The sequence below is a fragment of the Nerophis lumbriciformis genome, linkage group LG33 (genome assembly GCF_033978685.3).
Source record: "Nerophis lumbriciformis linkage group LG33, RoL_Nlum_v2.1, whole genome shotgun sequence".
Classification (NCBI taxonomy): Eukaryota; Metazoa; Chordata; class Actinopteri; order Syngnathiformes; family Syngnathidae; genus Nerophis; species Nerophis lumbriciformis.
Window position 1 is genome coordinate 4,888,065 of NC_084580.2, and position 72,089 is coordinate 4,960,153.

Below are 72,089 nucleotides of genomic sequence, written 5' to 3' on the forward strand. Positions count from 1 at the left end.
GCTTGGCATTGTCTTGCTAAAATAAGCAGGGGCGTCCATGAAAAAGACGGCGCTTAGATGGCAGCATATGTTGTTCCAAAACCTGTATGTAGCTTTCAGCATTAATGGTGCCTTCACAGATGTGTAAGTTACCCATGCCTTGGGCACTAATGCACTCCCATACCATCACAGATGCTGGCTTTTCAACTTTGCGTCGATAACAGTCTGGATGGTTCGCTTCCCCTTTGGTCCGGAGGACACGACATCCACAGTTTCCAAAAACAATTTGAAATGTGGACCCGTCAGACAACAGAACACTTTTCCACTTTGCATGAGTCCATCTTAGATGATCTCGGGCCCAGAGAAGCCGGCGGCGTTTCTGGATGTTGTTGATAAATGGCTTTCGCTTTGCATAGCAGAGCTTTAACTTGCACTTACAGATGTAGCGACCAACTGTATTTAGTGACAGTGGTTTTCTGAAGTGTTCCTGAGCCCATGTGGTGATATCCTTCAGAGATTGATGTTGGTTTTTGATACAGTGCCGTCTGAGGGATCGAAGGTCACGTCATTCAATGTTGGTTTCCGGCCATGCCGCTTACGTGGAGTGATTTCTCCAGATTCTCTGAACCTTTTGATGATATTATGGACCGTAGATGTTGAAATCCCTACATTTCTTGCAATTGCACTTTGAGAAACGTTGTTCTTAAACTGTTTGACTATTTGCTCACGCAGTTGTGGACAAAGGGGTGTACCTCGCCCCATCCTTTCTTGTAAAAGACTGAGCATTTTTTGGGAAGCTGTTTTTATACCCAATTATGGCACCCACCTGTTCCCAATTAGCCTGCACACCTGTGGGATGTTCCAAATAAGTGTTTGATGAGCATTCCTCAACTTTATCAGTATTTATTGCCACCTTTCCCAACTTCTTTGTCACGTGTTGCTGGCATCAAATTCTAAAGTTAATGATTATTTGCAAAAAAAATATGTTTATCAGTTTGAACATCAAATATGTTGTCTTTGTAGCATATTCAACTGAATATGGGTTGAAAATTATTTGCAAATCATTGTATTCCGTTTATATTTACATCTAACACAATTTCCCAACTCATATGGAAACGGGGTTTGTAATAGTAGATGATAAAATGAACTGGAAACCTCATGTAAAAAATATACAACATAAAGTAGCAAGAAACACGTCAATAATGAATAAGGAAAAACATATTCCAGACCAAAAATCACTTCATATTCTCTACTGCTCGCTAGTGTTACCATATCTGAGTTATTGTGTAGAAATATGGGGAAACAACTACAAATGTGCGCTTCATTCACTAATGATGTTACAAAAAAGATCAATTAGAATAATACATAATGTTGGCTATTGAGGACATACAAACTCTTTATTTATTGAATCAAAAATATTGAAATTCTATGACTTTGTGCATTTGCAAACAGTTAAAATTATGTACAAACTATAACCTGCTACCCAAAAATATACAACAATTCTTCTCAACAAAAGAGGAGAAATCTAATTTAAAACATTTGTATGCTCGTACAACACTTAAAACTTTTAGCGTATCTCTATGTGGAATTCAATTATGAAATGGATTAACCAAATAAATCAAACAAAGCACCAATATGATTCAGTTTAAGAGACTGTTCAAACTACAAGTGTTCACAAAGTACACAGAACAATAATTATGATGAACATCTTGAACCTTTTTTTTTGTTCTTTTGAGATAACGATTATTTATGTATTTAATATTTATTTATTACTATGGTATATTATGTATGTATTATTTATTTATTCACTGTTATGTTACAGAGAACAAGGAAATGGGATAGAAATGCTATGGAATGAAAAGGTGTTGGATTAAATAAGCTCAGTTTCTTCCTACTCCTTTTCGGACGTGCTGTAATGAAACAACTGGAAATATGTGATGCATTACATTGTATCGTATGCATGTTCGAATTAAACTGAAACTGAACTGAACTGAACGATGTGGTGTACTTGTCATGACAAATACGAGCACAGACAAGACAGAAAGGGTCCACATTTTGACACATTTTCACTGTTTTTGTGTGCAGGCGTAGAAGTTACACAAACCAAAACATGCCCGGGTGTCGGAATCTGCAGTTGTGCTCGTTTTAACCTGGAAACCACATGAATCAGTACTTTAACGATCATTAAAGCTATCATTGAATCATACAGATTGAAGATTGGACCATATTTTGGTTCCTATAGTACAGGGGTGTCAAACTAATTTTTCCACAGGGGCCACAAGGAGAAAAATCTATTCCGACGTGGGCCGGACTGGTAAAATCATGACACGACAACTTAAAAATAAAGACAATTTTAAGATTGTTTTCTTTGTTTAAAAATAGACCAAGCAGATTCAGAAAATGTAGAAAACATAAAGCTTTTTTTACACTTAAATGTTGCGGTTAAAGGTATTCTAGCTTCATTCGTCATCATTAATACTTTCTGAATCAATGATGTGATAATGTTCATCAGTCAAATAGGTGGAATTGAATCTGGCAGAGTTTTAAAATGATCTCGATGGTGTTAAATTTGAATTCATCAGAAAATGAAATTAAAAATAATACATCCATACATCCATCCATTGTCTGCCGCTTGTCCCTTTCGGGGTCATTGGGGGTGCTGTAATGTCATTTATAATTGCAAAAATAGTCTAATAAAAAGGCTAATTAATGCTAGTCATATATTTAATTACACATATTTATGTTTTTGTTCATTATTAGTATCACCATAAACTATCACCACTATAACCTGCTACCCAAGAATGTACAACTCAATAACATCAATGTTGTTGTGTTTTTATTTCCCTGCTTTCTCTTTTATTGTGATGTTTCCTCAGCTCATTAGTCTCCAGCGAGGGGCGGACACTAGGCACACCTGCAAACCATTTCTTCAGAGTATTTAAGCTCGTCACCCACAGCTGGGCCTTGCTGGTTATTTTTCCTGCACCTTCCACGTGCATGTGCCTACTTCGCCTCGTCAGTCCCGGTATGTTGTTTTTCCTTAATCCTGTAAATCCTAACGTGTTGTGTTTGTTTCCTAGCCTCCTTGAGGCAACAAGGACTTTATCCTGTGTCTTAGTGTGCCCTGGCTTCTCCCCCTGCCGACCACTGAGAAACCTGTTTTCATTTAAGTATTCATGGTGTGCACTTCTGCCCCCATCGCTTTTTGTTACACTTTTTGGACTCATTAAATGTTTTCCCTTTTTGTTATTCAAACTTGCCTCTCGTCTCTGCATCCCGGGGTCACCCCCTTGACCAGTTCGTAACAAATGTCAAATTATAGCATGTTAATAATGTAATTTACTCATTTTCCTCCACTGAAGTAATAACATCATGTGGTTTATTCTGTACATATCATCATCTATAATACAACGTGTGAATTTGGACTCATTTCATTAATCATAGATAAAGTTAGAAGTAACATATTATTTTAGTATATTTATGTGTCCAACACGAAATGTACAGATTATCAAAAGCATATATTTAGGTAGAAACGTCACAGTTTACATTACCAACATCTTTGACAATCAAGTGCATAGTTCCGCCCACTCTTGCTGCAGCACATACAAAGAATCGCTATTGGGACATCTAGTGGACACATTTAGAACAGCAATTTATTTCATTTAAAAATTACAGCTAATTTTTATACTTAGCAAACTCATCTCGCGGGCAGATAAAACCTGTTGCGGGCCGGATCCAGCCCGCAGGCCGTAGGTTTGACACCCTTGTTCTAGTACAGTGTTTCTTGCCCATTGTTGGGCCACGAGCGCCCCTTCAATGGCCGCCAAAAATATATTTCTCAGCTGAATATACAAACCCCGTTTCCATATGAGTTGGGAAATTGTGTTAGATGTAAATATAAACGGAATACAATGATTTGCAAGTCATTTTCAACCCATATTCATTTGAATATGCTACAAAGACAACATATTTGATGTTCAAACTGATTAACTTTTTTTCTTTTGCAAATCATTAACTTTAGAATTTGATGCCAGCAACACGTGACAAAGAAGTTGGGAAAGGTGGCAATAAATACTGATAAAGTTGAGGAATGCTCATCAAACACTTATTTGGAACATCCCACAGGTGAACAGGCAAATTGGGAACAGGTGGGTGCCATGATTGGGTATAAAAGTAGATTCCATGAAATGCTCAGTCATTCACAAACAAGGATGAGGCGAGGGTCACCACTTTGTCAACAAATGCGTGAGCAAATTGTTGAACAGTTTAAGAAAAAACTTTCTCAACCAGCTATTGCAAGGAACTTAGGGATTTCACCATCTACGGTTCGTAATATCATCAGAGAATCTGGAGAAATCACTGCACGTAAGCAGCTAAGCCTGTGACCTTCGATCCTTCAGGCTGTACTGCATCAACAAGCAACATCAGTGTGTAAAGGATATCACCACATGGGCTCAGGAACACTTCAGAAACCCACTGTCAGTAACTACAGTTGGTCGCTACATCTGTAAGTGCAAGTTAAAACTATTTTATGCAAGGCGAAAATCGTTTATCAACAACACCCAGAAACGCCGTTGGCTTTGCTGGGCCTGAGCTCATCTAAGATGGACTGATACAAAGTGGAAAAGTGTTCTGTGGTCTGACGAGTCCACATTTCAAATTGTTTTTAGAAACTGTGGACGTCGTGTCCTCCGGACCAAAGAGGCGCATAGTTGAAAAGCCAGCATCTGTGATGGTATGGGGGTGTATTTGTGCCAAAGACATGGGCAACTTACACATCTGTGAAGGCGCCATTAATACTGAAAGGTACATACAAATTTTGGAGCAACATATGTTGCCATCCAAGCAACGTTACCATGGACGCCCCTGCTTATTTCAGCAAGACAATGCCAAGCCTCGTGTTACATCAACATTGCTTCATAGTAAAAGAGTGCGGGTACTAGACTAGCCTGCCTATAGTCCAGACCTGTCTCACATTGAAAATGTGTGGCGCATAATGAAGCCTAAAATACCACAACCAAGACCCCGGACTGTTGAACAACTTAAGCTGTACATCAAGCAAGAATGGGAAAGAATTCCACCTGAGAAGCTTAAAAAATGTGTCTCCTCAGTTCCCAAACGTTTACTGAGTGTTGTTAAAAGGAAAGGCCATGTAACACAGTGGTGAACATACCCTTTCCCAACTACTTTGGCACGTGTTGCAGTCATGAAATTCTAAGTTAATTATTATTTTCAAAAAAAAAAAAAAGTTTATGAGTTTGAACATCAAATATCTTGTCTTTGTAGTGCATTCAATTGAATATGGGTTGAAAAGGATTTGCAAATCATTGTATTCTGTTTATATTTACATCTAGCACAATTTCCCAACTCATATGGAAACGGGGTTTGTATTTAAGTTGTATTTACTATTTTATTTTTTAGTTGTCCCATTCTATCACTGTTGTTGTTCTACACTATGGCTTCTGTATTGTTGATTTTGTCTATTCCAGTGATTCTCAGACTGTGGCACACATACTCCATCTAGTGGTATGACAGAGAATCAATTAAATATTCAAACACAGTGTTACTGTTCAAACTATGTGTAATGTTACAGTAGCCAAAATGTTTAGTATACTTGTTAAACTAAACCTCTGCCTTGCTTTTAATGAATATTTAGACCTACTACGCTACTGTATTTTAATGTTAGTCGTTATAGTGGTTTTGAGAAACACTGGCCCATGGCTCTGCACTGGTCTATTTTATTTTGTCTATTAGTTCTTTCTTTTTTATTGCCCTTGAGAGTGTTATCCTTTTCTCAATAAAGTGTGTCTAAGTCTGGGGCTAAACTCACAGAAAAGTTTCTTAAGCGCAAAAATTATGACTAAAGTGACCTAAATTTTATTGACAGTTTTTATAATAAATTTATTATTTAGTATAAATTTAGTTAGAACTAATAACTAATAACTAATAACTGCGTAATTGTATGTACATTTATTTTTCATCAGATTGTATGAGTCTCTTTTGCAGTATATTTGATTGTTAGTATATATTCTTGTAATTGACCTGACATAAAACTTGATAATAATCTTTAATCTTTTTTTTTTTGTATGAGTGTTTTTGCGGCATAAGTAAATAAAAAAAAAAGTTCAGTGGCCTTTTGACTTGACTGGGGTGCAAATTAAGGTCTCCAGATGTCATCTTAGTTGTTCTGGTTTCATGCTGCAAAAATAAACCTGCGACCTATGCAGGCTTCCTTCAGTTCTGTACACCCATATACCGCTGTCTTGCCAGGGTGAACAAGCCCAGCTGGAGGCGAATAAAAACATGAACACCTCGCAGCGACCCACCCATGAGGTCCTGCCCCCCTATTCAGAAAGTACAGCATTAGTTAGATGTTTTCACATTTATCGAGGTTCACAGTACACTACAAAATGCTGCGACTCATAACAGAATGTCTGCAGTCGTTTAGTAAAGCATTCCAAGTAAAGTTGATGGAATATATCAAAGGCAATGTGCTTGGAATACCCTCAGAACGGTGCGATTTGAGGTTCCATACATGAAGGTATTTAACAATACTTTGCATACACAAACACACACACAGCTTATTTGTTCCCGAAGGAGTGAGCGGCCATGTTGTGCCTCACTGAGTTCATAGAGGAAAAACAAAAACCAGCAGGCACAGTTTCCAACATTCAGATGGCTGCAGTAGGAAGAGCAGAGTTTACCAAAAAAAGAAAAGAAAAAAAAGTGAACACTCCTGCACGGTGACGAGGAGAAAAGTGCTCCACCTGCATCTCAGTCCACACCTTTTCTAGAAAAACTGGTATTTTACTCCCGTGTCAAATCTTCACACTGACGTTCTTCGGTGAACTCTCGCTCTCACCTTTCGGCGCTTTCCAGAAGGCGATCACACGGGCGAGCGTCAGCAGGAATGTTTTGTGACGGTGTTTGACTGTGGTTACCTTTGTGGTGGGGACACCATGCACTTCCACAGCACGGCGTACACTCTTAGAAATAAGGGTTCCAAAGGAGTTCTTCTACAAGGGCTGAGGTTCTAACTGGAACCATTTGCTTCTGAAAAACCCTTTCCCGAAGAAAGGGTTTTTCAAGGGTTCTTGGTAACGCTACTGGTTCCAGTAAGAACCATTTTGATCCAGAGAACCCTTTAAAAACCCTTTTCTGAGTAATTGGTTTTAAAAGGGTTCTCACTAACACTAAGGGTTCCAGTAAGAACTATTTTGATCCAGAGAACCGTTTTTGGAAGAAAGAGTTCTTCAGGGATTGTTGAAAGCATGGATAAGATCCTGTGTCACCAGGGACATACTTCCTGATAACATTTGCCAATAATGGTGCAAAATACATTTCCTTGTGACTACTGATACAAATACTTTTCATATACAATTTGTTTGTTTATTTTAAAGCAAACTCTTCTTCCCCAGATCCTGTTGATCAAACTGTAACATAATTGCCCATCTTGGGATTTGAACACCTGCCACCCAGTCTAAAGTCACTGGCAATAGTGACTGAGCTAACCAGCTGGCTGCCTTCAGTCATCAGGTCCACCATACTAGCCTATTACCTTACACCTTATGATCAGACATACAAATAATGGCAGTCCTATAACTGAAATGTTCTGTTACCAATTTATTTCCACAACCATTAATTATAAGAAAGCAAGATCTTCATCAGCAAATCTTGTTGACTCAGGCAAAGATTAGCTGTGACTGGGAGGACCATTTTTGAAATCTGCCTTGACAACTGCTGTCTGGCTAGTGATTCCTTTTGAGAAATAGCTCAGTGATTTAGGAGTTGGTTCTTGGTGCCAAAGAACCTGGGTTCAAGCCCTGACAAAGGTGGTGATGACAGCTTATGAAAATGCCAGGTGGTCTTTGTGAAGCAAACATATACATTTTAGAGTCATGATAGATTAAACATCAGTTATTAACTTATGGAGCAAATCGAATCAATTAAAAAATCAAATTACCAATATCTCCATTCTGTCTAGATGCAATAGGTGTATTTTCAGACTTTTGTCTTGATAACTGATATATTTGCAGTGGTTTCAAATATGCATGCACAACAGTGAATGGCTTAATCAATTTGTGAAGCCACTGTTGAATTGTCACTTGCCAATTAGCTCAGCGTGATAGACCACAGTCTTTGGTTCTATTGTTGTGGATTTTAACCTCAACTGGTGCAAAAGGCTCCAGCGCCCCCCGCGACCCCAAAGGGAATAAGCGGTAGAAAATGGATGGATGGATGGTGCAAAAGGAACATTATAATGTCAACTGTCTTGCCTTCCTGTTCTCCTGTTTGTTGCTCAGAATTGCCTTAATTTGCCAAAAATCGCCCGGACCCGACCCATCGCTGCGCAGCAGTTATAATTGTGTTTATTTAATTTAGTTACACTACTGCCTTCTTCAGGAGGAAATGACACACAGCAAATAACTAGCAAGGTGGCCCCTGCAGCAAGGATATAACCCCTCTTTCTGGGGCATCTAAGTGAGCTATATGACTCACTTTACAAAGGCTTTTGAAAGTTTGTTACAAGTCAGGTGATCTAGGGATACAGTTTGAAGTTGTGAGTTCAAGGCCTGGTTGATGCAGAGTGACCATGTTAATGCATACTGAGGTGATGTGTGGATTAGTGACAGACAATTTAAAAAATATTAAACACTTATTTTACAGACAATTTTACTCATGTATTTGTCTCCTCCTCATACTTTTCCATGATCGGCCTCATCCCATGGCTGCTGTACCCTGCTGACTGGCTTAGTCGAGTTGTGAAGCTGCATATAAGTTCATTGATAGACAACGGTCTTTGATGTCAGAGGCCAAGCCTTAACTGATGCAAAAATCACACTGTAATGCTGACTTTTAGGCTACTACATCAGGGTTTGTTGATGCTGGGAATTGAACCCTGATCTCCCAGGGGAAAGTGCAAGGTTTGGTGTGTTGGGCCAGGGAGCTGGCATGATGGTGGCTGTCATGTGTGAGTTAAGAGCTGGTTGCCCCATGGATTGCACCACATGGTCTGGTCTTCCCTGCCTACAAACCAGGTGTGACATACCAATAGTGATTACTGTGAACAGAACAGAACAAAGAAGAACAGGAGAGAGAACAGAAGAAACTTCTGAGAATCAAGGTGAGCTAAATATAATATCTTATTTCAGCATGCTTGACACTAGCTGAGGACTTTTATGGTAAAAGGTGGACTAAGCATTTGTTTCTTGTTGTTTTGTTCGTTTGCTTATTTGTTTGTTTTCCTGTAGAAAACAAACAAACAAATTGTATTGTGGTCAAACAATACAATACCTGACAAAGCTCTGCTGAGAGCTGCCATAACAAAATAGGTTACAATATATCTGTACAATTAATCTTAAATCATTCTAAAAAGGTTATCGTAGTTGTTATTTTAATGAAATATTATAGTATAAATTGTCAATGTTAGAAGGAGCTTTAACGTTGTCGGTAGCGGCGTTGCGGTCGCCATCTAGCTCGTCTTTGGAGGGATGGATGGGCTGGTGTGCACCATGGATCTAATACATCCATGTTGAGCACACACTAATGTGCGGGTAGGAGGAGCAGGGAGACTGGGCTTGAGCTTGGTCTCCAACATAGTGGTAGCAGAAAGATAACACAAGACGAAGGTTACAGAGAGGATGATTCTTCCATATTATATAACTTTTTAAAAAACATGTATACCTCATCTTAATGGTTACCTCTTACTATATTGCTTGTCATTTTTCTTGAATGCATATAGGCTCAGGAGAGTGAAGAATGTAGAGAGGATGAAAGGAGCATTGAAGCTCATATCAATGAAATGTCTATAGAGATGCTTAAGGTACACCCAGATCTGAACTCTTTAAAGGAGAGAATGAGACGAACCTATGCATACCGAAATACCTTCATGACAACTGCCAAGGCAGAGGAAATCATCGAAAAGTTTCCCGCACTGAAGCTTCCTAAAATAGTTGGTATCTTCAAGCATTGAATTGACCATATTTAATAGTATGTGTATTATTTCATTTATGATCAAGTATTTTGAGATGACACTTTTTATCCCTCCTTACAGCTTCTGTGGGAGATGAAGGAGCAATTCCTTGTAGAAGCTGATCGCAGAATGGTCACAGAGCTGGTTCGAATGGCAACGAAAATGGTTCAAAGAGCATCTATGTGTGACTTAAAGGACTGCTGCCAGAGGGCAATCAATGCCTGCCTGGATGATTCAGTAAGACGAGGTATCTAGGCCTATATGTGTATCTATAGGAGCCACAATCTGTATTTCTGAAAACAAAAAATATTACAGAATAATTTTATTGCCTCAGGACTCATTAGGGATGCAGCAATTCTACTGTTGCCTTCCATTTTCAGAGAGGACTCATCCTTGCTATACACTGTACTGGAGGTAACTGCATTTAAGGTCAAGATTTAGGAATTGGCATTATCCATATTATGGCAACATTGAGTCATTTTGCTGTTTTCACAGCAGGTTTTATTTACTGACATGTATCTGTTTTTATTGCATAGGAGCCAAGCGTGCCTACTCCAGCAATCATGTTCCATAACACACACGAGGGGAACCCTTGGCAGGCACAAAGGATAACCCTATACCTGGATGGTATACAGGTTTTGACTGAGGACAGCAGCATGGACAAATCATATGCTACGAGTGCATTAATGTCACTCTATTTTGTTTTTGCTGTCCAGTACCCAAAGGAACTGAGAAAAACTCTTATTTTCATTGAAAGATTTGTGTTGAGGATCAAGGACCACAGTGTTGTACCCATTTCAGTGAAGAGACTATACAACTGTGTCGGAAGTGGGGAGTAATGAGTAGATGTGTTGCAGCATGGGATTTCATGCGTTATGTTCTTGTTAATGGTCAAATTCCTGCTGCTGCTCTTTGTTTGTACATATTGATAAAAAAATATCCCTTATTTAATACATATTTTGGACCAATACATTTTGTTTGATTTGGGCATAGTGACGTCTCTAGATTTCCATTATTGTTACAATACGTAACATTTTAAGTACTTGTTACATAACACTGAAAAGTATTTCAACATTATTTAAATCAATGTGAAAACTTTGTGGGATTCCCTCACTTTCTCATGATTCTGTTCCACTGTCACAATTAGTACATACAGTATGTACACTGATTCTTTTCATTGGACCATGCATTATTTTATTGTTTGTAGATAGCTTACAATAAGGCGCAGTAAATTCAGCAAGTGCACCTTAAATTGATTGAACTAAAACTATTTTGTGTCTCTTTCTGCCATGTCACCATTGCTGGAGATTTATTTACACAAATTCACCTACTGAGGACAGTATGATGTGTCTGGCCTGTCATGTTGCTGATTCCACTGGACCTATGCTGACTTTTGACCTGTTCTCCCCTGGGACCTACACAGCCTCTCCTGTTTTGTTGGACTATCTTTAAATAAATGTTTTTCTCATTAAAATGTTTTGAATGTTTGTTCAATGTCAACATGATAAATGACCACAATATAATATGAACTAAACTGATCTGTAGAATACAATATGGTTCTTTATAGAACCCTCAGAAGACAAGACGGTTATCTAAGATAACCTTTGAAAAGGGATGTTTTTAGAACCCCCTGTGTCAGGTCTAGATGAAACCCTTGAAATACGAAAGGGTTCTTAGTGGCACTCCCTGTGTGGGTTCTAGATGAAACCCTTGAAATACAAAAGGGTTCTTAGTGGAACTCCCTGTGTGGGTTCTAGATGAAACCCTTGACAAACGAAAGGGTTCTTAGTGGAACTCCCTGTGTGGGTTCTAGATGAAACCCTTGAAATACGAAAGGGTTCTTAGTGGCACTCCCTGCGTGGGTTCTAGATGAAACCCTTGAAACATGAAAGGGTTCTTCGTGGAACTCCCTGCATGGGTTCTAGATGAAACCCTTGACAAACGAAAGGGTTCTTAGTGGAACTCCCTGTGTGGGTTCTAGATGAAACCCTTGAAATACGAAAGGGTTCTTAGTGGCACTCCCTGTGTGGGTTCTAGATGAAACCCTTGAAATACAAAAGGGTTCTTAGTGGAACTCCCTGTGTGGGTTCTAGATGAAACCCTTGAAACATGAAAGGGTTCTTTGTGGAACTCCCTGCGTGGGTTCTTTGTAGAACCTCTCATGGGGGGTTCTGGGTGGAACCTTACACACACAGTTCTAGGTTCATGTTGGGTTCTAGGTAGAACCCTCCAAAAGGGTTCCAAGTGGAACCTTTATAAAAAGGTTCTACCTGGAGCCAAAAAGGGTTCTCCTATGAGGACGAGCCGAAGAACCTTATATGGTTCTACTTAGCACTTTTATTTCTAAGAGTGTAGAGGCCCAGCAACAGTGCGATGAACAAGGCAGCCGCAATAGCTCCTGCAAGCACACACATTTAAAGAAGAAGATGCATCAATAGATCTTAGGGATAGCTCACACAGCCTAACATTTATGTCGTGATATATACTATATTGCCAAAAGTATTTGGCCACCTGACTTGACTCACATATGAACTTGAACTGCCATCCCATTTTTAACCCATAGAGTTCAATATGATGTGGGTCCACCTTTTGCAGCTATTACAGCTTCAACTCTTCTGGGAAGGCTGTCCACGCTTTGGAGCCTATCTCAGCTGCATTCGGGCGGAAGGCGGGGTACACCCTGAACAAGTCACTACCTCATCGTTTTTCTTTTTTGTATGCATTGTAAGTGGTAAATAAATAAATAAAAGACCACTCACAATGTACACCCCCGCTACCACCAACACCCCGCTGTTGCTAGGGCGGCGGGATAGCCATTCAAAGAAGGTGAATTCATTAAAAAGTGCATGTTAGATTTTTTTAAGAAATCTTTTCTTGTGGCCCAGCCTCATGCACCCAGTTTCTGCATCCAGTGGCCCCCAGGTAAATTGAGTGTGAGACCCCTGATTTATACCCAGAGATGGGGACAAACACACACAACCGAAGACTACTAGTATCTGCAAGCAGGGAGCAACTTCCTTGTTCACCCTTCGTGTGGATCATGAGTATTTCTTCATCTAAAACGGGAAGTTATGGACATCCTATCAGTCGTCATCGAAGTAAGAGCAGGCATTGTACAGGAAACAATCTTTTTATTATGTTTGTAGTTTGTATTTCTTGTTTAGCACTTAGCAATACTGCTACATGATACCTAGTGTTTCACTAAAGCTGCATCTGTTCAACACACAGCTTGTAAAACGTGTAGCTCATCCTCCTTATATTCAGGATCAACAATATAGGTTTCTGGGTCATCATTAATCGTTGTTGGCTCTCACTAAGTCTGGTTGATAGTATTATTGTTGGTGGGGAAGAGATCTGTGGTGTTCTACCTCTACGTCACACGACCACATGATTGGCTAGCTCAAGGGTCCCCAAACTACGGTCCAAGTTAAAAAAAAATATATATATATATATATATATATATATATATATATATATATATATAATTTTATTTTATTTTTTTAATCTGTCCTTTCTAATCCATTTTTTACCGCTTGTTACTCTCAGTGTCTCCTAGATGCCCTGGGCTCGCTCATTATCTCTCAAAATGGCTCAGGAATCTCAGTGAGATTTATACTATTTTGATCAAATCTATTTATTTGCAAACTTTGTAAGTCTTTCGTGTCATACATCAGATATATATGATAAAAGGTTTAATATAGAGGCAACTTGTTTTTTCACTCTACTGGTGCTCTAAGGTATAAATCGACATTGAAACAGGCCTAATCGTTGTTAAAAAAGGCTGAATTCCTTTGAACGCATCATGACACTAAGGTCTCACTCTTGTCACTGTCTGAAACTTGGTAGCCCTGTGTTTATGTTGTTCAGTGCTGACTTAGCACAGCAGCGAACGATAGCTTCTCTCTGCTACTCGCTCGGTGTGTCAAATGTTTCGCTTAAAGGGCCTCTCCCCATGGCCCGTGTGGCCTAAGCTTGTGCAGCAGCTGGACGGCTGAAGAGTAGTTTACAACTAAACTGCCTTCTTCCTGGATGTTAATGAAATTATAAGAATGCTGCCTCTTTTTCTTTCACTTCACAGGTGTTCTTGAAGCTCATTGAGAGAATGCCAAGAGTGTGCAAAGCAGTAATCAGAGCAAAGGGTAGCTATTTTGAAGAAATTAGAATATAAAACATGTTTTCAGTTATTTCACGTTTTTTTTTGTTAAGTACATAACTCTACATGTGTTCATTCATAGCTTAGATGCCTTCAGTGACAATCTACAATGTAAATAGTCATGAAAATAAAGAAAACGCATTGAATGAGCAGAAGGTATGTCCAAACTTTTGGCCTGTACTGTATATTTGGTACTGATAATAATGCTTCAATTTACACTCTGCTGTATATTATATGTGGCGCACCACAGTGAACCGAGTCTAGCTACTAGGGGTGTGGGAAAAAATCGATTCGAATTCGAATCGCGATTCTCACGTTGTGCGATTCAGAACCGATTCTCATTTTTAAAAAATACAAATTTTTATTTTTTATTTTTTTTAAATTAATCAATCCAACAAAACAATACCCAGCAATACCATAACAATGCAATCCAATTCTAAAACCAAACCTGACCCAGCAACACTCAGAATTGCAATAAACAGAGCAATTGAGAGGAGACACAAACACGACACAGAACAAACCAAAAGTAGTGAAACAAAAATGAATATTATCAGCAACAGTATCAATATTAGTTACAATTTCAACATAGCAGTGATTAAAAATCCCTCATTGACATTATCATTAGACATTTATAAAAAAAATTTAAAATGAACAATAGTGTCATAGTGGCTTACACTTGCATCGCATCTCATAAGCTTGACAACACACTGTGTCCAATATTTTCACAAAGATAAAATAAGTCATATTTTTGGTTCATTTATTAGTTAAAGGGGAACATTATCACAATTTCAGAAGGGTTAAAACCATTACAAATCAGTTCCCAGTGGCTTATTTTATTTTTCGAAGTTTTTTTCAAAATATTACCCATCACGCAATATCCCTAAAAAAAGCTTCAAAGTGCCTGATTTTAACCATCGTTATATACACACGTCCATTTTCCTGTGACGTCACGCAGATTTCTTTGACTTTATCGTTGGAAATGCATCTGCTTTGAGTGTCGCAGGATATCCACACATTCTTGCCATCTCTGTCGTAGCATAGCTTTCGTCGGTAAAGTGTGCGGAACAAACGTCCAATTTCTTGCCACTTTTGCATCTTTGGGCCACTGGTGCAACTTGAATCCGTCCCTGTTCGTGTTGTTACACCCTCCGACAACACACCGACGAGGCATGATGAATCCAAGGTACGGAAAACAGTCGAAAAAATGGAAAATAACAGAGCTGATTTGACTCGGTGTTTGTAATGTGTTTGAGAAAATGGCGGATTGCTTACCAATGTGACGTCACAACGTGACGTCATCGCTCCGAGAGCGAATAATAGAAAAGCATTTAATTCGCCAAAATTCACCCATTTAGAGTTCGGAAATCGGTTAAAAAAAAAATATGGTCTTTTTTCTGCAACATCAAGGTATATATTGACGCTTACATAGGTCTGGTGATAATGTTCCCCTTTAAAACAAATTTATATTATTGCAATCAGTTGATAAAACATTGTCCTTTACAATTATAAAAGCTTTTTACAAAAATCTACTACTCTGCTTGCATGTCAGCAGACTGGGGTAGATCCTGCTGAAATCCTATGTATTGAATGAATAGAGAATCGGGAAAATATCGTTTTTGAATTGAGAATCGCGTTGAATCGGAAAAAATCGATTTTGAATCCAATCGTTACCCCAAGAATCGATATTGAATCGAATCGTGGGACACCCAAAGATTCGCAGCCCTACTAGCTACCATTTCAACTCAAACTGTTCTCACTTTTGCAGGTTTTCTTTGCTCACCAGGAATGATCCCGTTGCTCTTGTCCAAAGCATCGTTTCTGCTGGATGGACGAGCAGCTGCTGCAGTCGAACCTTCACGTGGGGGACAAGACATTACAAACTGAAAACCGGGCTTCTTGAAAGACTGTTAAGGCAGGCAATGATTATAAATACCTTCAGACAAGGGCGGCAGGAAGTTCTAAAGATATTTTACAAATGTGCACACATGGTGTGCTATACAGTGCTGTTTGGATACCGTACTTGCAATGATAGTATAGGTACAGTAGGTCTAGTATCTATTTAAATGTTTTTCTTATTACAGGGGGAACATTCCCCCTATAATAAGTATGTATTAGTTTTGATTGAGAGGTAGCAGTAACATTACTGCTACCTCTCAATCAAAACTAATACATATTTTATTAAATGTAGAAACATTACTATACATCACTTCATAGGCACTGATCCCGTGGGTGCTTTGGGGCCTGAGCACCCACGGACAATGCGGAGCACCCACGTGGGATTGATGGCGACTTTCAATCTTTAAAAATTATTTTTGAAGAATCGTTATTGTTGTTGTTATTTTTGTGGGCGAGTTCGCTCTGTTTTACATGATGAAAAAGTCTGAAATCATATAGTCTATAATTAACAAAGCCTTACCAAGACACTATTGTGCCTGATAATGAACTAATGACGCAATCATCTCGACTTAGAACACACTGCACACGAGCAAATGAAGGGCATACTTACTCAACAGCCATACATGTGTCACTAAGGGTGGCAGTATGAACAATGCCAACACTGTCATAAACATGTGCCATATAGTGAAACCACACTAAACAACAACGACAAACACATTTTGGAAGAATATTTTCACCGCAACACAACATAAACACTACAGAACAAATTCACAGAATTCCCTGCAGCACCAACTCTTCCGGGACGTTACAATATAAACAAACGCCATTGGTGGATCTACATCTAACATCCACTGTAATGATACCACGTATAATAGCGTATCTAATCGATACTACTATGATTACATTGATATTTTTTAACATCACTAAATCTTCTTTTGCTTTTTTAAAATGTATGTTATGTTTATAAACTCAGGAAATATGTCCCTGGACACATGAGGACTTTAAATATGACCAATGTCTGATCCTGTAACTGCTTGATATCAGATTGATACTCAAATGTGTGGTATCATCCAAAACTAGTGCAAAGTATCAAACAACAGAAGAATAAACGATTATTACATTTTAATAGAAGTGTAGACAGAACATGTTGAAACAGAAAATAAGCAGATATTAACAGTAAATGAACAATTAGATTAATAATTCATTTCCTACCACTTGTCCTTAATAATTTTGACAAATTAATAGAATGATAAATGACACAATATGTTACTGCATATGTCAGCAGCTAAATTAGGAGCATCTGTTTGTTTACTTACTAATAAAAGACAAGTTGTCTTGTATGGTCACTATTTTATTTAAGGACAAACTTGCAATAAGAAACATGTTTAATGTACCGTAAGAGTACATTTTTTGTGAAATACTTTTGGTACCGGTACCAGTACCAAAATATTGGTATCGGGACAACACTAAATACACACATACCGACCCCCCACTGGCAGAAATGTAGAACGGCGCCTATACATCACTTTATTAAAGTTGTGAAGACCGGGTAGAAAACATATCACTGTACAGCCTAGTTTGATTGACAGGACCTCCAAAGGAGGTTATTATGGAGTCCATAATATGGAGTAGAATTGACGAAGAAGAAGCTCACCATTTTTCTGGAGAACCTGCAATGTCTGCCATGTCAGATCTGGGTCAACCATCTGGAGATGCATGACAATAATCACGTATTAGCAAACAGGAGATACGATATAATGTTGCAGACATGTTTATGAATGTAGAGCGCGAGGAGGGTAATTAAATACTGCCAGAAGTAGACCACTACAGCAGATTTGGGACAGCACGCGAGCAAAAACTTGGCGCAGGCGCAGAGTAAAACATTTGAGATAAAATAACGTGAAACTGCAAAACTTCATTTACAAAAACAGAAGCGTGAAAATAATATTTATTTGACTCAAATATACAGTTATATGTGTCTGGGGACACAATAATCAGTGTGAAGTCATCCAATGAAGTAGGTAAAGTGAAGTTACGAACAAAAAAAGTTTTGCTTTTGGGTTAATTTCGATCTTCTATATTTTCTTACCTTCGATGTGTTCGCGCTGCTGTTATTGAAGTTGCTGCTGTGTAGCGCCTTAGTCCACATTTTGAGGTTGCGCGGTCAGGAAAATGTTCAGCGCATGTTTGTGTCTCGTTCATGGACCAAGTTAAACCTCGGACTTTTTACAAAAACAATGATTGACTACGACTTTTCTTTCCTAAAAAATAGTCGTTATTGTACTTGTGTCAATCGGGAATATATATATATGTAGTATAAATGTACAGACAAGTTTAGTGGACACATATTCACAACGGTGAAGGAGAGAAACAGCGTGTTTGAATAAATAACCAGCTTTCTTAGAACCTCAAATGGTGCTTCGTCTCCTCAATGGACATGCTTCGGAAAAAAAGTCTGAGTTTGCACATCGAACATTGGCGACTACAGCAAGGCAAGCTCATCTTCACATTGTGCACATTCACACTTAGATAAACATAATTTTCTAATTCGATAAATGGTAACAAAAGACATGACACATCAAACCATTTTTACAAATGTATTTAATAATAAATGGTCATTTTGAACTTAAATAAAACCAAAAGTTAATACAGTACAGACAAGTGTTTATTAAGTCAAGAATCAACCCTGCACAGGCTTTATGTAGGGGGAATTAGACATAAGACTTGTGTACACAAGTCTGCAGCGATATTGCACAACAGTTTACACTGTAAAAGCCACATACTCTGACAAGATAAGTTGCACACGCATACATAGTGCAGAAAGCGTATAGAAACATGTAAAACCAAAGGCATATCTGCATGTTTAAATTATAAGCAGAACAGTTCGAATTCAGATTAGTTTGGAAAAAATGGCAGATAGTAATCAATGCTTCAATGTCGCACCTCGAATTTTGCAGCCAAAATGTTAGTGGTTTAGGACAAAAGGTCAACTTAGGCTCCACTGTAGTCCTTACTAGAATTAAAAACATCATAATGGGTCCTATACATGTTTGTCACACTGCAATGGCAACAATCACCTCACAAATATACACAATCAACCACAGTGGGAATGTTGAAAATGTATATGAACATCTTGGGACAGAAAACAAACCAGCATTTTTGTTTTTTAAGAGGGCATCTCATAAAACTGTCACTGTCCACTTCAATTAAGACATTTACGTCTAATAGACGTGCCCTGAGGTGGTCATTTTTTGTTGGAAGTACTTCATTGTGAAGTATGACAGCATTCATGAGACTGTGTTTAAAAAGAAGTATACTAAGCATTAGGAATTTAAGATGTACTGTATTGATCAAAACATAACCATGTTCCCCTAGAATTTTATTTTTTCTTGCATGTGAACCAAAAGGTGGCGCCAAACGACATCTCCCCAAGTGAATCAGATATTTTTCCCCATCTCTTAAACACACCAATGACCAGGAGTGATGCAGGTGTAATGATGCTAATTTTAGGTTAACGCTGAATAATGAAGCTGTGTCATCAAACAACTGTTGAACAACTAAGAAATGTGACATTTTTTATTGTAACCGACCAGCTGACAAATCTGATACCCACAAAAAGATTTATATTGTAACTTTGTCTTTTGAAAATAAGAGTCGTCTTATATTTGTGTCAATACGGTAATTCAATCGAAATAAGAATAAATGGTTTCAGCAATACATCACCATAATACACGATCACGCTACCACGTCCTCATCCGCTATTGAAGCCCAACAAAGGTTCCGCTGACACCAACGCCATCACTCCTTAAGCCCCCATAGTCCAAAATCAGAGAGGTCCTGACGCAGCTGGCTGGCAGCAAATTTGCCACCCTTCAATGTGACGTCTGTCGTGTTGAGCGAGTGTTGCTGGTGCTTGATGGGGGATGTAGGACCAGATTGAGCAGAAAGGCAGAGAGAGGCATGTCCACAGAGACAAGGCAGCAGTATCACATGATTTCGCAGCATGAGTTCTGTTTCCGTGCCTGCAAGTGGGGCATTAATGAACTCCTTTACTCAATAGTTTCTATTTCCTCAAACAGTGTTTTGCTCTTACAATAAGTAAATCAACACCACCCAATTGCTAAATGAGAAAGAAATATGTACTCACGGTCTTATAAAAGGCTTTGGATTGGGTCCCCAGGTGCTCTGACTTGGCCACAAGATCATCCAGTTTCTCTCCTCGCTCCAACAGACTCTCCATTGTTTTGTGCTGCAAGATATAACATGTTACTCAGCATGCCAATAATGAGCGACTGCTATTATACAGGGTTAGTGCCAGAAATCTAGAGAAGTCTCATTTTAAGGCTCATTACGATAAAATGTGTTAAATAGAAAGCTACTGTACCAAAATTATCTTTGTGTCGTCCAGCTCTGCCTGCACTTTGGTCATTGCGTCTGCTTCCTTGGGGTTCTGAGGAGGAACAAAACACTGTCATTCAGCACACAAGTAACTCCAGCTTTTACTTGTATTGGCTAATTTCAAGTATGCAAACCTGGTATTTGGACAAGTGAATGTCTAGGGCTTTGTAGTTAATGGTGTCAGGGTTCCCAGAGGGCCAGTCTATACTGTCTACCTGCCTGGAGAACTCTTCTAACACCTAAAACACAACACCACATTTCAATGGACGCAGAAGTGTGACAATCATCAACATTATATATTTTGTACCCACCTTTTCGAGCAATGTGAAGCAGACTCTCTGTGGGTATTCATAATCTGCGATGACCACCGCACCTAGGTTGTCATTCCTCACATACACATGGCACAGATACTCTGTGGGAGCAACATAGCCATTACTAATATTTGTGAGGTAAAACAATATTGTTAGCTGTGACCTGTGGTTTAAGACTGCAGCACTTTCGGTTATACCAGTTCTTCTCAAATAGTCGGGAAGGCCCCACTGGGGGGCGCGGTGCGATGCCAGAGTGACCTCGGGAAACATGCTTTTTTTTTCCGTACCAGAATATGATGAAGCGTATGTAGTTTTGGTTTCACTGTAACCATGATGAGGGACGAAGAAAGATCGGTGTGTTGTTTCTTTTAATGTAAATAAGCTGACAATGTTATGCAGAGGTGTACTTATAGAATTGTATAGACAAATTATCCTATTTATAGTGTCGGTGGAGAGGGGTGGGAGGTGCAAAATATTTTCTTCTTCCTTGGGGAGGCGTAACAGAAAATATTTGAGAAGCACTGGTTTATACTGACAGCTGTTCTTCATATGTTGTCTCTCAAGGGTGCATGGGTCTACAATAGCAAATAACTGCTGAGATGTCTAATTAGTGCCAGATTAGTGGCTGTAAGCAACCTCTTGAGACAATTTTTTCATTAACTCCAGAAGACGTCAGTAGCTGCATTTGAAGTGTCATTACTAGTCAGCAACTTTATCTGCCTCTGCATGTGCTTTGAAATGTTGCTTGCTTTAAGTGAAGCGGTTTGAGATGTTTCAATTGTTTTAATAAAGTGATTGTTGATCGGTCGACCACCTCTTAAACATCCAAGCAAAAGCCACAATATTTTATATCCAAACAAAAACATCACAATCCAGAAGATTCTGAACTTTAATCGGGATGTCGTTAGACAAAGGCAATATCTGAGAGTCTTCCAGAGAATCTGGAAGAGTTGGCAGGTCTGACCAAGTGCTCCAATTCAGCACAGCCATTCATTCTGACTGACTTTTCCACTCGCCATGTTTCCGACATAAATGCCTCGGGCTTCACAACTCCACAAAATAAAGAAAAAACATGATTCAAACCATCCCATCCCTACTATGAATGTAGTACTTACTAAAAGGACTAATAAATTACTGAAATTGGTAAATGTTTACCTTGTTCTTTGACAGAGGCACGACTTCCAACTGTTGTCCGTTCAACAATCAAAGCACTGGTGAAGGTCATAAACTCCTGGACGCTGAACAATAAAAATCAAAGACAGTAAAGCCATGTCCACATAAATAGATATTTTAGAAACACATTTTGCCCTCTTGTCCACATGCAAACATCTGATTTATTCCTTAAAAACAGGGTGTTTTTAAAAACTATTTTTGAACGCTTTTTGTCTTGTGCGACATTGTTTTTAAACCTAATTTTATAATTAAAACATGACAATATTGGCTTACGAGCACATTGTTTGAACAACGATTTGATTCAATTCAGAATTTGTGGTTGCCAATACCATTCAGGGACGATATACGATACGTTCCGAAACGATTCAGTGAGTTGAAATCGATTCAGCAACTTATTAGCATACAAAAATCAACCAATGTGTCTATGAAATAAAAATTGGATACTGGAAACTGCAGGTGAAGTTTCCTATAATCCTGTTATTTCTTGAATAAATAAATAATGGGTACAAAAAAGCAAGTAAACAACAATTAATGTCCTGTGTATGCACGTCTTATTTAAATGAAGTGCAATCAGCAATGGAAGTTTTCTGCTAACATTTTCATCATTCAAGCAATTTCTAATAAAACTAATCACCAAAAATGATTCCCGGGCGCAGCACCGCTGCTGCCCACTGCTCCCCTCACCTCCCAGGGGGTGATCAAGGGGATGGGTCAAATGCAGAGGACAAATTTCACCACACCTAGTGTGTGTGTGACAATCATTGGGACTTTAACTTTAACTATAGCAACCAATATTTTAACAGTAGATTTACCTGATAAATAAATTCCCTGACCCGGCTATATCTGTATTCTGTTCTCCACCCAGGTATCGCCCATGAAAGACCGCCCCCTCATACCCATTGATGGCGTTGGCCCCTCGCATCCTGATTTCCATAGCCTACTTGATACGTCGCTTATATTTATTTGTTTCTGATAAATTGACTTTTCCTTGGCTGCCAGTTGCATGTTGTTGTGTTCCGGAAGTCGGTGTGTTGCCGTAACTTGCTCTGCTGTCACTTCCGTTGTGTTGTCTTTTGTGGATTAAAGTTGTGTTGCGGCTTTACGTTATAGTGTTGTGTTGTTTGTCTTTGCTGTGGCTTTTGCTGTAGCTGAACATTTTTGTGCAGTAATTTATGACAGTGTTTCTTAATCATAGAGTTAAGAAACGGTCCTCTAGAACAGTGGTTCTCAAATGGGGGTACGCGTACCCCTGGGGGTACTTGAAGGTATACCAAGGGGTACGTGAGATTTTTTCAAAATATACTAAAAATAGCAACAATTCAAAAATCTTTTATAAATATAAATAAAAACCTATCTTTTTTTCCAAATAGTTCAAGAAAGACCACTACAAATGAGCAATATTTTGCACTTTTATACAATTTAATAAATCAGAAACTGATGACATAGTGCTGTATTTTACTTCATCTCTTTTTTTCAACCAAAAATGCTTTGCTCTGATTAGGGGGTACTTGAATTTAAAAAAAATTCACAGGGGGTACGTCACTGAAAAAAGGTTGAGAACCACTGCTCTAGAAGGCCGCCAGAAAAATATTGTTTTTTCAGCTGTGGTCCGTATGGGTGACAGCCGTACTTAGTTGCAATACATTTTTCTACCACGTAAGGCAGTATTAAAAATCTCAAACAGAAGAAGTCTGGAGAAAAAGTCGTCTGAGAAGTTTAAGCGCAAAAATTATGACTAAAGTGGCTATGTCTACACTAAACCAGATAACCCCTTAAACGAATAATTATTTAGCGTAAGCCCTGTTTCAGCCACACTAAACTATCATTTAAGGTCCCCCTCCTCGGACAGTTTTTTACACGGATATTACTTGAATCTCCGGCTCTTAGCTTTGTATGGACTCATTGATCGTTTACAAACTGAGTTAGGAGAGGAAGTGACGCCAGAAAGAACGCGCCACAGCCAGCTTCATAATAAAGCGGTTTCGTAACTCGGAGCTAACCACTGGAAATATAGAGGCGAGTCATCCAGACATGCCCGTGTTTCTCCTTCCGTTTGTACAGACGCTTGTGGAAATCACACATGGATACCTTAAGAGAAAGCGATAGCAGCTATTTCGGATACAACACTTCTCAGACGGCAAGAGAACTTTCGAATGTCCAGGTCAGCTGTGATTCTACTTACTGAAAAACTTTGTCCAATTGTCGAAGGAGAGTCAACAAGAATGCAAGCTCCCGTGGATGTGATAAAAAAAGGTAGCGTGTGCTCTGTATTACCTGGCCGTCGAGGGAAGACTACGGAAAACGGTGAATGCATTTGGACTGGCAAAGCAGACTGTATGAGTTATTGTCCGCCATGTATGTCGCGGACTCAATGTCTAGGTCCAGAGTATATAAAGTCACCAAAAACGAATGGACAATGAAGGTGAAGACAAAAGAGTGAGGAGTGTCCTGACCAGATATCTAGATCCCGAGACTGATTGTTGTAAAATGTTCTTTGTCACATCGTGTACTTTCATGTGTTTATGGCTCAGGTGTGATTCACTACAATAGGGCCCCAAAGCACACTGGATTCCAGTTAATTGAAATACCACAACACTAGATATTGTTCAGATAAGTTAAATTTAAGAACTTGCACACAAAGGAGGTGACTTTGACATGCTCATTTTCCGTGCATGCGTATTAGGTCGCGTTGCGCCGGCGGACGCAGGGGTGAGGTGGTCTTAAACGGTGGCATTGTTGTGTGTGGACACGGATAAGGTTAGGTGGGATTTACCCTGGATAACCTTATAGTGTAAACGGGGTCTAATCTAATGTACAAATCATTGTAAATCTAATGTGTTACTATATTGAGAACATAATTGTTATAAGGGTACAAAATCATCTGAAGCTCCATTTTCAGGGCTTCTGATTGGACAAATTGTGCATAACAATTATAAATATGTTTTCATATGAACATATTTTTTTACTCGTGTTGATGGATATTTTTTTAACACCCGAGGGAAGTGGGGAATGTGCGTTTCTGAAAACATCAACGTTACAGCCTACGAGAGAACAAACATCCATCCATCCATTTTCTACCACTTGTCCCGTTAGGGGTCGTGGGGGTGCTGGAGCCTATCTCCGCTGCATTCGGGCGGATGGTGAGGTACACCCTGGACAAGTCGCCACCTCATAACCTTCCTAAAGTAAAATGTACTACCAGTGAGACCCACCTAGATTTTTGAAAGAAGCCGAAGGAAGAGAGGTCGTAGGCCGCCTTGAGGAGGTTGGATTTGGTGGCTCCTTTATAAAGGATGCTGAGGCTGTACAGTTTCATGGTGTCGTTGGATCAGTCTAAACTGACACGTCTCAACAGGCAGGATGATCTAAAAAACAGGAGCAGCATGACGTAATGGTAGGTCAAAGGACAAGCATCTACTACTATCAGTTCGCGTCAGTCAACACAGCTAAAGAAGCAAAAGTGCTAACGTTAGCCAACAAGTTACGGTAGTTGCTAAATTGTGTCAACACTGCAAACTTTAGACGACACTACAACGAGCCCTTAGAATGTTAGCACGTTGTGGTGTTTAACCGCAAATTAAATGACTATACACTAAATTAGGCCGAGCTGTTGTTAGCTAAGCATGCTAGCTTGTTTTCGTAAGGCCGGAGCTAACTTACCCGTTAAGTCGGTGAAGAATTGGTCAATTAAAATAACAAACCGAATAGACTATGTATTTTCTTAGAAAAACAGATTTTGTCCTTCTTTTGGATTTAAATCCGAAAATACTTAATCCCAGTGGAGTGTAGTAGTCTGGAAGATGCTATTTTGCTTGTGACCAATCACCACGTCACGATCATCTTTCGGTCCCCCAACATGTTCATGCCGGTGGAAACAAATATCCTAGATTAATATTTCCGGATTTAGATCGTTTAGAAGTGTATAAGTAGGTAGACTACTGTGGTAATTCAAAAATAGTTGATAACGTAAAATGTGTAAAAAAAAAAAAACGGTTTTATTATTGGTAGTATTGTTTATAATAAATGATTGCTTTAAATTTTTGAGCACATATAAGTAATATATAAACAAAGTAATACACTAAAGTTTCTGCAGGTTTTGCAGTTTCTGAAGCCATTTTACAGGGGTAAAACAAACAGATGAACATATAGATAATATGTTGCCAAAGTAATGCCTTAAAATACCTTAATGCCTTAACAATGTCTTTGTTCAGATTTAAACATATTAAACATATACACCACAGTGTATATATTTTTTGTTGTTGCTGTTTTGCTTTTGTGGTTGTGTGTAGACGTGGCAGCCGGTTGCATCAGCTCAGCTCTTTTAATGTCTTTAATGTCCTTTGTGTTCTTTGATGTTTCCCTCTTACCAGAGGTGTGGACTCGAGTCACATGACTTGGACTCGAGTCAGACTCAAGTCATGAATTTGGTGACTTTAGACTCGACTTGACAAAATGTAAAGAGACTTGCAACTCGACTTAGACTTTAACATCAATGACTTGTGACTTCACTTGGACTTGAGCCTTTTGACTTGACAAGACTTGCTACTTCCCCCAAAACCCAAAGATTAAAAAGTTATTCAGGAGAGCTCTGTATCTTTCATTGTGTACGTGTGTGTCTGTCAGCGTGTGTGCTGTCAGTACAACATCTAATCAAATTAGATCCACGTTGTTTTCATCCGAGAGCATTCATCCAATCAAATTGCAGTACAACCAACGAAGAAGAGCTGTCAAACAACACGCCAGTGAGGAAAAAATGATACCAAGGATAGTTTTGTTCGGGTATAAAAACTACGAGTTGGTCAACAAAAAACGAATGGCAATATGCAAAACATGCGGTTCGAAGATTACAGACGGAGACGCAACAACTTTCAACTTCATTCGACATTTGAAGTTGCACAAAGAACGGTAAGTTTTGAATGTAAGCTAACGTTTATTGGCTTAGTAACGTAACTTTTATTTGTCGTGTAGTTAAATCAGTGAGGCTGTAAACTCTCTGCTAACATTATTGCAAACACGGCAATCTGTTGCGTCCACTGCAGTTCACTACCTTATTCATACTTTTTGTCAAGTGATTTTTTTTAAGCAGGGTTGCATGAGGTACTTATACATAGCGTTACGTTAGTCAATGTATCACACACAGTAACGTAACGTTAGACGGCGGTCAGCATCACCGCGTATTTTAGCCACCTACAAAAAGACAAACATAGTAAAATAAAGGTCAGTTAAAATGTACACTATATTAAGAATATGTGTACATATTGCATAGGGCCCTGACATATAAAAAGTACAACTCTGTTCATTGTTATGTTCATGTATTTGTTATGTTTTTCATGTGTACGCACACATAAACACATATACAGTATGAGATGAGATCAATGAGATAAGGTAAGAACAGGATAGAGACTGCTGTGGAACTAGTTCAAATGCAATATGCCATGGAAATACAATGTTAACACTTTTGTACAAATAAGTACAGTTGCACTTGTTTTTTCAAATGTGTTTATTCTGTAAAAGAATGAGTTAAATGTTTAAAATGACTGGTTAATAGTGCTATTATGAAGTGCAATTTTTTTTCCTGCAATTTCAAATGCACTTGTTTTAATAAATAAATACAGCTTTTTAAAAGCATACACAATCTGTGTAAATATATTAGTCTGTGTTTAAAAGCAGTGGTCCCCAAGCACCGGTCCGTGATGCATTTCCTCCGGGGCCGCACAGAGACATTAAATAAGTTATAATCGACCGCATTTTCTTCTACTTAACTTTGGCCAGTCCTACCAGACACACCAATATGCTTGTTCATAGATGTATTACAAAACTCCTGATAGGAAGTCGCCATTTGCTAGATTTGTTACATCTTTGTTACATGGGACAATGCACATGAATAAACATATCAAATGTAAAGGTGCTAAATCTTAGCCAAAAGCAAGGTTCCATCTGCAGTCGGCGGCAGGTTGATGACCTAAGATCAGGGCAGATCAGGAACAAAGTGACAATAGTAGTTAAAGTGCATAAGGCAGATGGAAAAGTGCTAAATTGTTGCATATAATAATCGTGTAGAAGGAAGAAAATACACATCTCCTTTGGCCTAGTAAGTTAAAGTGCTGGTATGATTGCACACAGTCCTATTACTCAAGTAGTTAGCAATAACATATGTATTTACGCATGGAAAATTGGACCAAAACAAGCTAACATTAGTGTATCTATCTATGAAATATTGCACAAAATATGAATACATAACTTTTAGAATGGAAATAGACAGGAATCTATTGGAACTAACGGCAAGTATTTGTATCTTTATTATATATCCATGCTCTTGGCCTTGAATGTGATGTATCACCTATAACCTGTCATGACTTGGACTGTGGAGTTTTTGTTTTCCCAAGATGCAAGAGAATTTGGACCGGACATGGCTTGAAGGTGGGTACATGATTTATTTAACACTATAACTACAAAGAAAGGATCAAACAAAAAGCGCGCACAGGGGCGGAGGTACAAAACTAGACTATAAACACAAAACTTGCACATTGGCAGAAACTATGAACAATTAAACAAAACACTAACTGTGGCTTAATAAACAAACTTACTGTGGCATGGGATCGTGAACAGGGCTTGAAATGCGAGGATAGCAGGGTGAGAAAGGCTATGACTCCAGGACGAACAACAGAAAATGAAAAGCTTAAATAACACAGACATGATTAACAACAGGTGCATGACATGACAGGTGAAACTAATGGGTAACTATGGTGACAAGACAAGGGAGTGAAAAGACAGAAACTAAACAAAACATGACTTAAAACAAAACATGATTACACAGACATGACAGAGCCCCTCCCTTAAGGACAGATACCAGATGTCCATTAAAAAATTAACAAGAGTCATGGGAGGGCGGGAGGGGGACATGGCGGTGGGTCGCCAGCCCAAGTGGCCCCGAATCCACCGAGGCAAAGTCAAGTGGCGGCGGCGAGTGGAACGCCGCTGCAGCAGGCGAGGCGGGCGCCCAGGGATTGGCCACATTCGTGGCCGACTGGGAGGTGGGCGCACTTGGCGTGGCGGGCGACCAGGTAGCGGCCATATCCGTAGCCGACGAGGAGGCAGGCGCGTCGTCAACTTGGCAGGCGTGGCAGCTCGACGTGGCAAGTCAGGCGGCGAAGCTCGGCGTGACGCGTCCAGCGGCGAAGCTCGGCGTGACGCGTCCAGCGGCGAAGCTCGGCGTGACGCGTCCACCGGCGTAGCTCGGCGTGGGTCTTGGTCTTGGTCTTGGTGTGGGTCTTGGCATGGCGGGTCTTGGTCTTGGTGTGGGTCTTGGTCTTGGTCTTGGTGTGGGTTTTGGTCTTGGTCTTGGTCTTGGTGTGGGTCTTGGTCTTGGTGTGGGTCTTGGTCTTGGCATGGCGGGTCTTGGTCTTGGCATGGCGGGTCTTGGTCTTGGCATGGCGGCACTTGGCGTCGTGGAGCTGCGACTGGCGGCACTTGGCGTCGTGGAGCTGCGACTGGCGGCACTTGGCGTCGTGGAGCTGCGACTGGCGGCACTTGACTCGGGACTTGCCTGTCTTGACTCGGGACTTGACTCGATACTTGAGGGCAAAGACTTGAGACTTACTTATGACTTGCAAAACAATGACTTAGTCCCACCTCTGCCTCTTACACACATGTTTATGTGTGCTATGGCTATGAGGTTTTTTTCCCCTTGGCCTCAGTCTGGACCCCCCTCTCCAACGTATATCTGTTTCTCACTTTTTTTGTCAGGGCCGCCGGAAGTTGGCAGACCCGTCAGCGATCCTGTTCTGTCTCCCTGTAATGTTTGTCTGCTCTTGAATGGGATTTTGCTGAAAATCTTCATTTTCCCTCGGGGATTAATAAAGTATTTCTGATTCTGATTTGACATAAGGTCTTCTTCTTATTAAAAAAAACCCAAACATTTTGGGCGTGTTGTGCAAGGGAATTTTATTCCTTTTATTGTAATATTCTGAAGCATGTCAAAGACATGCACCTGGGGATAGGTTGATTGGCAACACTAAATTGGCCCTAGTGTGTGAATGTGAGTGTGAATGTTGTTTGTCTATCTGTGTTGGCCCTGCGATGAGGTGGCGACTTGTCCAGGGTGTACACCGCCTTCCGCCCGAATGCAGCTGAGATAGGCTCCAGCACCCCCCCGCAACCCCAAAAGGGACAAGTGGTAGAAAATGGATGGATGGATGGATGTTTGAAACAGTAAGTAAGTACATTTTATTTATAAAGCGCTTTTCACAGAGAAAACCCCAAAGCGCTCTACAAAACATAGGTGACAGGGGCAACATCATAAAAAGGATACAAAGTGGATTAAAGTTGATAGTTAAAAGATGCATTAACTAAAAGCTTTACTAAAAAGAGAAGTTTTGAAATGTTTCGTAAAAGTTTCAACACAGTCAAGATTACGGAGGGACTGATGCAAATTGTTCCAGAGTTTGGGAGCTATAGCCTGGAATGCCTGGTTTTAAAACAAGTTTTTGGGATCTTTAAGATCCTGGCCTGAGACCGCAGGCTGGCCCTGAAGAGTAGGGGCATAGCAAGTCAGTGATGTACTGAGGGGCCCCACCATGCAATGCACGAAATGTCAGAACTAAAATCTTAAACTCAATACGGAATTTGACTGGAAGCCAATGAAGACTTTTAACACTATGTGAGTTGTGTGGTCCTCTGTGTTTTTACATTTTTATTTTATTTCAATTTATTATTAGTTTTACCCTTTAAAATCGTTGTAATCATATTTCTTTTTGTATTGTTTTTATATTTATTTATTTTGTTTTTATTCAGTCATTGGTGGAGCTAAAGATAGTATTTGAATTTTGTTTTTAATATTTTTGTGCAGCACTTTGGAAACTTTTTAGTGTTATAAATGTGCTATATAAATAAAGTGGATTGGATTGGATTGGTTTGGATAAAATGGGGTTAATATGGGCTGTTCTGGGTGCACCGGTCAAAAGTCTGGCAGCTGCATTTTGTACAGTCAAATAAACTTACCATTGCCATTACCATTGTTTTCTCAAATAGGCGAAAACAAACAATCACCATCAAAGCTATTGTCATTATTTTTGGTCATTAGTTTGCATGATTAAAGAAGATTTGTCTTATTGCAACCATTTCTGTGTTTTGAACATATTTTGAACCATTTTCTGTTTTTCTTTTTCCAGTCGTGGCAACGTCAATTGATGTTTTCTCTGGTAATTTTGCTCCATTTAACAATTCCCCGCTGGCCACTTACCTCAGCGGTGAGTGTTTTCGACGGCACAAGTGTGCCTGTAATTCATTTCCAAGGCAACACTTGGTGTGATAGTTCTGGGTGCAAATGTTTGACCGGCCGGGCCAGGAGTGAATCATCCTCCTTTTCCTGGAACTGAGCTTGGCTTGCGTCTGCAGTCTTGAAGAAACTTGTAGCAAAAACTTTGTTTCTTGATTTGATTTCAGGGCTAAAAACCTGTCTCTGGAATTTGATGGATTGAAGACAAATTCCTTTTTTAAAACAAAGCAATACTATTTTGGGGACTGATCTGGTGTATTGTTGAGGACAAACTCTCTACTTGGAACAACTGGAATGAAGATGAGGATGCTTCTTGATGTTTTTTGATGTATAACTACAAAAATGGAGATGCTTAGATCTTCAGACATTTATTTTACATATCAGGACACCACATCAGTGGGGATACGTCAGTGTGATTCATACCATTTAAAGTAGTCATTTGTTACTTTATGGACTTTTCTGTTGCTTTGTGCCTAGATTTACTGCTGTTCTCAATGAAGTAAGGAGTTTCCTGAAAAGGGCAGGACAGTTCAAATATAATAAGCGTAAAAAACTTTGGAGGACAAGTGAATTTCAACAGCAGATTACCAATGGTCAACAAGACATCTTTGTCGTCATACAATGGATAAGGTAGTCTGTCTGTCCGTCTGTCCGTTTGTCTGATCTATCTATCTATCTATCTATCTATCTATCTGTCTATCTGTCTATCTGTCTATCTGTCTATCTGTCTATCTGTCTATCTGTCTGTCTGTCTGTCTGTCTGTCTGTCTGTCTGTCCATCCATCCATCCATCCATCATTGTAGATGACCAGTCAGTTTTGGTGCATTTTTCACATCAGATTCAACATTTGTTAGTGCATTTCCTTAAAACAATGATTACAAATTGCAAAACCTACTGTCACTTGTTTAACATGTTAATTCTTCAAAAGCAAATATTCGTGTTAATGAAAGTGTCATCAAGATGAGAAGTCCTGACACCATTGTTTACGAACAAGATAGTGGCATGGCTTTGCCATGTTTTCTTTATAACGGTTCACTTTATACGTTTTTTCAAATGTAAAAAATGTAATATCTTGGTGACACTACCTGATGATCAAGAATCAAGACAGCGCCGTTTGCCATTTGAAAACCACGGTAAAGTTGCACATTACTGTAATTAGTAAGGTAACACACTCAATACGTATATTTCATATTTTTAATGCATATGTTCTTACAATTCGAATTCTTTACAACATTTGTCCAGGGTGTACCCCGCCTACCGCCCGAATGCAGCTGAGATAGGCTGTAGGAAATGGATGGATGTACACAAGAAAAATGCACCCTTATTTAGAAAAAACTTAAGAAACACCTTTTGGTAAACAATACTGTAGTACATGACCATACTACATTCACAGTACTGTATACAAAGCATTCATGCACATCCAGACGTTCCTGTCTGTCTTTTCACATATTTTCATTTATATCAGAGCAAATATCTTCGCTTGCAATGTAGCAAGGAAAGTAGCTCCTCGAGTGGCAAATATAACTTTTTTTACTCTATGTACAATCTGCACCACAGCCACAGAATTTCCCCACTGTGGGATAAACATATTCTATCGTATCCTATCCTATCATACCGAACAACAACATACTTTTTGTGATGGTCTCTAGTTAGACCCCACTCCTTCTCATGTATAATGTCCCTGTGAATAATTTCTAAAAAAAAAGTCTGCAGATCTTGTGTGTTGAATGGAACATGACGGGTAATATAGGTGAGTACGCCATTTTCTAAGATGGCTGCACAAATTGTAACAGCCTCTCCTTTTCGGCTTGGGACATCTATGGCTGTTCTCTGTACGATGTGATTCCTTCCACGTCTTTTACTTTTTGCCACGCAGAAGCCCACACCATGATCATTTTAGGAAATGTATTCAGGAAACAAATGCATACATGAGCATATAGTTAATGTTATAAGCAAATGACAAAGTTATAAAACAGCGAAGAATTGTGTAAAAGTAATGCATGTCCAAAACCTTTGGCAATTTACGATGTGCATAAATGACTACATGCTGTAGCGGTTGAACTAACAGTTGTGAGAATTTTTTTATTCTAATCAGAGAAATGCACCAAAGCGACTGAAAACACAACAAACTAGATAACTACATAATACAATTCCAAAAATAGGGTTACAGTGACTGTAATTTCCATGGATGCATTGGTTCTCTTTTTGCATAAGTAACATATGCCAGCTAAATTGACCTTGCATGTAGCATGTTGCTGGACTACAGCTCTAATCCGGTAGAGATTTGTGGACCCCAGCATGAGTAGGTCTGGGCTGCACAGGTGACCATTCTTACGCAAATACAGTGGTTGGATATTATGTACACAGGGTTTGCTCAGTTTTGCTTGAAATTGATCATTGTTTGCTTGACTGAATCATACTACAGCCTCTAGAACAAATGATGGATTTGTTCGACTTGGAGGATGTTCACTCAATTGTTAAATGTTGGAGAAAAAAAGAGATAACAGACCTGACACAAAACTATGTCGTAATCCTATGTCATATCATATAATATAATCAATAACTATCATTTCAAATGTCAACTTTCTGGTTTTAAAAACACTGAAATAAATTAAGAATGTAAAATGTGGGAGTCAGTAACAGTTTAATATTTAGATCAAGCAGAGTAGAAACAATTATGGAAACAATGTGTACATTTTAATTTCAAAGCTAACACCCGCATCAGATTAAATGTACTAATTAGTCTGCAGTTAAACAGTAGTGTTCACACCAAAGCTGTTGTACTAGGTGAATTGACATACATCATGACTCCAACATGAGAGATATCAATTGAAACAAAGGAGAGGATTATAAACTTCTTCAAGAAGGTAAATAATTACACAATGTTTCAAAATATGTTGATTGTTTACTGTCAGCTGTGTCTAAAATCTGGCCCAAGTACAAACAACATGGGAAGGTTGTAAATAGCAAGCATACTGGTTGACCAAGGAAAACATCAACGCGTTAAGATAGTAAACATGAAGCAATATGTCTTGAAAACAGAAAATGCACAGCAAAACAAATGAAGAACAAATGGGCGGAAACTGGAGTCATCGTCATAAAAGAAACCTGTCTCAAGGAAACGGGATTTAATTACAGAAAAAGCTAAATAAAAGCCATCGTTAACAGCAAAACAGGAAAGAACAAAGTTACAAAGGGCTTAGGAAAAGCAATCTTGGACTATGGATTACTGGATACAAGTCACATTCAGTGATGAATCGCGAATCTGCATTGGGCAAGGTGATGATGCTGGAACTTTTATTTGATGCCGTTCTAATGAGATTTATAAAGACGACTGCCTGAAGAAAACATGCAAATGTCCATGTCAGGTAATGGCACTGGGAAGATGGCTGTCATTAGATCTTCAATAAATGCACATACTTAGATTGACATTTTGGACACTTTTCTTTTTCCATCAATCAAAAGGATGTTTGGGGATGATGAAATAATGTTTAAAATGATTATACATCTTGCCATAGAGCAAAAATGTTAAAAACGTTCCTTGAAGAAAGATATAAGGTCAATGGCATGGCGCTTTGAATTCAATTAATAATCTGTGGCGTGATTTGAAGAAGATGGTCCATGACAAGACTTCAATCTGCAACACTGATCAGACAACAGCAACCAGAAAAAGTTGGAGCAAGATTGATGAAGAGTACTGTTTGTCACTTGTTAATAAGTTCATGCCTCAGAGACTGCAGGCTGTTTTAAAAGCCAGACATGATGAAAAAAAAATACTAGTGGTGTGTTGTAGTCTTTTTTGGTTGTTTGTTTGTAATACTTTTTTCACTGAATGAAACTGTTACAACTATCACAATTTATTTTCTGTATTTCTTTTAGTGTTTCTTGAAGCCAGAAAGTTGCCATTTGAAATGAGGCTTTGTACTGGATGATGAAGTGTGGAGTTAGTTAACCCAATGATTCAGATGTTCAAGGCCAGAGTAAAGAAAAGTTCTGAATCACTCTTTTCCTATAACCTTCTTGCGAGAGTCAGCTTTACGGGTCATTCATCATGCACTCTTTCTATTTGTAGATTACTTTTCTTCTTTTGTAAATACAGTATATGCATCGCTTCTCTCATCATGGTAGGCAGTTTACACCCAAATATTGTAAAAAAGAAAAAAAAAGAAAAAAAAAGTGAAACAGTATACTAAATTAAATACTATACATTAGTATAGTATCATACATTTGGCAGTGCTGGGCAAGCTACCTGGAAAATGTAGTAAGCTAAGCTACAAGTTACTCTCAATTAAATGGGGCTAAGCACAGGGGGAGCTTTCCCCGGAGAATTTTCACAAGCGACACTACAAGCTACACTGCAAAAGTAGCTTGCTTCAACCAAGAGCTACATTTAACGACATTTATGCAGCTGGGATAGGCTCCAGCCACCCCTGCGACCCAGACAGGGACAATAAAATGGATGGATGAATGGATGTAACTGGGAGTGTACAAATGAACCCAATAAGGGTCCATTATTATTACCTAAATGTCATTTAGCTGGGGACACCCTAAAACTACCTCTAGGGGTCCCACACCCCACTGTATGTATTTGTTTAGTTTGCCTTCTCTTTGGCCCACTCCTATAATGTTATTCACATTCTCTACCTACAGTAAAAAACAGAATCTATCTACAACTTGACAAAAACATTGCCCATACTTGCCAACCCTCCCGAATTTTCCAAGAGACTCCCGAAATTCAGCGCCTCTCTCGAAAACCTCCCGGGACAAATTTTCTCCCGGAAATCTCCCGAAATTCATGCGGACCTGAGTGACGTGTCGACAGCCTGTTTTCACGTCCGCTTTCCCACAATATAAACAGCGTGCCTGCCCAGTCACGTAATAACTGTAGAATGATCAAGGGCGGGTTCTTGGTTTCTTATGTGGGTTTATTGTTAGGCAGTTTCATTAACGTCCTCCCAGCACGGCAACAACACACAACAACAGCAGTCACGTTTTCGTCTACCGTAAAGCAGTTCGTCTGCCGTAAACAGCAATGTTGTGACACTCTTAAACAGGACAATACTGCCATCTACTGTACATGCATATGTGACAATAACATCTAGGGGTTCTAGAGAGTGCAGTGCACAACTGCGCACACAACAAGGAGACGAAGCAGAATGCATCATCAGAGAGGGTGTTCAGCATGGTTAGAAAAATAGTGACAGAGAATAGAACAAGGATGGACAATTCAACCCTTAACTCAACAATGAGTAGATGAGTGTGTGTATATGTGTAAATAAATGAACACTGAAATTCAAGTATTTCTCTTATTTATATATATATATACATATATAATTAAAAAAAAAAAAAAAAAAAAATATATATATATATATATATATATATATATACATACATATATATATATATATATATATATATATATATATATATATATATATATATATATATATATATATATATATATATAGCTAGAATTCATTGAAAGTCTATTATCTCTTATATATATATATATATATATATATATATATATATATATATATATATATATATATATATATATATATATATATATATATATATATATATATATATATGAAATACTTGACTTGGTGAATTATAGCTGTAAATATACTCCTCCCCTCTCAACCACGCCCCCAACCACGCCCCCGTGGGGTGTCAAAGTCAAGGCCCGAGGGCCAGATCCGGGCCGTGAATGAATTATCTATGGCCCCCGGGGAGATATTTGATTAGTATTAGAATTGGTCTCTCCATCAGTGTTGGTGCTAGGAATTATCAAAATGGGTTCCCAGGGACCCCATCAAGTCATAAAAATGGGGTTCCACAGTAAATTGTTGGAGTCCCTCTTTTTTGTAACCGTTTTGAAAACAAATAATACATGTATGCATTATTCTGTTATATCTCACATTCTATATTGTGTTTTAGAAAAAGGTTGTCACAAACGTTACTTTATTAATAAAAAAATAACACAAAATAAAACACATGTTTATGCATATGTACATTCATTCAGTTATAAATATTCATTCACTTTCTTCTTTCTTTCATGGATCTAAACTTTACCGCTGCTGGTATTTTTTTCTCTATTTTTATTGTAATATTTTCAGAATGTGTTTGTTCTATTTTTGGCCAAAGTAAGACAAAGAAAACAATCTGATGTTGTCTTTATTTTTTTGTTTTAATGCCATGACTTTAATAGTCCGGCCCGCGTGTGCACAGATTTTCCTCCATGCGGCCCCTGAGCTAAAATTAGTTTGACACCCCTGACTTAGGATCTTATGTAGCTTCCTAGCTACATGGGTCTAAAAGTGGCTAAGGTACAGGAAAAGCTACTCGTTGAAAAAGTAGCTATGCGACTTCCAAGCTACTGGAAAATGTAGTTAAACTACGCAGCTTCGCTACATGTCTTGTTACTGCCCATCACTGTATTTAAGTACGTAAGTTAATTTCAAATGTGAAAATATGATCAAATATGATACAATATTGTGTACTACATGTTTATGTTTTGACTATTTATATGCAGTATGTCTTTATTGAAATTCTTTATTTTGTATATTTTGTATAACCCGAATGTTTTCTGATGAGTTAATGTTAACATGTTCTTTTTCAAATACAAATACACAAATGCATACAAAAAACATCTGATAAAAAAACGCAAATGAAAATAAAATGTGATGTTAAAAAATCTTATACTTGGATCAAAAACATTTATCACATGATTGAAAATTTTTATTACTGAAGTAACTGCAGGTTGTATTACTGAGTCTTAAAAGTAGGTTACATTTGCTAATGGGATGTTTAAGTGCAGGGCGCGTACACACTCACATGCACACGAGTGATAGATGGTGTTTTGGCATCACCTGTTGCATAAAAATAGATGAGCCTCATCCAGTGGCACTCCCACTTGACTGACTGCTTGCATAAAAACACACACTCACGACACACCTAACGTTTGCTGGTAAAAATGCCGTGTGTCACCTCATATCTGGAGAAGATGGTGAAGACGTCTTGTTGTGTCAGCCCTGTGGTCAATAGTGTTCAGTTGATGGTAAGACGTCAAAGAAACTTACTGTTAGGGTATTGAGATGTCACGACCCAGTTGTTTTATTGTGTTCATCATGGTCATCTCTTGTTTTGGTCGCAGGTAGATCAAGTCCTGTCCGAGTTCAGGCTGAAAAAAGAAGAACTGAAAGAGATCATGAAGAGGATGCAGAGAGAGATGGACAGAGGATTGCGTTTAGAAACGCACGAAGAAGCCAGCGTCAAAATGTTGCCCACCTATGTTTGCTCCACTCCAGAGGGATCAGGTAAACCTCCATCAAATCCTGCATGATGCAATTGTTGTTGTTGGTTTGTCTTGAGTTAGTCCACAAAATAACTCAAAAAGTCATGGCCGGATTTTCAGGAAACCTTTAGGAAATTTCCCAAATGAGCTAAAGCAGTGGTTTTCACCAAGTACCCCCTCAGAAAAAACTTGGATCTCCAAGTACCACCATAATGACCAACATTAAAATACAGTAGTGTAGTAAATGGTAAATGGTAAATGGGTTATACTTGTATAGCACTTTTCTACCTTCAAGGTACTCAAAGCGCTTTGACACTATTTCCACATTCACCCATTCACACACACATTCACACACTGATGGCAGGAGCTTCCATGCAAGGCCCTAACCACGACCTATCAGAAGCAAGGGTGAAGTGTCTTGCTCAAGGACACAACGGACATGACAAGGTTGATAGAAGGTGGGGATTGAACCAGGAACCCTCAGGTTGCTGGCACGGCCACTCTCCCAACCGCGCCATGCCACCCCTAGTAGTAGGCCTAAGTATTCATTAAAACAAGGCAGTGGTTTTATTCAACAGTTGTATTTCATATTGTCAATTGGCAATTGTAACAGTTTGAACAGTAACACTGCTTGAATATAGGGAAATAAAACACTGTACTTTAATCAAGTGATTCTTTGGCATGCCACCAGATAGAGCCCGCGTGCCACTAGTGGTACACGTACCACAAATTGAGAATCACTGGGATAAAGAAAAACAGATTAGATTTTGGGCCTGATCTGGATAATTTCTACTATGTTACATTATCTTTAGGTTTCTGTGTGTGTGTGTGTGTGTGCGTGTGTGTGTGTGTGTGTGTGTGTGTGTGTGTGTGCGTGTGTGTGTGTGTGTGTGTGTGTGTGTGTGTGTGTGTGTGTGTGTGTGTGTGTGTGTGTGTGTGTGTGTTGTTGTATTTCTACCCTTCTTGAGACAGCAACAAGGAAAAGTACCTTCCATATGAGGAACAAGTGAACAAGTTAGGACTGAAATCATGGTCCCAATTAGGAAAACCATTGCATCTAATGGAAAGCCAAATACTAGAGTCCGTTAACATGGCTCCAAAGTCAGGATTTTTTGTTGATTTAATGTGCATGCAAAAGTAAACATTGACAGGTGCAAAGGCAGCAATATATGATAAAACAAGACGGCAGCTAAAGAAGGACTTCCCTATTCATCCCCGAAAAAACCCGCCTGGTGAACAGCTGATTTTACGACTTCCGGTGTGATGTAAGACAACCCGTGTCCCTTATGTGACCATAGTATGAACAAATACTCTACGGTACTAAGACTATAGTGGCCATTAACAGTTCGCTTTTACAGCTGGGTTGCCCAAAGTGCGGCACAGGGGCCATCTGTGGTCCGTGATTCGTTTGTCATCGGCCTTAAGCACATTACAAAAAACAAAAAATAAAGATCTCATTTGCACCCGTGGTGGTGAAATCTATCAAACTTAGGGTGGTTCCAAAAATGAGGGATTTTTCAAATTGACTGTATCCATTGTGTACCGCTTTACTGTGTGTCGGTTTTAAAAAGTGGTCAATAAATGAAATAACAAGTGCGTGTAAAAAATTTTACGTGCTCCCCCTCTGGCCAACATATGTAATAACAAGCGTGTGTAAGAAATTGAAATGTGCCCCCTTTGGCCAAAATTAATAAAAATAAAAAAATGAAATAAATATGTATATAGAGACCTACTGTAATAACTTGAAGTAAATGATGAAGATTAGAAACCAATTACAAACAAAAAAAAAAAGATTACCTGAAAGCTTATCTTTTTATATTTGCATAGTATGTATATATTATTAATGTTGTAAATACAAATCTTTATAAATCTATAAAGGGTGGTCCTACAGAGGTAGACATTTTTCAGAGGTCTCAAGAAGGTAACAAATACAAGAATGTGTGCGTGTGTGTGTGTGTGTGTGTGTGTGTGTGTGTGTGTGTGTGTGTGTGTGTGTGTGTGTGTGTGTGTGTGTTTATCCATCCATCCATCCATTTACTACCGCTTGTCTCTTTCGGAGTTGCGGGGGGGTGCTGGAGCCTTATCTCAGCTAATTTTATTTTATTTACATACAGATAGATGAAAACATTATGGCCACATTTTTATTGAACTTTCAGGAAATGTCAGAAGTGGGATAAGAGACAAGTCATTACATTATGGGGCTGATCTGGATCACCGTCTGAATTAAGGACTTTTTTGTTTTTGGAAAATCAGGCCTGCTCTCCGAGTGCTTTTCTAGTCACTTATTGCAGTGAGCTGCGGGTGAGGTTAATGGCCGGTGAGGCAGTCAGTACGTGTCCATGCACTAAATTAGTCCGATTTTTCAAAAAGTTTGGCTCTTCTACTACCCTACTACTTTTGAGGTTGTTTATTTCACTTTTTAATTCTTGCAACGTTAATAAAGGTTGCCCATTAGGAGGTTATCATGAAAAAGAAAACAATTTACTTAAGGTAAAAATGTTGTTTTCAAATACCTCGGTTTACACACATTTTTTTTAACCAAAAACATGTCTTGGTTTTAGTACAATTAAGCACAAGCTGGAGACCTATTTCTTTTTTTTCTTGACTACAGCTGTAAAATAACCCACCATAGAGCCGAATAAAGTTTTAGTAATAGTCCAATCAAAGTCAACAAGAGGTTTAGAATTCGTGTTTCCAAAGTGTCACTGAATGCACCACACTGCTACAGTAAGTATAACCAAACATTTAAAGATTAAATGGCGCTTGATGGCTGTCTTTCGTAGTTTTTCAGAGAGCAAAATTGTCTTAAACATGTGTGTGATTTTATCAGTTGTAAACAAAGTTGTGTGAACACGCGACTCTTGTTTGTGCGTTCTTGGATATAGCAAAAATGTGAGCATGTTGATTAAGAAGGTGAGAAATACTCTTGAATTCAGGAAATAAGTCATAGCAAAATACAGAGATGGCATTCGTGTAACAAACATAACAAATACATTCACTATAACAAATAAATCTACTATAACAAATACATTCACTATAACAAATAAATGTACTATAACAAATAAATCAACTATAACAAATACATTCACTATAACAAATAAATCTACCATAACAAATAAATCTACCATAACAAATAAATCTACTATAACAAATATATTCACTATAACATATAAATCTACTGTAACAAATACATTCACTATAACAAATAAATATACTGTAACAAATACATTCACTATAACAAATACATCTACTATAACAAATACATTCACTATAACAAATAAATCTACTATAACAAATAGCCCCCCCCTCCCCCCACACACGCACACCTCGCCGTTCGTCGCCATCAAGGGTCTTCAAAAAAATTATGCTAATTTAATTAATTTCATTTGTCATCTAAAGGCATTTTATCATTGTTTTCTGCACATAGAGCTATAATTATTATGTACAAAAAGTGTTAAAATTTTTGGTAATTTGGATTTACATTGCTTCTAATGGGAAGAATTGTTTTGGTTTCCATACAATTCGGTTTTCAAAGGACCCATTGGAACAGATTAATAGCGATGACACTAATTACTTCTTATTGACAGTTGTATGTTTTATTATAAAACTGAGTAGCATTTATGGTCTTACCAATATGTATTTGTATACTAATTCCATGTTCCTTTCCTTATCCAGGAAAATGTGTTACTTTGTTGTAGAAGTATTCACAGTTTTTTCTTAGTCTGAAAGTCCAATTTAAAGATACAGTATATACCGGTACTAGCATCTTAGTGGGCCAGAATACTGTGCACCTTGCCCTTTGACATCTCTCTGCAGTTCATTGTCTGTTCATTGGCTCACGCAGACTCATCTCATGCATGGTCTCTGCCCTGGATTTGATCAAGAAATGTGCAAATTCAATCCCTACTGTCCGTTTGTTGACATTTGTGTTCGGGACAGAGGTGGGCGACTTCTTGGCTCTGGACCTTGGAGGGACCAACTTCCGTGTGATGCTGGTCAAGGTGGGTGCAGACGAGGAGAGGAGCTGGAAGGTAGAGACCAACAACCAGATGTATTCCATTCCTGAAGATACCATGACTGGGACGGCTGAGATGGTGAGTTATATATCTTGTAAAAATGGTGTCATAGAGGTACCTTACTATTTGCAATACTAATATATTGAAATAATAGCAGTAATGCCCCTAATAGCTAGCTGACAACTAGCTAAATCACTAACTGGCAGCTGGTGCAATAATTACTAGCTGACAACTAGAGCTAAAATCACTAGTTGTCAACTAGTGTGCTAATCGGTACCTAGCAACTACACCGCTAGCTGGCAAATAACTCTCAAATCGCTAGCTGGCTAATCAATAACTGGCAACTAGAACGCTAATCACAACTGGTAACTGGTGCACTAATCGCTCACAGACAAATAGAGCTAAAATCGATAGTTGGCAACTAATGTGCTAATAATCGCTAGTTAGCAACTAGACTGGCAACTAGCGCGCAAATCGCTAGCTGGCAAATAAAGCACTAATCACTTGCTGGCAACTGGTGCACTAATCACGAGCTGGCAACTAAAGTGTTAATTGCTAACTGGCAACGAGTCTGTAAATTGCTAACTGGCAACTAATCCGCAAATCGCCAGATAGCAACTAGAGCGCTAATCGCTAGCTGGAAACTGGTGCACTCTAGCTGACAACTACAGCTAAAATTGATAGTTGTCAACTAGTGTGGTAATCGCTAGCTCGGAACTAGACTGATAATTGCTAGCAAGCAACTAGACCTTGACCACTAACCATTAGCTGGCAACTAGTCCGCTAATCGCTAGACAGCAACTAGAGAGCTAATCGCTACCTGGCAACTGCTGCACTAATCGCTAGCCGACAACTAGAGCTCAAATGAATAGTTGTCAACTAGTGTACTAATCACTAGCTAGGAAGTAGACTGTTAATTGCTAACTAGAAACTAGACCTAGACCACTAACCGTTAGCTGGCAACCAGTGCACAAATTGCTAGCTGGCAACTAGTCCGCAAATCCCTAGCTTGCAATTAGAGAGCTGATCGCTAGCTGGCAAGTGCATTCATCGCTAGGGGACAACTAGAGATTCAATCGCTAATGGGGAACTAGTATGCTAATTGCTAGCTAACAACTTGTCCGCTAGCCACTAGTGGACAACTTATCTGTAAATTGCTACCTGGCAACTAGAGTGCAAATCACTAGCTGACAACTGGAGCGCTAATCGCTAGCTTTCTTAAATATTAAATATCTAAAATAATTTACATTTGTGGTAAAATGTTATGTATGAAAAAGTCCAATCAACTTAACATTTTACGACCCCCTGCAGTACTTCTGCAGAACCCCTAGGTGTCACGGACCCCTGTTGATAGAGACAATGCCACAGATGTAGCAAGTGTTGAGGTTAGGCAACATGACAGCAGAATACAGTAAAACGACACATTCCAGGGTTGCTTTTTATAGTGGCCAGTGCAGTAATCGTTATATCAATGCAACATCTTGATATGCCACACCTGTGAGATGGATGTATAATATCTACAAAGGAGAATTAGACAGATTTGTCAACAACATTTGATCAAAAAAGGCCTTGTATGAACACAGAAACAGTTTTGCATCTCATGAAAAATGGGAGCAAAAACAAAAGTGTTTTTATATTTCTGTTCAGTGTAAAAATTGTGTTTTTTTTAGCTTGCTAACAATAAATCAGCTTTTTTGCTCAAATACTTGGCCAGAATACTTTGTTGATTTGCAACTTATTGTGAGTAAGAATTCCCAGGGCTCAATTATTAGCAACCTAATGGCCAATTAAAAAAAGGGGGGGTTCATACGCATGCACACACTTCTTGGCAACTTTGGGGCAGAGAGACATGCTGCCCAACGCATCAGTTAAAGCAGGGATGTCAAACATACGGCCGGAGGGCCGCATCAGGCCCGCGAACAGGTTTTATCTGGCCTGCGGGATGAGTTTTCTAAGTATAAAAATTAACCTGAAATTTTTTTGAATGAAAGAAACAGCTGTTCTAAATATGTGCACTAGATGTCACAACAGCAAATCTTTGCATCTTTGTAGACATGCTACATGTGTACAAAATAAACCACATGATGTTAGTATATCAGTCGAGGAAAATTATCAAACTACATAAATAACATACTGTAATTTGATTTTGATATCATTTTTTTATCTTGATAGATTGAAAATGAACACCAATGGTTGAGACTGATGAATATTATCACAATTTATTCAGAAAATATAAATGACGACAAATAGAGATAGATTACTATTAACCGCAACATGTAAGAGTAAAAAAAAACAAAAAAACCCAACAACATTATGATTTGTACATTTTCAGAATGTGCTTGTTCTATTTTTAAACAAAGAAAACAATCTGAAGATGTTTTTATTTTTAAGTTATCATGCCGTGATTTTACCAGTCCGCCCACTTGGGAGTAGTATTTTCTCCATGTGACCCCCGATCTAAAATGTGTTTGACATCCCTGAGATAAAGGCTAGGGAGCTGGCAGAAAAGTTTGCAGGAAAAAACATTTTTTAACACTGCCATCTGCTGGACCTAACGGGGCACTACATTACTTGCAAACTCACCCTTGTCTGTTTTTTATAATTAAAGTTAAGTACCAATGATTGTCACACAGACTAGGTGTGGTGAAATTTGTCTTCTGCATTTGACCCATCCCCTTGTTCACCCTCTGGGAGGTGAGGGGAGCAGTGAGCAGAAGCGGTGGTCGCGCCTGGGAATCATTTTTGGTGATTTAACCCCCAATTCCAACCCTTGATGCTGAGTGCCTAGCAGGGAAGCAGTTTAAAAAATAATAATTAAAGACCACCACAAACTGCAAGCGTATGTTACCAATAGTGTTTTAAGAGAACAGTTTTACAAATAAATGTATTTGTATTGTCAAAATAAGAAAAACTAATTACAGAATAAAATGACTGGCGATCATGGCTGTCAATCACAGCTGTTTTGTGCAAGCGTGCATCCTTTTACTGTATATGCCATTCACAAAAGGGATCTTCGAGAATGAAATGATTTAAATATGGATGCCATGCTTGCTATTTTGCTGTTGAAGCAGGGAGTGAAATCATGCATTTTTCCAAACTGTCTTCCTGCATGAATGGCTTACATCAGGGGTGTCAAACTCATTTTAGCTCAGGGGGCTGCATGGAGGAAAATCTGTGCACACGCGGGCCAGACTATTAAAATCATGGCATTAAAACTACAAAATAAAGTCAACTTCAGATTGTTTTCTGTGTCTTACTTTGGCTAAAAATAGAACAAACACATTGTGAAAATATCACCAAAAAAAATATAGAAAAAAAATACCAGCAGCGGTAATGTTTAGATCCATGAAGGAAAGAAGAAAGTGAATGAATGTTTATAACTGAATAAGTTTACATATGCATATAAATGTGTTTTCTTTTGTACTATTTGTTTTTTAATGAATTAAGTAACATTTATGACAACCTTTTTCCAAAACACAATATAAAATGTGAGATATAACAGGATAATGCATACATTTATCATTTGTTTTCAAAATGGTTACAAAAAAGTGGGACCCCAAAAATTTACTGCGGGACCCCATTTTTATGACTTGATGGGGTCCCCATTTGGAAAATTCCTAGCGCCAACACTGATGGAGTATTGGCGCGTGCAAAACAGCAGCAGGCAACTGTGGCGTGCGGGCCGGTTCTAATACTAATCAAATATCATAGATAATTAATTGACTTTGACACCCCTGGCTTACATGCTCGCACCGAGAAGAGTAGTAATGCTTGCAGCTCGTTTGAACGTGAGCATCCTCAAGCAGCAAAGCCGCACCTTTACCCATGTGGACGGTAGTCTTAACCAGGATGTGCTTTATTGTGTTTATCATGTCAATAAATACATGACAGACACTCCATTCACTCTGATTGTTTGTGTACTGTAAGACCTCAGCTATCATGAGCATGAAGTTATTTTCTGTTTCTGCGATCTTTGCAGTTGTTTGACTACATCGCTGAGTGCATGTCCGACTTTTTGGACAAGCACAATATCAAGCACAAGAAGCTTCCTCTGGGTTTTACCTTCTCCTTCCCAGTGCGCCACGAGGACCTGGACAAGGTAGAACATCACTATTTTTTTGCTAACAGTGCTTCTAGATGTATGTTTTTATGTGTGCAGGGAATCCTCCTCAACTGGACTAAAGGTTTCAAGGCTTCTGGGGCCGAAGGAAACAATATTGTTGGTTTACTCAGAGAAGCTATCAAGAGACGCGGGGTATGTTTGCACTGAGCAAAATACAAAATGCCCATTTTACCTTGACTTTAATTGTGATACTGTACAGGACATTGAGATGGATGTGGTTGCCATGGTGAATGACACAGTAGCCACCATGATATCATGCTACTATGAGGACCGCAGCTGTGAAGTCGGCATGATTGTTGGTAGGAAGCAATGGCAACAAGTGAACAAAAGCCTCACTAGTCATAGTTTAACATATGTGGGGAAAATACAGGTACAGGTTGTAACGCCTGCTACATGGAAGAGATGAGGACGGTGGAGCTGGTGGAAGGCGAAGAGGGCCGCATGTGCGTGAACACAGAGTGGGGGGCGTTCGGAAACAACGGTGAACTGGAGGAGTTCAGGCTGGAATATGACAGAGTGGTGGACGAGACCTCCATCAACCCTGGACAGCAACTGTAGGTGGAAAAATTTAAAGTTAAAGTTAAAGTCCCAACGATAGTCACACACACACACTAGGTGTGGTGAAATTATCCTCTGTTACCATCCCCTTGTTCACCCCCTGGTAGGTGAAGGGAGCAGTGAGCAGCAGCGGTGGCCTCCCTCAGGAATCATTTGGTATTTCAACCCCCAATTCCAACTTTTGATGCTGAGTGCCAAACAGGGAGGCAATGGGTCCCATTTTTATAGTCTTTGGTATGACTCGGCCGGGGTTTGAACTCACGACCTTCCAGTCTCAGGGCGGACACTCTTACCACATGAGGTTTATATGTGCGTAAAGTGAAGTTCACTGTATGCAAACATTTCTGAGTGAACACATATACAGTATAGTACTCACAGCTAAATGATTCAATCCCCACTCAAAAAAAGGTTTTATCCCTGATAAAACACATGCATGAATAGTCATATCCCATCCCATAGCTAATGTTCCAAATGTATACTAACAATGACATGATTTTTTAGATGATACTCTAAAATATTTTTGGGTTAGGGAGCCTCCCCAACGCTAGTTGACGTAGCAAATGCTAAGATCACGCCAAACATCCCGTCCCGTCTTATTCGCGCAATAGGACGGGATGAGTTAAACCTTTTAAACCTTTTATTGATCAACTGGTGAAGGAACTAAAACTTAAATTGGGGTTATTCTTCCGTAATAAGAGATGTTTTTCTTTTGATGTAAAAAAAAACGCCTTGTCTCTGCCACATTTTACAGTATCAGTGCTATATTATGGTGATTTTTTTATGTGAATGCTCCTCATTCCTGTCTTCAGATGGTGGACTGTGTTTACCATGCTTCTTTGAGGTTTATCAAAAACTGTAGAGCCATGACCCACCACTGCGACTTGTACTCTCGGGTGGGATGGCAGTGTCATTGGTACTATTTTATTTACAAGGCTCTTATGGGACTATTACCCGAATACATTTGTGCATTGATTTCACAGAGGAGTATGAACTCTTATGCACTGAGGTCCAACGATCCGCTGTCGTTCTCTGTCCCTTTTGCTCACACTTAGCTGGGAAAAAAAGCTTTTGTCTATGCAGCTCCTTGTGCTTGGAACATGCTACAAAGACACTGGAAGCTGACTAAATGTTTTTCCTTTAATGCTTTTAAATCTAAACTGAGAGCATTTGAAGGCGCCTCAGTTATCTGTAACTGTTTTACTTGATGTCCATTAATGTGTAATGTGAATGCAATTTTTATATGTAACTCTGTTGCCTCTTGGCCAGGACTGCCAGGTTTTTAATCTCAATGGGATATTTATTCCTGGTTAAATAAAAAAAAAATTAAAAATTGCTTATAGCTAGAAATTGACATAACTTTGTTTTTCCAAAAATTGGTACAAAGAGAGTAGAGTGCTGAGAAGAAGAAACAGATGATATTCATTGATATTAAATTATATAAAATAAATAAATAAATATTAAAATAATACCTAAACGGCAGATATTTATTCATGAAACTATGGCAAAGCTGCTGATGGTGTGCTTGACAGAGAAGCAGCTCAAAAGAGATACTGTAAAAGTCCACTCTCCAATGTGAACTCTGTCCGATGTTTTCACATTACTTCATAAAAGCCCTCTGGTTGTTTGTAATATATATTTCTTATCTAAAAGCCTTTCAAAAATAAAAAACTTTATTTTTGAAAGGCATGTTACATGATAAAATTGGGATGTTTTGGGGAGATAAACACTAATTAAATGGATTTCCGTTCTAGTTTTTGGCGGTATGAACTGCTTCATGTAACAAATTAAACTCATATCCCGAGGTGCCACTGTACACTATACCATGCTGACTAGGTGACATATGTTCAAGCCTGTCGGAGGTGATCTTGTTTTGAGATTCAAACATCCCACAGTGGCAATTCTCACCTGATTCTCACCTGAGCTGTGGGTGCAGTTGCTCAGCAACCGGCTGTTCTTCCTTAAGGATGTTTATAAATGGTCCGAAGCCTCATACGTCAGCGCACTGGTCTCATGGTGAACGTGTCAGATTAATGATCTTGGCCTAATGGCTGTTTACTTTTGATGCCGGACGAGTGCCCAGCTTGACTCGTTTATCCCTGCTGTGTTAAACCTGTCTTCTTTTTTTTTTTAATGTCACTAATTAGACTTAGACTTAGACTTAGACAAACTTTAATGATCCACAAGGGAAATTGTTCAACACAGCGTGTCTCAATACGTGTCTTTGTGTTGCAACTTCCTTACAGCTTTGAAAAGCTGATCAGTGGGAAGTACATGGGCGAGCTGGTGAGGCTGGTCACGATGAAGCTGGTTAACGAGAACCTGATGTTTAACGGTGAGGCCTCAGAGATCCTAAAGACACGTGGCAGCTTTGAGACGCGCTACGTCTCGCAGGTGGAAAGGTGAGGATCACACGCTCAATGACAAGATCACCAACAGAAAATTTTTAAATGTCATCAACGCCCTAGAGCAACGGAGGACTGATGTCCTTGCCATTATTGATGAGGCAACGCTAGTGCGAACATGGCAAGAAGTCGAGTGCAGCTTTGATCTGCTAAGTGCAACTAGTGCTGCCCATATTGAGGTGTATTAAATGAGGCAAAACATTTTCAATAATACCCTTCATTTAAAACATGAGAACATTTGCTTTATTCTTCTAAAATTAAAAATACATTGTCTGACATTTTTTATGAAACTTTTTCTTAAAATCAAGTTGTATTCTTATATAATATCATATTTTTCTAATATATATATATATATATATATATATATATATATATATATATATATATATATATATATATATATATATATATATATACATATATATATGTATATGCATATATATATGTATATATATATATATATATGTGTATATATGTGTGTATATATAGGCCAAAATTTTGGACACACCTTCTCATTCAATGCGTTTTCTTTATTTTCATGACCATTGTAGATTGTTACTGAAGGCATCAAAACTATGAATGAACACATGTGGAGTTATGCACTAAACAAAAAAAGGTGAAATAACTGAAAACATGTTTTATATTCTACTTTCCTCAAAATAGCCACCCTTTGCTCTGATTACTGTTTTGCACACTCTTGGCATTCTCTCGATGAGCTTCAAGAGGTAGTCACCTGAAATGGTTTTCACTTCACAGGCGTCATAGTTTTGATGCCTTCAGTGACATTCTACAATGTAAATAGTCATGAAAATAAAGAAAACACGTTGAAATGAGTCCAAACTTTTGGTATGTACTAGGGTATATATGTATATATATATATATATATATATATATATATATATATATATATATATATATATATATATATAGTATTCACAGCCTTTTCTCAATACTTTGTTGAAGCACCTTTGGCAGCAATTACAGCCTCAAGTCTTTTTGAATACGATGCCACATTTGTCTTTGGGCAGTTTCACCCATTCCTCTTTGCAGCACCTCTCAACCTCCATCAGGTTGGATGGAAAGCGTTGGTGTGCAGCCATTTTCAGATCTCTCCAGAGATGTTCAATCGATTCTAGTCTGGGCTCTGGTTGGGCCACTCAATAACAGAGTTGTCTTGAATCTTTTGATATCTTGGCTATGTGCTTAGGGTCGTTGTCCTGCTGAAAGATGAACAGTCGCCTGTCTGAGTTCAAAAGCACCCTGGAGCAAGTTTTCATCCAGGATGTCTCTGTACATTTCTGCATTCAACGTTCCCTCTATCCTGACTCGTTTTCCAGTTCCTGCCGCTGAAATACATCCACACTGCATGATGCTGCCACCACCATGCTTTATTATAGGGATGGTATTGACCTGGAGATGATTATTGCCTGGTTTTCTCCAAACATGATGCCTGGCATTCACGCCAAAAAGTTCAATCTTTGTCTCATCAGACCAGAGATTTTTTTTCTCTTGGTCCGGTAGTCTTTCAGGTGCATCTTGGGAAACTTTTACAAAGGAATGGAACCAGAAATGGAACCCGTTGTCAATCTTCCTATGTTTAAATCTACTTTTGTTCCCCATGTGCTTGTTAGTTTTATTGTTTACACCTTTGTCTTGCCCTGGCTCTGGTTTTCTCCAATTCGCACTATCCTCCCGCTTGTGTCTATTCCAGGTGTAATCAGTTGTCCAATTAGTCAGTGTATTTAGTTATCTGTTTGCTGTCTTGTCTTTGTCCGATCGTCGTATGTCTTTTGCATGTCGTATGTTAAACAGCCCCAAAGTGTTCCTTCCCCTCGCTTCCATGTAATTGGGTCCTCCTCACCGAGCCACCACATCCACAACCGTGACAGTACAATCGGACCAATAAATGGACCCAGCGGGAAGCACATGGCACCAGCGTCCTCGCCAGCATCTTTGCCGCCGCCCTAATCGTCGTCAGCCTGATATTTCTTGTGTCCCTACCACTCTGACCAATATATTTTTCTCCCCTTCTTTTTCCTCTTCCCATGAGTTGACCACTGACCCTTACCTGGGCACTTCTTTGGCCATCTACTCTGGCCCACCACCTGGTGGTCAACCTGGCGGTCGCCCAAGTAGTCTCACTCATGGTCGTGTTCACCTCCCAGCCTGTCTCTACTGTTAATCTCACAAGCTTCCGCTTCAGGTCTGTTCACATGTTCCTTAGTCCCAACGGGTAGATTCTCCCCTGTTGGCTTTTCCTTTTCAGTGATACGGCTTCATTGACCCAAAGGCAGCAGGCTGATGGCAGCCATCCTCCCGTGACCTCCAGATTTGTGTCTCCTTGGCTACAGGGGGTTTAAACATCATGGTTCCCATCCAGTTTTCCAGTGCAGGAAGAATTTTCAACTCTCCTGCACACCTCCCGCCTCCCACTCATTGCGTCTTTTCCATCAGAAAAACAGACTACTGCGAGGTCACCTACGCTACGCCAAGCGAGGCCGCCACCTCCTGTGCTACACCCCTTGGCCGCCGCCAACATCCTCAGGATGGTGGCAGCCAGCTTGTCTGCTGCATAAGCGCCCGCACTCCTTCTCGTCGGCCGCAAAGATAGCTTCTTTATTGACGCCATCAGCAGCCATGCCCAGGAATTGGGTGTGGACCACATATGTGACCAGTTTGTGGACGCCCGCCTCGCCAGTTCAGGTGGCAACTCGCCGCTGCCACCTGACTCATCCCCGCTGGCTTTGGGGACACTGGGCCTGGTGACCTGCCGCCAACTTCTCCCTCCACCCACCTATGACTTTGGACTCTCTTCATTTTTGTTTTAGGGATGTCTGGAATCTGCCCTTTATGTTAATGTTAAGTGTCATTTTTATGTATAAGTCTAGTTTTGCTCCCCATGTGCTTGTTAGTGCTATTGGTTGTACCTGCATCTTGCCCTGGTTTCCTCCAATCCGCTCTCTCCTCCTCTTTGTGTCTAGTCAAGGTGTATTCAGTTGTCGAATTAGTATTAGTATAGTATTTAGTTCTCTGTTTGCGGTCTTGTCTTTGTCTGTCTGATCATCGTATGTCCTTTGCATGTTGTTGGAATAAGCTTCCCTGCAATTGGGTTTTCCTCACCCAGCCACCCCATCCACAACCGTGACAAAATAGCTTCCGTCTGGCCACTCTACCAGAAAAGCCTGATTGGTGGATTGCTGCAAAGCTGGTTACTCTTTTGGAAGGTTCTCTTCTCCTCACAGGGGAATACTCTACCTCTGACAGAGTGACCATCGACTTCTTGGTCACCTCCCTAATCACTCAAATTAGACGGCCGGCCAACTATAGGAAGAGTCCTGGGGGTTCCAAACTTCTTCCGTATACAGATGATGGAGGCTTCTGTTCTCATTGGGATCTTCAAGGTAGCACAGCTGTGATTAGGTTGGTGACTTATCCAGGGTGTACCTTGCCTTTTTCCTGAATAAAGCTGGAAAAGGCTTCAGCCACTCCGTGAATCCAAGAGGGACGAGCGGTAGAAAATGGATGGAAGGTAGGACATATTTTGTCTGTACCTTTCCCCAGATTTGTGCCTTGAGACACTTGGACGTCTACAGATAATTTCTTTCTCTTGGTTTGTTCTCTTTCATGCACAGTCAAGTGTGAGACCATATATATATATATATATAATTATATATATATTTATATCAGTGGTGTGCTGTCAGGGCCAGCAAGGCCTTCTCTGCTGGCTTAACATAACCAGAAATCATGATCATAATTAAAGATAAAAATTGTTTTTTTATTTACTTTCCCTAAATATCTAAAATTATTCATATTATTTTCATGTCATATTATGCTCCTTCCAGTGCTGTTGTTTTTAGTTTTAGTTTGTATCCAATCAAAATTCAGCTAGCTTACATTGCCATGCTGTACCAAATCTGCCAGACGCCTTCAGAGTCAACAATACTGGCGTCAGCGCGGGGACATACAGGTGATAGACAGTTGCGATAGCCAATCAGATCACGAGTTGTTGTCAGTAAGGCCTTCTAGATGGCCTCACGTTGAACGTGACATTTACGCGTCCTGTGATTGGATACTCATCGGAACTGCTAGCCGATGCATTTGAGAAAACATAGAGTTGAGAGACAGTTGCGATTGCCAATCAGATAGCAAGTTGTTGACAGTAGCTGTTCTGTTGCAACTAAAAGTTGGAAACTCTTGTTGTTAAAGTGTTTCATGCTTGACATTTAATTAACATTGTTACATGTGTATTTGTCGCCATCATGTGGTCAGGGCAGTTAATATATCTTTATATCTAACCCGTTTTGTATACTGTTGATATGTTTCAATGACCAGTAGGGCATGGCGTAAATGTGTTCCTGTATAGTACAAACCCCGTTTCCATATGAGTTGGGAAATTGTGTTAGATGTAAATATAAACGGAATACAATGATTTGCAAATCATTTTCAACCCATATTCAGTTGAATATGCTACAAAGACAACATATTTGATGTTCAAATTGATAAAAAAACAATTTTTTGCAAATAATCATTAACTTTAGAATTTGATGCCAGCTTCACGTGACAAAGAAGTTGGGAAAGGTGGCAATAAATACTGATAAAGTTGAGGAATGCTCATCAAACACTTATTTGGAACATCCCACAGGTGAACAGGCAAATTGGGAACAGGTGGGTGCCATGATTGGGTATAAAAGTAGATTCCATGAAATGCTCAGTCATTCACAAACAAGGATGGGGCGAGGGTCACCACTTTGTCAACAAATGCGTGAGCAAATTGTTGAACAGTTTAAGAAAAACCTTTCTCAACCAGCTATTGCAAGGAATTTAGGGATTTCACCATCTACGGTTCGTAATATCATCAAAGGGTTCAGAGAATCTGGAGAAATCCTGCACGTAAGCAGCTAAGCCCGTGACCTTCGATCCCTCCGGCTGTACTGCATCAACAAGCGACATCAGTGTGTAAAGGATATCACCACATGGGCTCAGGAACACTTCAGAAACCCACTGTCAGTAACTACAGTTGGTCGCTACATCTGTAAGTGCAAGTTAAAACTCTCCTATGCAAGGCAAAAACCGTTTTATCAACAACACCCAGAAACGCTGTCGGCTTTGCTGGGCCTGAGTTCATCTAAGATGGACTGATACAAAGTGGAAAAGTGTTCTGTGGTCTGACGAGTCCACATTTGAAATTGTTTTTGGAAACTGTGGACGTCGTGTCCTCCGGACCAAAGAGGAAAAGAACCATCCGGATTGTTATAGGTGCAAAGTTGAAAAGCCAGCATCTGTGATGGTATGGGGGTGTATTAGTGCCCAAGACATGGGTAACTTACACATCTGTGAAGGCGCCATTAATGCTGAAAGGTACATACAGGTTTAGGAGCAACATATGTTGCCATCCAAGCAACGTTACCATGGACGCCCCTGCTTATTTCAGCAAGACAATGCCAAGCCACGTGTTACATCAACGTGGCGTCATAGTAAAAGAGTGCGGGTACTAGACTGGCCTGCCTGGAGTCCAGACCTGTCTCCCATTGAAAATATGTGGCGCATTATGAAGCCTAAAATATCCACAACAGAGACCCCCGGACTGTTGAACAACTTAAGCTGTACATCAAGCAAGAATGGGAAAGAATTCCACCTGAGAAGCTTAAAAAATGGGTCTCTTCAGTTCCCAAACGTTTACTGAGTGTTGTTAAAAGGAAAGGCCATGTAACACAGTGGTGAGCATGCCCTTTCCCACGTGTTGCAGCCATGAAATTCTAAGTTAATTATTATTTGAAGAAAAAAATAAAGTTTATGAGTTTGAACATCAAATATCTGGTCTTTGTAGTGCATTCAATTGTATATAATATGGGTTGAAAAGGATTTGCAAATCATTGTATTCCGTTTATATTTACATCTAACACAATTTCCCAACCCATATGGAAACGGGGTTTGTATTTCTCCAGCAATGATCATGTGGTGACATCAATGATAGTATTTTGAGAGGTAATCATTGAAGTCGGAGATCACTGAAGGCCTAGGTGGGAAACGCACGGCCCGCCACTGATTTATATATATATATATATATATATATATGTATATATATATATATATATATATATATATATATATATACACAGGTGTTGGCCTTTCCAAATCTGAATTGACCACCGATTGTCTCCAATTAAGCTGTAGGAACATCTCAAGTATGATCAGTTGAAACAGGATGCACCTGAACTCACTTTTGAGCTTCATGGCAAAGGGAATACTTATGTACTTGTAATTTCAGAGTTTTTTTTATTTTTATGTCCAAAAAAATTTTCCAAAAACGTTTTCATTTTGTCATTATGAGGTTTTTGGTGTAGAATTGTGTGGATCAAATTATGTTATTATAATTTTGGAATAAGGCTGTAACAACAAAATGTGTAAAGTTTTTACAAATTTCAGTTTGTCCCTAATATTTATTTCTATTTGGCAACTTGTTACTATACAAAATCCATATACTGTAAGAATTCTAAACTCATAAAAGGGCAGAATGATGTGTGACCAAAAGCCCAATTTTAAAAATGGCAGGGCTATTCACCAATCATGATTACTTTAACAAACTTTAGGGGGGTACATTTGGGTGTCACAGTTCTTCTTCATGTATACATATTAGGAAAATAAAATACAGAAAATAAAAAAAGCAATATAATACAATAAGCAATACAATAATAAACAAACGTACCAAGTATTTTGACACAGGTGTCAAACTCAAGGTCCCCTCTTTTTTTATTTTGACAGGAGGAAAAAAGACATGTACTGCATGCAAATATATATATTTTAAACTTGATCTATATAATAATGCAACAGATATTATATTATCCTACATTCGAAACATTTTGGGATAAAAACATACGTAAATATCTACTTAGCCTTATGATTTCAAAGCAAGTTATCCATCAAATTGTACACTGCAAACATGATAATATATATTTTTTTAAACAGCTCGGTCTTCAGAATTCTACCGGAAGAAAAAAACTCTGGTACCATTTTTACATTTACAGTAATACACTGTGAAAACAGCAACCATATTTTTGAATGCAAAAACACAACTAACAAAAAACTGGCAGCTCAATCGCCAGAATTTTACAGTAAATTAGAGTGTGACCATTTTACTGTAAATTTTATGGTAACATTCTGCCAAATCCACAGATATTTTTTTTTCTTACAGTGTAGGTAATATATACATTTTCTAATCAAATGCATAGGTAATGGTGTGACAATATCATGCGGCTAATCCTTATACAGTACATGTATGTTTCTTTTATTAATGTTACAAGCGGCCCGCCCTCTGAGGGCAGCCAAAACTGCAACATGGCCCTCAAAGAAAACAAGTTTGACACCCCTCTACTATGATGTATACAAGAAAGAAAATATTTAGACTTAGACTTAGACTTAGAAAATCTTTATTGTCCCCGAGAGGCAATTTGGTTTGTAGCAGTAGTCATTAAAAAACAAGGTTCAACAGTAAAACGAGGTACAACAGTAAAAAACAAGGTGCAACATTAAAAACAAGGTACAAATACATAAAATACATACAACATACAAACCATCATGAAAGCATTGAGCTAAAAACTAAAAACTAAAAACATTTGTAAAACAATAAAAACTAATCATTACACGTCGCTTCCCACTAAAGTGACTACATAGCAGCTAAGCTTGTTTAAGCTCATTTGTAAAGGCAACAGCTGAGGGAACAAAGGATCTTATGTATCTGATGTTTTTGGCCTTTCTATTAGTAGGGGCGTACCTGCATCCTGAGGGTAAGAGTCTAAACTCTGAGAAGAGAGGGGGCTGAGGGTTGACCAGAATTGCCTTTGCCTTCTGGATGACTCTGGCCTGATAGATCTGGTTCAGGGGGTTCAAGGTAGTGCCTATGGTCTTTTGGCACACCTTGATTATACCACCCAATCTATTTTTATTGGCCACACTGAGGTTACCAAACCAGGAAGTGATGGAATAAGTTAAAATAGATTCAATACAAGATGAATAGAACATCCCCATCAGTGTCCTATCAACCTGAAAGCCCCTCAGTCTCCTCAAGAAAAACAGCCTTTGATTGGCTTTCTTACAAATACGGTCAGTCTTGGCATCAAAGGTCAATTTATTGTCTAAATTTACATGGTGAATTTGCCAGATAAGCTGTGTGAAACAGGTATTGGTGCAGAGATCTCTGTTGCCCAACACAGCAGAGAAAGAACAGGGAGAGTGGGCACCAACAGAAGGCCAGACTTAGGAAATGAAATCATAAGAACTGTAAGACAAGTTGGTTTCTAAACATTAATTTTCTCATATGCATTGTTGCTATTAATTAAAAACATACCACCACACTCGAATGCTAAACTACTATTTGTTTTAATCACTCAGTCATAACACCTGCAAGATCACCTCACTTTTATGATTTTTTTTTTAAAGTGATTCGGGGGATAAGAAGCACATTTTCAACATTCTGTCCTCGCTGGGCGTGCGGGCCTCCGAGCTGGACTGCGACATTTTCCGTCTGGTCTGCGAGAGCGTTTCGACTCGTTCGGCGCACATGTGCGGCGCGGGCTTGGCGGCTGTCATCAACCTGATGAGGGAGCGACGCAGCCAAGACGCCCTGAAGATCACCGTGGGAGTGGACGGCTCCGTTTACAAGCTTCACCCGTGGTGACGAACCATAATTGATAACTTGATGACTCACGGAACGGTGCTGTTACTCATCATCTTTTCTTCTGTCCAGTTTTCGAGACAGGTTCCACAAAATTGTCAGGGAGCTCACGCCACATTGTGAGATCACCTTCATCCAATCAGAGGAGGGCAGCGGGCGAGGGGCGGCTCTCATCTCAGCAGTAGCCTGCAAGATGGCGGCTTGTTTGCTAAAACAGTGAAAGACTGAGCAGGCTGGCCACTAAACTTTTAACATAAAGAAGTGCGCTTCACCATATTTGTTTAGAAGGCACCCTCAATACATTTACATTTTGCACCTATAACCATCACCTAGGCATAAAAGCTTGCTCAAAATCATTTTCTAATTTGTCCTTTGGCATTGATGAATATTTATAAGAGTGTATAGTGCAAGGTAGACAATTCCTACTTTGTAAATATGGTGTATCTATCTGTATGTCTTAAACCAAACGTGTTGCTTTATTGTTTTGTGGGTTGAGATTTAGGCAACAAATGTATCTTTATCTTCATAGTGAAAAAATTTAATTGGTAAGAAAAGTTGCTCTGGACATGTGATGGAATAAAGGTTGCAACATAGAGTAAATGATAGAAGAGTGTAGGCCAGTAATGGTTGGGAGCATAGACCAGGGGTCCCCACACTTTTTGACTCGGGGGCTGCATTGGGTTAAAAAAATTTGGCCGGGGGCCGGGCTGTATATATATATATTCTTCGCCTTGCGCGCGCTGCCCGACACATTATCGATGTGACGCTATCGATGGGAAAATGCATTTTAGACAATATGATTTGCCTGAGTGGCTAGGAGACCCCGAGAGTAACAAGTGGTAGAAAATGGATTAGAAAGGACATATTTAAAAAGAGGAGGGAGGTGTTTAGGGCACGTCCGACCGGTAGGAGGCCACGGGGAAGACCCAGGACACGTTGGGAAGACTATGTCTCCCGGCTGGCCTGGGAACGCATCGGGATCCCCCAGGAGGAGTGGCTGGGGAGAGGGAAGTCTGGGCTTCTCTGCTTAGGCTGCTACCCCCGTGACCCGACCTCGGATGAGGGGAAGAAGATGGATAGATGGATGGATATTTAAAAAAATAATAATTAAAAAAATAAAATTATTATTTTTTATTGTTTTTTGCAAACATGCAAACATGTCTGCAAGTTAAAAAAAAATATATATATATTTTTTTATAACTTTGGACTTCCCACGGGCCGGACTTTGGACATATCCGGGTCGTAGTTTGGGGACCTCAGGCATAGACGAATCACACATAAGGACACAATAAACGACAACAATAAATATAAGACGACAGCTCGTTTTAAGACCCGTTTATGGAAAAATCATTTTTTTAAGATAACGATTTGTAGATTGCAATAAAAAAAAGGACAGTACATTTCTTACTTGCTGAACAGTTATTTGATGACTGAGCTTTATTGATCAGCATTACCTTTATGACCATCCGAACTTCTCTGTTGTTTGCTAACTTGTCGATTCCAAATGTACAGAATAAGATGTGCTTTACTAGTGTGGATACGCTTGTACTGTAAATAAAACTGCTTCATTATACACTGCTGTGTTTCACATTTATGGTTCATGTATTAGACTTAGACTTAGACTTAGACACACTTTTTTGATCCACAAGAGAAATTGTTCCACACAACAGCTCAGTTACAGAAGATGGAATTGGTAAGGATGGAAAGGATATTGCAGGTATAAAGTAGACTAACAATGTACCATAGTAGCAATATAAAATAAAATATAACATATATGTAATATTTACATATTATATATGCAGTATATAATATATACTGATATATTATATTAATATATTATATTTGTATATCATCTATACAATATATAACAAATCCCAATTACCAGGTACAATATTACAGTATATGTAACAGTTGCAGCAACAAAAAAAAGGGCAGCATAAAATAGAGTAGTTCCAGCAGAAAATATAAGTTTTTGTTTTTTTTATCATAATACACCTCATGGTGCAACTTGGACACATCATCAGTGATTCTCCCGGGGTCATAGGGTGTTTCGGGTCTTAATCAAACACCCTCACCTGGGTGACCCAGCCGAGGGTGACCAGTCCCTCAACTTGAGTCCAGGTAGCGCTCTACGCCACGCGTCCCCCCTCTGACGGTCTGCTTTGGGGTTACGCCGGTGGTGCTTGGAGGTTCTGGGCACTGTGGGAAGTGTCCGGGCCTGGATCCTCCTCCGTCTCATTAGGTGCGGTACAGGGTACTGGCTCTGTGCGTTGCACCACGGGTTTCCTTAGGCAGCCTATCTTGGTCTGATGTATATTTAGGGTTTTTCGTAGCGTTGTATGGGTGCTCCCTTGCGAGAGCTGCAGCTTGGTATGCTACCCCTCCCTGCCCCGGTTGCCGTCTTTCCGGTCTGTCCACTGTCTCTCCAGTTGTCACCACTCTTTCGGGGTTGTCATCCAGCCTCTTCCTGGAAGTCAATGGCGATGCCATACTAGATTAGTTTTATAATAATACACCTCATGGTGCAACCTCGACACATCATCAGTGATTCTCCCGGGGTCATAGGGTGTTTTGGGACTTAATCAAACACCCTCACCCGGGCGACCCAGCCGAGGGTGATCAGTCCCTCGACTTGTGTTCAGGTAGCGCTCTACGCCACGCGTCCCCCCTCTGACAGTCTGCTTTGGGGTTACGCCGGTGGTGCTTGGAGGTTCTGGGCACTGTGGGGAGTGTCGGGGCCTGGATCCTCCTCCGTCTCATCAGGTGCTGTACAGGGTACTGGCACTGTGCGTTGCTAAGAGAGGTAGCTAACATAGAAGCAGTCAAGCACCCATACAACGCTACTGTATGGCGATGATTATACAGCTGGATGGAGTGCAGAATGAAGGAGTTCTTGAATCGAACACTGTGGGAACAAAGTTGAAGGAGCCTGTTGGAGTATGAGCTCCGCTGTCCCTCAATTGTCTGGTGGAGTGGGTGGGCAGGATTGTCCGTGATGGCGAGTAGTTTGTCCAGTGTCCTCCTGTCCCTCACTGACACAAGCGCCTCCAACTCTGTGCCAATAATTCGGCTGGCTTTCCGGATCAGTTTGTCAATCCGGTTTAAGTCCCTTTTGCTGGTGCTGCTCCCCCAACAAACCACTGCAAAGTACAGGGCACTGGCCACAACAGACTGATAAAATATCTCCAACAGCTTGCTGCACACATTAAAGGACCTAAACTTCCTCATGCCCTTCTTGCATACAGCTTTGCTGTTGTCCTTCCAGTCCAGTCTACTGTTCAAGTGGACTCCCAGGTACTCGTACTGCCCCACTACTGCCACCTCCTGGCCCTGGATTTTGATGGGCTCCACAGGGGTCATTTTCTTCTTGAAGTCGATGACCAGCTCCTTGGTCTTGTCCACATTAAGAAGCAGATGGTTCGCTTGAGACCACTCCACAAAGTCAGCGATCAGTGTCCTGTACTCCAATTCCTGTCTCTCTCCGATACACCTGACCACAGCAGAGTCATCATATTGAAGTGTATGACCAATCAATCAATCAAAGTTTATTTATACAGCCCTAAATCACGAGTGTCTCAAAGGGCTGCACAAGCCACAACGTCATCCTCGGCTCAGATCCCCCATCAGGGCAAGAAAAAACTTGACCCAATGGGCTACAATGAGAAACCTTGGAGGGGACCTACTGCTTCTACTGAGGTAGCATCTCTAACTGTTACCGAGGAGAGCATTCCAGAGTACTGGAGCTCGAATAGAAAACACTTTATAGCCCGCAGACTTTTTTTGGGCTCTGGGAATCACTAAGCCGGAGTTCTTTGAACGCAGATTTCTTGCCGAGACAAAAGGTACAATACAATCAGCAAGATAGAATGGAGCTAGACCCTTTAGTATTTTATATGTAAGTAGTAAAACCTTAAAGTTGCATCTTAAGTGCACAGGAGGCCAGTGCAGGTGAGCCAGTATAGGCGTAATATGATCAAACGTTCTTGTTCTTGTCAAAAGTCTAGCAGCCGCATTTTGTACCAACTGTAATCTTTTAATGCTAGACATAGGGAGGCCCGGAAATAATACGTTACAGTAATCGAGACGAGATGTAACGAACGCATGAATAATGATCTCAGCGTCGCTAGTGGACAAAATGGAACGAATTTTAGCGATATTACGGAGATGAAAGAAGGCCGTTTTAGTAACACTCTTAATGTGTGACTCAAACGAGAGAGTTAGGTCAAAGCTAATATCCAGATTCTTTACCGAGTCGCCTTGTGTAATTGTTTGGTCGTCAAATGTTAAGGTGGTATTATTAAATCGGTGTCGGTGTCTAGCAGGACCGATAATCAGCATTTCCATTTTCTTAGCGTTGAGTTGCAAAAAGTTAGCGGTTATCCATTATTTAATTTCATTAGACACGCCTCCAGCTGACTACAATCTGACGTGTTGGTCAGCTTTAGGGGCATGTAGAGTTGGCTGTCATCAGCATAACTGTCATGAAGTGGTGGTGACGAACCCCAACATGCAGAGATGACAGGCGGTGTACAAGAAAACATGGTTTTAATGTTAAAAAAAAAAGCAAGAAAAACACGAACCAGAAACCAGGAAACAGCAAACAGGGACAAGAGTCATGATCCAGGGAATAGCTCAGAGCATTGAAGAAACAGGCAGTCCACAGCATACAGCAAACAATACTCCAGCACTGACTGGAGGGCAAGGCAGGTATATATAGCAGCTGACTAATTGACACCAGGTGTGGCCAGATGCCAATCAGTCGCAGCTGAGGGGAACAGTGCTAAGGGAGGCAAGCAGGAAACTGAACAAAAATAAGAGCGCTGACAGGAAATAAAACACAAACAGAGGGAAAACTAAAACATAACCAAAACTGTCAGTGACAAGCCTTACAGTAGCCTCCCTTCCAATAACGGATCCCAGACGTTCTAGAAAACCAAAAGAGTCCAAAGTCACGGGAGGATGGAGGGAGGATGAGGCGGTGGGGCACCAGGCCTAGTGTCCCCGCAACCAGCGGGGAAGAGTCAGGTGAACGCCGCCGCAATTGGTGAGGCGGTCGCCCATGAAATGGCCACACCCGTGCCCGACGAGAGTACCGCATGCCGGCGCCTGATGGCCGACCGTGCTTCAGGCCAGCTGGAGGTTGCGGAGGCCACGATGCTGGAGACGCTGGTGAAGCTGGTGAAGCTGTGGGGCGGCCCACTGGCGACGAGGAAGACAATGCGTCGGCGTGGGCGGAGTCAGTGACGAGGAGGGCGGAGTCAGAGCAGCAGGCGGCTCGTCTGCCGGCGTGGGCAGAGTCAGAGCAGCAGGCGGCTTGTCTGCTGGCGTGGGCGGAGTCAGAGCAGCAGGCGGCTCGTCTGCCGGCATGGGCGAAGTCAAAGCAGCAAGCGGCACGTTTGCCGGCGTGGGCGGAGTCAGAGCAACAGGTGGTGCCAGCCGTGGTGCAGCTACTGGTGCAGCAACTGGTGCTAGCCGTGGTGCAGGAAGGGGTGCTAGCCGTGGTGCAGGAAGGGGTGCTAGCCTTGGAGCAGGAAGGGGTGCTAGCCTTGGAGCAGGAAGGGGTGCTAGCCTTGGAGCAGGAAGATCGTCTGCCGGTGTGGGAGGGCTCACCGGGGTTGATGGCGTCCACAGGCAACCCGAGGTTGATGACGGCGTCTGTAGTCCCACCGGGGTGGATGGCGGCGACTGCGGCAGATCCACTGGATTTAAGAAGTAGCTGTGCCTCCCCAGCTACACAGCTACTCATAGCCCCCCCCTCAAGGGACGGATCCAAGACGTCCCCAAAGAGGGCCACAGACGACAGGGATGGGTGGTAGGGAGCTTGAAAGGAGTCATAACATCTCCTCCATTCGGCCATCGTTGCCAGCATCCCTTCAAGCCTCTCCGCTATAGAAATCGCCGTGGGGTTCGTATTAGGCTGGAGTATTCTGTCATGAAGTGGTGGTGACGGACCCCAAGATGCAGAGATGACAGGCGGTGTACAAGAAAACATGGCTTTAATGTTAAAAAAAAAAGCAAGGAAAACACGAACCAGGAACCAGGAAACAGCAAACAGGGACAGGAGTCAGGATCCAGGGAATATCTCACAGCATTGAAGAAACAGGCATTCCACAGCAGTTGGTGAGGCGTCATGAAGCGTTTCGACACATTGCAAAACTGTATTGATACTGTGTCGATACTGTGTCACTAAATACTGACATCTGCTGGACATTAAAAATTCCTACAGGCAACCTATGGACCGACTCAACTGACACTGATTTTATGACCTAGTATATACAATAATATAAACCAAGTCATTGTATTTCATTTAGGATTATTTCATATCTTCGTTTAAATAAAAATATATTTTTATCTTTTTTAGATACAGTCAATAAATAATGTGAACATGTATCATAACATGGAAATCTAAGAGAACGTGTTGTGAATGAGGATGCTTGAGGACTGGGAATTTATTTATTTTTTTACACATTTTTATTTTAAAAAAAAACAGTTTTTCCAACGTATTTTAGACGAATTCTCTTCTTAGTTATTATTTCTCCGGCTGTAGAAAAGAGCCGCTCACAGGGCACAGAGGAGGCGTCAGTGCGACACAGTTTGCGTATCGGTCACGTGACCGAAACAGCTCATGATCGGTCACGTGACTTTCTAAAAGCAGTACGCGCACCGACACAGGGTTTTGCTCTATGAGCTCGACGCATGCGCCGATGCATCGGTGTTGCCGGACCCATCACTAGCATACAGCAAACAATACTCCAGCACCGACTGGAGGGCAAGGCAGGTATAAATAGCAGCTGACTGATTGATACCAGGTGTGGCCAGGTGCCAATCAGTCGCAGCTGAGGGGAACAGCGCTAAGGGAGGCAAGCAGGAAACTGAACAAAAATAAGAGCGCTGACAGGAAATAAAACACAAACAGAGAGAAAATTAAAACATAACCAAAACTGTCAGTGACAAGCCTTACAATAACAGTGAAAGCTCACACCGTATTTGCGTATGATGTCACCTAGCGGCACCATGTAGATGCTGAAGAGTGCAGGGCCAAGAACCGAACCCTGTGGAACTCTGCACGTTACCTTAACATAGTCCGAGGTCACATTGTTATGGGAGACGCACTGCATCCTGTCAGTAAGATAGGAGTTAAACCAAGACAAGGCTAAGTCTGACATACCAATACGTGTTTTGATATGCTCTAATAAAATATTATGATCGACAATATCAAAAGCAGCGCTAAGATCAAGAAGCAGTTACATGGATGATGCATCAGCATCCATCGTTAGCAATAGATCCTTAGTAATTTTTGCGAGGGCTGTCTCCGTAGAGTGATTTGTATGGCGTCACATTAGTGCCAAAAATCCGAGCGCATAAAAACTGTTATCGCGCGCTGATTCTCCACTTCGTGCGCACGCGCGACACCCTTTTGCGCTCACGTGGTGCCTTTGTGCGCGTGCGCGGCGCCTTTTTGCGTGCGCGCGGTGCCTATGTGCGTGTGCGCCGTCTCGGTCTGTGCGCTCTCTGTGTACTCCTGGCATCTCTCCTCGCGCTGTCATGTTTAGTTTTGGCACTTTGGGGGCGGGTATGCTTAGACGACCCCTTCTTTCTGATTGGTCAGGCGAAAAATTGGGCAGGGCCAGCTGCCTGAGGTAAGATGGCCGCCACGTTGCTCCTCCATTGACTGACAGCGCGGATGCAACATCTAGTGTTTATATAAATCTTTGCCTTTCACTGTGATGACCCGCCCTGCTATGCTCCTGATTGGTCATATGAAAAATGCTCAGAGCCAATCAGAAAGAAGGGGCCATCTCAGCATACCCGCCCCCCTAAAAATGCCTGTAATATTGTATCTATGTGAGTTTTACCAGAATCAGGTATTTTGGTAAGGTTTACAAATACAAAAATTTGGTTTTACTCATAATGACAGTATAACTGCCACTTTCAATATGACAGTTATGCAAACATAACTCCTAAACCACGCATGCAAAATGGCTATTAATGCCTGGAGAAATGTATCTTTGTGAGTTTAAATGGAAAAAAATATATTTTGTAAGGTTTGTAAAGACAAAAGTTAGTTTTTTTTACTCAATATGACAGTATAACTGTCATACTAAATGTGAAAGTTATATAAACATAACTCCAAAACCAAACATGCATTATGTCTAAAAATGCCTGTAATATTGTATCAATGCAAGTTCTATCAGTTCTTTTTGTAAGGTTTGCAAATACAAAATATTGGTTTTACTCACTATGACAGTATACTGTCACATTCAATCTGACAGTTATTTAAACATAACTCCTAAACCACACATGCAAAATGGCTAATAATGCCTGGAGAAATGTATTTGTGGAGGGGGTGTGGTCCACGCGTCGCCAGTGGGCGGGGCATGTGCAGGAGCCGGCTGTGAAGCAGATGACAGGTGAGTGGATGTCTCAGCTGGAACGAGTTATCTAATCACCTGTCTCTTTATTAGCAGCGTTGGTGACCGCAGAGGGGGAGCTGAAAAGCTAGAGGGAAGCCAGAAGGCGAGAGAGAAGGGAAGGAGAAAGACTTGTTGAACTGAAAGAGGAAAAAGACTTTTGAACTGGAAAGAAAAATATAAACATTGTAACCTTGGTAACGCCTGGCCACAGTTTGTCGGTCCTGGAGAGAACCCTGTGACACAGAGTTGTCACATTTGGCGCCCAATAAAGCAAGGACCGAGAAAGAAATGTCAGCCCCAACCCCCTTGGAAGCGCTCGGAAGAGTGTTAGCGGAGGTGTCACCGGTCAGCCAGTAGCAGATGGAGACGGGCCGCCAGCAGACCCAGATCCTGCAGGTGCTGGTGAGCCAGGCGGGAGTGCTGCGCCCGCAGGCGGCATACGCGGCGGCCTATTTGGATGACTCATCCAGAGTGGCAGCTGGGAAGAACATGTGCGGCGGGTGGGAGAGGTGCTCGAGTCCCTGAGGCGGGCGGGGCTCACCGCCAACCCGGCGAAGTGCGCAGTTGGCCGCAGGGAGGTACAGTATCTGGGGTACCACTTGGGGGGGACAGGTGCGGCTGCAGATGGACAAGACAGCGGCTATCGCAGCCTGTCCACCTCCCAAGACAAAAAAAGAGGTGAGGCGGTTTTTGGGGCTGGCGGGCTACTACCGCCAGTTCATTCCCCGGTTTGCGGACCTGACCAGCCCACTGACTGACCTCACCCGGAAAGGGGCTCCAGAACTGGTCCAGTGGTTGGAGCAGTGCCAGCGGGTGTTTGAGAAGGTAAAGAAAGCCCTCTGCGAGGAGCCGGTACTGTGCATGCCTAACTTTGCCATCCCCTTCTGTCTGCAGGCGGACGCGTCGGGCAGGGGCCTGGGGGCGGTACTGTCCCAGCGAGTGGGGGGCGTTGACCGCCCCATCCTGTACATCAGCCGAAAACTCTCGGACCGGAAGGCGAGGTACAGCACGGTAGAGAGGGAGTGCCCCGCCATCCGGTGGGCGGTCGGGGCCCTTCGGTACTACCTGTTGGGGCGCGCCTTCAGTCTCTGCTCGGACCACAAACCGCTCCAATGGCTCCGCCGCATGAAGGATGCCAACACGAGGTTTACCCGGTGGTACCTCGCGTTTCAACCCTACAACTTCCAGGTGGTCCACAGGCCGGGGGCCTAGATGGCTGTGGCCGACTTCCTCTCGCGGCCCTCTACGAGGGGAGTTGGCGCGACCGGACAGCTGCCGGCCTGAGACTGCCGGTGGAGGCATGTTTGAGGAGGCGTGGTCCACGCGTCGCCTGTGGGCGGGGCATGTGCAGGAGCCGGCTGTGAAGCAGATGACAGGTGAGGGGATGTCTCAGCTGGAACGAGTTATCTAATCACCTGTCTCTTTATTAGCAGCGTTGGTGACTGCAGAGGGGGAGCTGAAAAGCTAGAGGGAAGCCAGAAGGTGAGAAAGAAGGGAAGGAGAAAGACTTGTTGAACTGAAAGAGGAAAAAGACTTTTGAACTGGAAAGAAAAATAAAAACATTGTAACCTTGGTAACGCGTGGCCACAGTTTGTCGGTCCTGGAGAGAACCCTGCGACACAGAGTTGTCACAGTTTTTTTGTGAGTTTTACTGGAAAAAATTATTTTGTAAGGTTTGTAAAGACACAATTTAGTTTTTTTTACTCCATATGACAGTATAGCTATCATACTAAATGTAAAAGTTTTATAAACATAACTCCAAAACCAAACATGCATTATGTCTAAAAGAAGTTTTTTACTCAATATGACAGTAATGTTCTTAAAATCCTGAGATAATGCGAAAAAAACAATAACAATGTTTTTCAACATAATTCCTACACCAAACATGCAAAATATCTAATAATGCCTGGAGACATGTATCTTTGTTAGTTTTACTAGAAAAACTATCTTTTGTAAGGTTTGCAACGACGCAAATTAGTTTTTTTTAATTCAATATGACAGTATGACTGTCATACAAAATTTGAAAGTTATATAAACATAACTCCAAAAGTAAATATGCATTATGTCTAAAAATGCCCGTAATATTTTAACTATGTAAGTTTTACCAGAATCATGTATTTTTGTAAGGTTTACAAATACAAAAATTAGGTTTTACTCATAATGACAGTATAACTGCTACATTCAATTTGACAGTTATTTAAACATAACTTCCTAACCACACATGCGAAAAGGCTAATAAAGCCTAAAACAATGCATCCTTGTGAATTTTACTCGAACCATATGCTTTTTTAAGGCTTGCAAACACTAAAAGTAGTTTTTTACTCAATAGGACAGTAATGTTCTTAAAATCCTGAGATAATGCGAAAAAAGCAATAAAAATGTTTTTCAACATAATTCCTACACCAAACATGCAAAATGTCTAATAATGCCTGGAGCCATGTATCTTTGTTAGTTTTACTAGAAAAATATAATTTGTAAGGTTTGCAACAACGCAAGTTAGTTTATTTAATTCAATATGACATTATAACTGTCAGACTAAATATGAAAGTTATATAAACATAATTCAAAAAGTAAACATGCATTATGTCTAAAAATGCCAGTAATATTTTATATATGTACGTTTTACCAGAATCAGGTATTTTGGTAAGGTTTACAAATACAAAAATTAGGTTTTACTCATAATGACAGTATAACTGCTACATTCAATTTGACAGTTATTTAAACATAACTTCCTAACCACACATGCAAAAAGGCTAATAAAGCCTAAAACAATGCATCCTTGTGAATTTTACTCGAAACATATGCTTTTTTTAAGGCTTGCAAACACTAAAAGTAGTTTTTTACTCAATAGGACAGTAATGTTCTTAAAATCCTGAGATAATGCGAAAAAAGCAATAAAAATGTTTTTCAACATAAATCTGAAACCAAACATACACAATGTCTAATAATGCCTGGAGACATCTTTGTTAGTTTTACTAGAAAAAGTATATTTTGTATGGTTTGCAAAGACGCAAGTTTTTTTTTTTAATTCAATATGACAGTATAGCTGTCATACTAAATATGAAAGTTGTATAAAAATAACTTCAAAACTAAACATGCATTATGTCTAAAAAGGCCTGTAATATTTTATCTATGTGAGTTTTACCAGAATCAGGTATTTTGGTAAGGTTTATATGGCGTCACATTAGTGCCAAAAATCCATCCATCCATCCATCCATTTCCTACCGCTTATTCCCTTCGGGGTCGCGGGGGGGGCGCTGGAGCCTATCTCAGCTACAATCGGGCGGAAGGCGGAGTACACCCTGGACAAGTCGCTACCTCATCGCAGGGCCAACACAGATAGACAGACAACATTAACACTCACATTCACACACTCGGGCCAATTTAGTGTTGCCAATCAACTTATCCCCAGGTGCATCCGAGCGCATAAAAACTGTTATCGCGGCTGATTCTCCACTTCGTGCGCGTGCGCGACACTGTTTTGCGCGCGCGCGGCGCCTTTTTGCGTGCGTGCGGTGCCTATGTGCGCGCCGTCTCGGTCTGTGAGCTCTCTGTGTACTCCTGGCATGATCTCTCCTCGGGCTGTCGTGTTTAGTTTTGGCACTTTGGGGGCGGGTATGCTTAGACGGCCCCTTCTTTCTGAATGGTCAGGCGAAACATTCTCAGACCCAATCAGAAGTATAGCAGGGCGGGTCATCACAGTGAAAGGCAAAGATTTATGTAATATGGAATCTCATCCTGTTGCTACCTTTATTGAAAGCTGGCATTATAGATATGAATAAATACTAGATAATTCTCCAGCGTAGCAACGTTGTAGCCATCTTACCTCAGACAGCTGGCCTCAATCATTACATGTAATATCAATATGTACAGGAAGTGCATCAATGAAAGAGGATGTTGATGATGCAACTTCCTGTAGAGGGTGTAACAGGACTGAGTTTCTTTTAGGACACGAGTCCACGCCAGGTGATGATGATGTCATCACGTCACCCATCACCTGGGGTGATGGGTGACGTGATGACATCATCACGTCACCCATCACCTGAGTGATGGGTGACGGAGTGGTGGTGACCGGAGTGGAGCCTGCGGCTTAATTTGACCCAACACGGGGAACCTTACCTGGCCCGGACACGGAAAGGATTGACAGATTGATGGCTCTTTCTCGATTCTACTAGAAAAAAAAAAGTCAGAAAATACTTCTTTTTTTTCACGTTTATCCTAATAAATTCAGTTTACAAAAAAACTGGAAATTACCATAACTTGCTCGATTTACGACCAATTTACAAACGGTTTGCCTTGTTACAAATCTTATTACATGTAGATATGACATAGGATGTTGTACCTGTTGAAATTACCTCTTTCGCTTTAAAAAAAAATGACTTAATTATGCAACATAGTTGTGTAGGGTCAGTGTTAGTCAGTTCTCTGATTATTTTAAACTGTTTCAGAATACATTCTTAAAAGGCTATTTTTAACATTTTAAAAACTAAATTCAAAGATTATTTCATTAATTTTATATCTGAATCAAAAGAAATTCCATAAATTAGAAAACAAATGTTCAAGAAGTGAAAATATAAAATAATGTTATGGTTGGATGTTATTGCTGGTGGACCAGTTCTGGCTGAAAGATGTGATTATGGTGTTTGTTGTCTTCCTATTTATTTGGGTCACATGTTGTATTACACTGTATTGTGTTTATGTGGTATGAAATAACCTTCATCTCTAAACAACTCTTAGTTCAGAGAACGTAGATATATAAAGGTACTGATGTTTGTATCTATAATAAATACATAGACTATATTTCACTGTTATGTATTTAGCTATGACACTAGAACTTACTAGTGTAACATACATGGAACAATTAAATGTTTTATATATAAATAATGATTTAAGATACATGCCTTGATTTGTGTGTGTATCCATTATATCTGATTAATATTTATAAAGTCCATGGTTAAAATCATGTTATAGTGTTTATCTAAAGCTATGGCTGGCATGGCTACCGTTACATGACCAGGGTGGCTCACAGAGAGAGAGAGAGAGAGCAAAGAAGAGGGACTGAGGAGAGAGAGAGAGAGGTGGAGGGGAGTGTGAGAACACATGTTAATGCTATAGCATGTTACACGTTACCCATAAATGATCTGCATTCTCTGTTACATTAATGGGCCGCCGTCCATCCCACAGTTGCAGTTCCTCTGCTGCTTTTGGAGTCTTCTCAATATGTTTATTCACCAGGTAAAACTGCATCAAAAAAGATTTTGTACTGTGCCCTTTTTTTACATCTGAGTTTTTTTTTACATCTGAGTTTTTTTTTTTTTTAAAGACTGCTGGGAAGGATCTGTAAAAGAATATAATACGACAAAAATACACCATGAGAGAAGCACAAGGTAAACAAAGTTATACACTTCAAACAAAATTACATTTTTTGTAATTAATGAACTGTA

At 40.2% G+C, this 72,089-nt stretch overlaps 2 protein-coding genes across 2 annotated transcripts; one reads left to right on the forward strand and one right to left on the reverse strand.

Annotated features, from left to right (window-relative positions):
- Positions 1 to 18,584: 18,584 nt before the first annotated feature.
- ykt6 (YKT6 v-SNARE homolog (S. cerevisiae)) lies at positions 18,585 to 25,756 on the reverse strand. The gene is made up of 8 exons (XM_061928684.1): positions 25,544 to 25,756; positions 25,096 to 25,248; positions 21,866 to 21,948; positions 20,711 to 20,811; positions 20,534 to 20,638; positions 20,386 to 20,451; positions 20,149 to 20,250; positions 18,585 to 20,023 (listed from the first exon to the last, which is right to left on the reverse strand). Exons 2-8 carry the CDS (start codon positions 25,197 to 25,199, stop codon positions 19,988 to 19,990), a joined length of 597 nt encoding a protein of 198 aa, XP_061784668.1. The 5' UTR covers positions 25,200 to 25,248; positions 25,544 to 25,756; the 3' UTR covers positions 18,585 to 19,987.
- Positions 25,757 to 31,663: 5,907 nt separating this feature from the next.
- Positions 31,664 to 58,923, forward strand: gck (glucokinase (hexokinase 4)). Its single transcript, XM_061929000.1, has 10 exons — positions 31,664 to 31,790; positions 38,321 to 38,483; positions 42,401 to 42,555; positions 46,457 to 46,576; positions 46,637 to 46,732; positions 46,800 to 46,899; positions 46,971 to 47,154; positions 49,402 to 49,557; positions 57,997 to 58,230; positions 58,304 to 58,923. Exons 1-10 carry the CDS (start codon positions 31,782 to 31,784, stop codon positions 58,449 to 58,451), a joined length of 1,365 nt encoding a protein of 454 aa, XP_061784984.1. The 5' UTR covers positions 31,664 to 31,781; the 3' UTR covers positions 58,452 to 58,923.
- Positions 58,924 to 72,089: the final 13,166 nt, after the last annotated feature.

Coding starts and splice junctions, on each gene's coding strand:
- ykt6 (XM_061928684.1), bottom strand. CDS start 25,199: ATGAAACTGTACAGCCTCAGCATCCTTTATAAAGGAGCCACCAAATCC. Junction 21,949..25,095: donor GGCTTCTTTCAAAAATCTAG/GTGGGTCTCACT, acceptor TTTATTGTTCAG/CGTCCAGGAGTTTATGACCT. Junction 20,024..20,148: donor CCAAAGCCTTTTATAAGACC/GTGAGTACATAT, acceptor CCCCACTTGCAG/GCACGGAAACAGAACTCATG.
- gck (XM_061929000.1), top strand. Junction 47,155..49,401: donor ATCAACCCTGGACAGCAACT/GTAGGTGGAAAA, acceptor ACTTCCTTACAG/CTTTGAAAAGCTGATCAGTG. Junction 58,231..58,303: donor GTTTACAAGCTTCACCCGTG/GTGACGAACCAT, acceptor TCTTCTGTCCAG/TTTTCGAGACAGGTTCCACA.